This window comes from Glycine max, chromosome 3, assembly GCF_000004515.6.
Source record: "Glycine max cultivar Williams 82 chromosome 3, Glycine_max_v4.0, whole genome shotgun sequence".
In the NCBI taxonomy this organism is placed as follows: domain Eukaryota; kingdom Viridiplantae; phylum Streptophyta; class Magnoliopsida; order Fabales; family Fabaceae; genus Glycine; species Glycine max.
Window position 1 is genome coordinate 3,764,776 of NC_016090.4, and position 69,113 is coordinate 3,833,888.

A 69,113-nucleotide genomic window follows, 5' to 3' on the forward strand; every position below is an offset into this window, starting at 1 on the left:
AAAAAATGCACAACAGCAAAAGTAAAACCTTTATTTGTGTGGCAAACCCAAAATGGAAAACCTCAGTAGCTGGAAAACTCAACAAAAAACAAAAGCAAAAATTGGAAGTGAAGATGAAAGAAACGAACCCCAAAATGAAGAAGAAAGAAAGCAAACGGAGGAAGCAAGTTGGTGAGGAAATGACGGAAACGGAGGAAGCAGGTTTCAAGTTGGTTAGGACATGACAGGAGAAGGCTGTAGAAGAAGGCACGTGGAGCAACCAACATAGGTTGAAGTCTCACGTGGAAATGCCCAAAAATCCAACAAACGAGCCACGTGTCAAACTCTTAGGTATGGGCACAATAGGAATTTCATTGGTCTTCTCTTTTATTATATAGTAAATAGATATAAGTGTTGGAGAGATGGAATCATGGAGCATGTTTACGTAGTGAGTTCGGCATTGTCCCATGAAATAAGTGAAACATACTAGAAGGGAGGTTGAGTAATATGTATGTGTAACTTATAAATTTCTTTGAAATCTTTTTGCAAATATAAGTTACAAAGCAAGTTCACAAATGACTCATCCAAAGACTAAAACGGGAGGAAAAGATAAAAGCATAAGGTCAAGAATAATCATTTTTATACTAATTCTTAAGTTACGTTTAATTCTCTTTCAACCTAAAATTTTTTAGAATTTCATTATCAATAATTGAATACAAACAAATCTTCTTTCCCAATTATACTTTTTAGTTATAGATCATTTTTTACATAACAACAATCTCTCTCCCAAAAATTATTAACCTAAGTACTCTTTAGTCACGAAGTTATTTTTGACTTTTTCAAACAATAATGTTTGAAAGATTTATAAAAAAATCAATTCAAGTGAAGATAAACATTTATAACATAAAACAAAAATGATTGAGCTTTTTGTTGTAGATTATTGTCCAATAACTTGGATTGAAACATCGTTACTTTGTTATTCTTCAAAGTTCAGTCTTGGTATACACAGTTTTCATTGAAAAAGGTGACCGTGATGAAAATGAGTGCTTTGGTATATATAGTTTTCATTGAAAAAGATGACCATGATGAAAATGAGTGCCTTGGTATATATAGTTTTCATTGAAAAAGGTGACCGTGATGAAAATGAGTGCCTGTTGATATTTTTCCTATTAGGAGATACAACAATTCTACTTTTGACGCATATGCTTTTAGTGAAGAGAGAAAAACATAAAGGTACATTTCTTAATTTGTGAGCAGCGTTGACTTAGGGATGTGTTCAATCTACCTTATAATAGATACTTGAAATTCAAATAATGAGACGATTTCAAAAAGTATCATTGATTAGAGCATATGTATACATCTTTGTGTTGGATGAAAGAAAACTTAGTATAAATATAAATTTAAGTGAAAATTCTCTTTATCTTTTGAACGAAACAAAACGCAATACATTGGATGTTGAATTTCTATTATAGCGCGTTGGAAGCTAAATTTGACTTGTGAAATTTTCTTAAAGCATAAGTAAACGAAACGATTGGCTTTATGTACATATAATTTTTTAATGATATAATATTAATATATTAACTTATATACAATACTAAATATTAAACATATATTAAAACATGTATGGTTACACGTTTGAATCTTGATCGAGTATTCCTAGATTCTCTACTTATTTCATTTTGGTCGAAAAATATTATTTTAGTATTATAAATTTATTTTTGTAATTAAATTTTTAATATTATTTTATGTGTTATTTAAATTCTATTTACATCTAATAAGTATAATTTAATTGATAACACATATTGAATTGGTTAAGTTATAAAATAATAATAATTTAATTATTATCATATAAAATATATATTTGAATAGGAATGAAGTGTCTTATGTAATTAGTTAGACACGGTAAGAAAACTCTTATCCGTGGGTACCCATCCGAATTCGTCCTGACTTTGACGGGTAATACCTGAATTGACCGGATATGGGTTCGAGTTTTTCTCGATAACCAAAAGTCGAATACAGGTACGAGTATAAGAATACTGTTAGTATAAAGTAATAAGAAGAGAAAGGAATAAAGAGAAGAGAGAAAACACAAAGTTTAACGTGGTTCAACATACAATGTATGTGCCTACGTCCACGGCTACGGCTACACTAAGAGAACCTTTTATTACTTGCACATATAAAAGCTTACAAGGTGTCTCTATATATAACACTAATGAGACACAAGTTTTTACAAACCAAGCGATGTGGGACAAAGAAACTAAGACCACAAACTCTAACAATTCTCCTACTTAGGGTCTAAGTTTTAAAATCTAGCAACTCCTTGTAAGCAATGAGTCCATTGACTTTTTACCTAATGTAGCACCTTTATCTTCAATTATCCTTGAAGGCCAACTGAGGCAATGCAAAGCCTTAGCTTGTCAGTTGTAACAACTTTAGTCAACATATTTGCTAGATTCTTTGATCCTAAGATTTTCAACAAAGATAAGTCTCCATCATTTATCAACTCCCTGATAAAATGGTATCTTAATTGAATATGCTTGCATCTAGAATGGAAGACTGGATTCTTAGCAAGACTTATAGCACTTTGACTGTCACTAAACATTGAAGCATTATCTTGGTCTTTCCCTAATTCATTGAGAAAATTCTTTAGCCAAATCATCTCCTTAGTTGCTTCTGAGATAGTTATGTACTCGGCTTCCGTGGTTGAGAGAACAACTCTATTTTGAAGTTTAGGCTTCCAACTCACAGCAGTACCTCCCAAAGTAAAAATGTAGTCTGTGGTGCTTTTCTTGGTATCAAAATCTCTTCCCAAGTCTGCATCTGAAAATCCCTGTAAAGTGAGATTGCTTTTCTGAAGCATAAACACATCTCTGAAGTACCCTTCAGATATCTGAGTATTCACTTTACGCCTTCCCAATGCTCCTTTGCTGGATTTGATAGGAACCTACTGACAACTCCCACTACATGTGCTATGTTAGGTCTGGTGCACACTATAGCATACATCAAACTCCCGATTGTTGATGCATATGGTACTCTTGACATGTAACATTTTTCTTCATCTGTCTGCAAAGATTGCTTCTTTAAAAACTTCAAATGAGATCCCAAAGGGCTATTCCTGGTCTTAGAATCTTCAAGGTAAAACCTGTCAAGCAACTTGTGTATATCTTTCTCCTAAGACAACTTCAAAATTCCTTCTGATCTGTTTTTAATAATTCTCATACCAAGGATTTGTTTAGCTAGACCAAGATCCTTCATTTCAAAGTTTTCTGCCAATTGCTGCTTCAACCTGTTAATTTCTGCCATACTAGATCCTGCAATCAACATGTCATCAACATGCACGACAAGGATAACATAACTATTAGTATATTTCTTAACATAGCAGCAATGGTCCATGTCACATCTGTTGAATCCTGAGTAGCTCATAAACTCATTAAACTTCTTATACCACTGCCTCGGTGCTTGTTTCAAGCCATATAAACTTTTATGAAGCTTGCACACAAGATTCTCCTTGCCTGACACTTCAAAACCTTCTGGTTGGGTCATATAGATGTCTTCCTCTAAATCCCCATGCAAGAATGTAGTTTTAACATCTAACTACTCCAAGTGAAGATTCTCTGCAGCTACAATACTTAGAATAATTCTGATGCTAGTCATCTTTACAACTAGAGAGAAGATCTCTGTGAAATCAATTCCTTGTTTCTGCTGAAACCCTTTCACCACAAGTCTCGCCTTGTATCTTCTTGTACCATCAGATTCTTCCTTTAGCTTATAGACCCACCTATTCTGTAACGCTTTCTTTCCTTCTGGCAATTTAGTTAGAGACCACGCCTTATTCTTCTGAAGGGATCTCATCTCATCTTTCATTGCTAGCTCCCACTCAATAGAGTCATTCCCCTGCGTAGCCTCAGTGAAACATTCTGGCTCACTAATATCAATTAACAACAAATAATGCAATGAAAGGGAATACCTATTTGGTGGTACTGAAATTCTGCTAGATTTTCTTAGAGAAGTTGATGGTTTTGGTTCTGACTCAACCTCTACGCCTGTACACTGGTTTTCGTTGGCTACATCACTTTTTGAAATTTCTTCAAGTGTTGCTTTCTCAGAAATTTCTGACAGTTTACTTGCACATGTAGATTCTGCAGAAAATCTGTCCTTATAAAATAAGTTCTAATTAAAAGTAACATTCCTGCTTCTGATAACTTTCTTGGTTTGGTCATCCCAAAACCTGTAGTCATACATGTCAGATCCATAACCAATAAAATAACACTTCCTCACCTTCGGATCCAATTTATCTCTACTATTAGAGTCTGTTAGTATATATGAAACATAACAAAAAATTCTCAAATGTGAAAGTTTTACCTCTTTTTCAGACCATACTTCTTCGGGCAACTGATAATTCAAAGGAACTGATGGTCCTCTATTGATGAGATATGCTGCTGTGTTTATTGCTTTTGCCCAGAATGCTTTAGGCAAGCCAAATTGGATCTGCATACACCTCACTTTCTCGTTCAAGGTTCTATTCATCTTTTCTGCAACACCGTTTTGCTCAGGTGTTCCAGGTATTGTCTTGATTATTCTGATCCCATGTTTTGAACAAAAGTCTTTAAACTCCTGACTATCATACTCCCCGCCATTGTCATATTTTAGACTTTTAGACCTGTCTGATTTTCAACTTCTGTTTTTCACCTTTTAAACACAGAAAACACATCAGATTTATTTTTAAGAAAATAAACCCATACCTTTCTGGTAGAGTCGTCGATAAAGGTGACATAATAGCGTGAGTTTCCAATAGATTTCACTAGGGTTGGCTCCCAAACATTTGTGTGCACCAATTCTAGCCTTTCAACTTTAGGAGTCTTCCCTGCCCTTGAGAAGCTGACCTTTTTCTGCTTTCCAAGGATACAGTGTTCACAAACACCAACACCAACATGCTTCAGGCTTGGTAGCTTACCCTTTGCCGCCATAAGCTTCATTCCCTTTTCACTCATGTGTCTAAGTCTTTGATGCCACATGGTTGAATTATTGACAACCTCAGTAACTGCTATCATATCCTCATCTGCAATCATGTAAAGAAATCCTCACTTCTTTCCACGAGCCACAACGAGATTGCCTTTTGTTACCTTCCAAGCTCCATCTCTAAAAGTGGTGTGATGCCCCTCATCATCCAACTGCCCTATAGATATTAAATTTCTCTTTAAGACGGGAATATGTCTGATATTGTGCAATGTCCATAGGGATCCACTGGAGGTCTTGATGTTGATATCACCTTTTCCGACAATGTCAAAAGATTTTCCATCTGCAAGGTAAACTTTCCCAAATCTTCCAGAAATATAGTTAGACAATAAATCTTTACAGGGAGTGGTGTGGAACGACGCACCTGAGTCCATGATCCATGAATCAACAGGACTATCCAAACAACAAATTAATGCATTATCAAATTCATTAGTTGTTGCATTTGCGGATTCATCATCATCGCGCTTCTTGTTTTTGTGTGACTTGTTCTTCTTTGGTGCCTTGCACTGATTGCTAAAGTGACCTCTCTTGTCACAATTTCAGCAAGTAATGTCACTTTGAAATTTTCTCTGACCTTTCCCTTTTGACTTTGATCTGCCTCGACCATTCTGACCTTTCTGGGTAGTCCTTCCCTTGCCTTCAGTATTCAATGTTGAATTGGAAACATGACTAGAAGATTCTTCTGAATCTCTCTTGCGAACATCTTCGCTTAAGATCAAGTCACGAATGTCACTAAGCTTTAATGTGTTCTCCCTTGTAGAACTACTAACTACCGTAACAGTTGCAACCCAACTATTCGGTAGTGATGACAATAGAATCAATGCCTTCACCTCATCCTCAAATTTAATCTGCACTGATTCCAACTAAGCAAGAATAGTATTAAATTCATTAATATGATCAGTTGCAGAGATACCTTATCCCATCTTGAGGTTGAACAACCAGCGCATCAAGTATACTTTGTTGGCTGCCGACGACTTCTCGTACATATTTGATAACGCCTTCATTAAGCCTGCAATAGTCTTCTCGTTTACGATGTTGAACGCAACGTTCTTGGCTAATGTCAATCTAATCACGCCAAAAGCCTGTCGATCTAGCAAGTTCCATTCTTCTTGCTTCATGTCGTTTGGCTTAACCCGTGATAAGGGCTGATACAACTTCTTTTGATATAGATAATCCTCTATCTGCATCTTCTAAAAGCTAAAATCTCTGTCATTGAACTTCTTGATCTTCACCTTTCTCTTTTCTAATGCCATTGCTCCCACTGCCTCCTCTAGACTGAGAAGATTCCCACTAATTCCTTTAAACTAAGGAAATCCCGTGGAGTAACCAAAAGCTCTTATATCAGTTGTTAGTATAAAGCAATAAGAAGAGAAATGAATAAGGAGAAAAGAGAAAACACAAAGTTTAACGTGGTTCAGCACACAATGTATGTGTCTACGTCCACGGTTACACTAAGAGAACCTTTTATTACTTGCAAATATAAAAATTTACAAGATGTCTCTATATATAACACTAATGAGACACAAGTTTTTACAAACCAAATGATGTGGGACAATGGAACTAAGATCACAAAATCTAACAATTACTTCATCCGCCTCGACCTCGAACCCGGACCCGCCCCGCCACTTAAATTTTTTAGAATTTTTGCATAATTTAATCAAAACACTTAGAATTTTTATTGCTAGTTAATTTTATTTTAGAATTTTTACTTAATTTAATATTCTTTTCTTAACGATTTTTGTAGACACATGCGTTATGATAAATTTATTGATATATAAATAGTTAAAAATAAATGTTTAACAATCAATTTATTTTTTCTAAAATCAAGTTTTTAATATTTTTTTATAAAAAAATTATTTTTCTAATTTGAATCGGGTAGAGGACGAGGTCGGACATACCCGATACTCGACAGGTACGAGAATGAGATAACAAATTTTAATCCGTCGGACATTGGGTACGAGTAAGAGGACATATTGGAGAGTCGGGATTGAGGAGATGGTCCCCACTCCACCTCATTGTCATGTCTATAATTAATCTCTCTTGATCCAAAGTATGAGAACTTATAAAAATTCCACCAAAACTTATAAAAAATACCTTAAAATTTAAGGAGAAATTAAAGATCTTAATTAATTATGATGATTAATTAAAAAAATATTTTATCATTATTGTTTTATTGACACCAATTCAACTGCTGTTCAATTAACTAATAAAAAACAACAACTGTTCAATTATTCATTTTTTAATGCTTAGACATGTGACTGATTTTTAAAATATTGGCTCTAACTCACAACCAAACACATTAGTAGTCTATAGACTATAAACAACTAGCAGTAACGTTAAATTAGTTTTAAAAAAAAACAGAAGAAAGAGAACATAACGTTAAATTTGTGTTCTAAAAAAACCTTCTAAAATATATTTTCAATTTCTAATGAATATAAAATTTTTTTCATTAAGTTTTTAGTAAAATAATAATTTTATTTTTAGTTCTTTGATATTTTTTAGTCTAAAATAAATTAATAAATTTTATATTTATTATCTGATAATTTTTTATTTGTTATTAATTTTTTAGAGGAACTAATAATAAATAAAAATTTATCTGAAAAAAACGTCAAATTCAATAATTTGAGTATTTATAAAAAAAATCAATATATTCTAACCTAAAAAATATTACGAAAAATCTAAAAAAAAGACAAATACTAACCTATATCCTTAATATTGATTAAAGAAGTAAAAAAATAAATATTTTTATTTGAATACATAAAATTATATTCCCTATTTCCATTATTTTTATAATAATTACGGGCTAGAAAGACAAAAACAAAAGTTATTGTAAGAAAAAATAATGTGTATAAATAAGAAGAGTGCCGACAGAAGAACGGAATACAAGGAAGAAGGTCTCAAGGTCATATATTCCTCGTTTCAGTTTCACTCTCTCCTTTTCCTTTATCCGTTGTATCCAAACACGGCCAAACAAACAAACACATAAAAGGAACCCAAAAAAACAAAAAGAAATATCTAGCGTAGATTCCTCCCTTTCGCCATTCTCTTCTCCCTCACACCATGATTATCCCTGCAACCTGCTAAAGCAAAACACCGAAAACGAAAACAAAAACCAAACAATCCCTAAACTCCTTCCCATGGCTCACCACCAACTCATCGACACCCTCACCTCTCACATCTCACTCTACCATTCCCAATCCCCAAACCCTAACCCCAACCCTAACCCTAACCCTCGATCATCCATTTTGAAATGGTTTTCTTCTCTTTCCATTCACCACCGCCAGGCTCATTTAACAATCGTGGATGCGAATTTCGTTCAGATCCTTCTCCAGATGCTCGCGAAGCTCCGATCTCACGGCCACGGCTCCTTCATCCTCCTCCCTGATCTGCCCTCGCGCGACAACCTCCCCACCCTCTGCTTCAAGAAGTCCCGCGGCCTCCTCGCCCGCGTCGCTGACTCGGACGCCGCTGGGCGGGCCGTCTTCGAGTCCTCCCGCCTGTTTGACTCGCGCGAGGGCGAGGAGGCCGCCATTGCCACGCTGCCCTCGGCCAGGCGGCTCGACGCGCTGGCGCTTGCCGAGGGCTTCGTCGGGGACGTGGACAGGTTCGTAGAGGCCATGGACCGGATTTCCGGCGGTGGGTTCCTCCGCGGGGAGGAGGCCGAGCTCGGCGAGGACTGGGTGGAGTTGCATTGGCTGAAATCGAAGGGATACTATGGAATTGAGGCGTTTATTGCGAATAGGATCGAGGTTTCAATGAGGTTGGCGTGGTTGAATTGCTGTGGAGGGAGGAAAAGGGGTGTGAAATTGAAGGAGAAGATGGGTGCTGCGGGTGTTGGGGTGAATGTGTTTTGGAGGAAGAAGGGGTGTGTGGATTGGTGGGGGAATTTGGATGCTGGGACCAGGAGGAAGGTCATTTCCACCTTCCTCATGAAAGCTGCAAAACCCTTGGTACTTTTCTGGGAACTTATAGAACTGTTAGTGTGATGTGTGAATAGTTGGTGATATCTGCTTAACTTATTTCCATTTTGTTGGCACTTTCCTGGGAACTCATGGAACTGTTAGTGTGATGTGTGAATAGTTGGTGATATCTGCTTAACTTATTTCCATTTTGTTGGCCCTGGGAACTCATGGAACTGTTAGTGTGATGTGTGAATAGTTGGTGATATCTGCTTAACTTATTTCCATTTTGTTGGGACTTTCCTGGGAACTCATGGAACTGTTAGTGTGATGTGTGAATAGTTTGTGATATCTGCTTAACTTGTTTCCATTTTGTTGGCACTTTCCTGGGAACTTATGGAACTGTTAGTGTGATGTGTGAATTGCTTAGTTAGTGATAACTGGTTAACTTATTTCTATTCTGGGAAAAATTACAGTTCATGGAATATTTCTAGGGAACGTGTAAAACTTAGAATTTTAAAAGTAAAGTAAACAGTTGTTTTACGGTTTTATCTTAAAAGCTCCATTTCAATGCTACAATTGATCAGTTGAGAATGAGAGGAAGAGAGAAGTTAGGATATGGAACGTATTTTTAAAAGCTATTTTTTCATTTTTTTCTTTTATAAAAATTTAAAGTTTTCCTCAACAAACTTTTCCTTGTAAGGAGAAGAAAAGCTGTAACAAACTGGACTAAATACTATCTAAATTGTGGAATTGGTGGAATAGTTAATAAAAGTTGATAGTTGGAATACATCGATGATGTTACCCAGTGATTAAAGAATTGGAATGCTTTTATTGAAGAGGGTAACATTTAATGTTATGAATGTTACTAATGCATACATTGTAATTTATGGGAAGAAAAATTCTGTAATCTTTGCCCCGGCAATGATTAGCAAATCCATTAGGATAGTTCAACTTGGTTTCATTTTGTTGTGGTGTATATTTTGAGTACCGGTAGTGTCATGCTTACAATTGTAACTGTTGACTTAATTGGATCAACTATATTTTTATATTTGCCCAAATTTGGCTACCTGAACAAGTTTGGAAAAGTGGTGAGGGAGTGCAATTTTTTTTCCACTGTACACTAGGAGTAAAATCTAAAAAAGTGACAAATCATTCAAAGTAATATGCAACCATTCATTCTTTGTCAATTATATCAGAACATAATTATGGTTCTACAAGATTGTGTAATTCCTTAAAAGGAAATTTTTGGAATGTCAAAGAGGAGCTTCAATGTAAAACTCATTTTTAGTGAACTTTGATATGTGCACCCATGGTTTTGGCCTTTTGGGATCACAAAGCTACTTCCTTTTTCTTTCGTTTTAAGCTTAATTGATGTGTGAACATTAATGAATGCACTGGTGGTGTTTACTGCTAGTGATGATGTTCATTATAAAGTACATTCTTAACTTTATAGTTATTTGTGGCTATATAAGATAGTTTTTCATTTTTGGGTGGGGAGGGATTGCCGACTTGTTAGGAGAAAAGGGGACTGGAGGAATAGAAGAGGTCCACATAATAATCACTTATGCCTTTACTTTTGAAATTGGACTTGTTTCATATTTTAGCTGCTGATGTTTATTGTGGTACCTTGAATTTGCTGATACTTTGATATTGTTAAAGATATACTTATAGTGAAAACTTAGAGTTGTCTTTTGGAATTTTATTTTATATAGCTTTTGATAATTAGGAATTTGTATTTTATCCAAAACAATATTGACTGTAGTAAAAAATATAGGAATAATTTAATATAATAAGTATCTGTATAAAGAGAAGAGTACAATGATTTAGAAGGCCAAAAAAACTCTCACATTTCTCTCTTTTTTTAAACAATATTCTAAGATTTATAAATGAATCTCTAAATAATGTAATAAATTGGATGAAATTTGGTCCAACCACATTTTATTCCAGCTAACTACTTCCATGCTATCAAGATGTTAAAGCTCCTTTGGAATATCTAATCTTGGATGTGATGAGTAGTTTTATACTTTCTGTTTTTATGACTTCTCAATATCAGGGTTTGTTATCAGTTAGTATATTCTTACATGTTATGTTCTAGGTTAATATATTTTTATGGCCTTCTCTAGGTACTAGGCTGACTTATTTTTCATAAGTTTTCAGACTCATGATGTTTTGGAAGTGGCAAGTAGTTCCTCTGAAGATGAGATTTGGCTATACAGTATGGGAGTGGATAAATTACTGCAAAGCAATCATCCTGTGCCATCTAAACGTAGCATTTCCGCTCTTCCTGCCGATATGGAATTTGGAACAGTTATTTCGTCAGTCACTTTTTGTAAAAAACCTGCTGCTTTAGCCAGAGCCTTTAATTCTTTATTAGTACTTCATGATGTTAATATGATGGTTACATCAAGTCTTAATAGTGAATATGACATAGAAAACCTTTTCTTTAGTTCGTTGGGTTCTGTCTGTACGATATCTGATTGTATATTAAGAAAAATGCGGGGATTTCTGATGGTTATTTCACTTGACTGCACAAAACTTGAACTATTAGGAGAGGAACATGACAAGTCTTCATCAGGTAAACCTAAAGAAAAGCCTAGTGTTTCTAACCGTAAAAAGAAGGGACGAAATCGCAATAATAAAAGGCAAAATCCTGTCTCTAAGACTTGTGTGGATGATATTTCACATGAAAATCCACTGAAGGTACTAATCTTTATTTAAAGAGATGGCTGAAATAATTTTATCCCATTAATGCTACCAATTGCAATTCTGATTTGTTCCATATGATATTACAGGACATTGATTGTAAAGTGGATAATAAAAAGAAGACTGATTTAGTGGCATCCAGTGAACTTCCTGCTGTTCATATGGGGAAGGAGATTTCTATGGAGTTCCCATCATCAACTGTAAAAATGGTTGCAAATCTTTTTTCTTTAATCTAATTCATATTTCATGTTAAAGATTTAAATGGTTTTTAACTAGCCACTTGTCATCAGGATCATACTCAAGGATTGGATATTGGCAAAATAAAAGTACGGACCACTTCAAGAAGTAGAAAAGAGAAAAATAAAAGTAAAAATATTCTCATCAGTGCAGGTGGAGATTCTCAAAAGTCAAGTATCCATGCTGCCTCTACCACAGTTATTTCTGAAGGTGAGGTGGCAATATGTGATAGGTTTTTGAATAGTTCTACCATTCAGAATGTCAAAAATGACAATGCAATTGGTAATGACATCCTTGCTTCAAATTCAAGCCTTTGTAGTTCTCTTAGTGGGCTTAGTAGGGAGAACAGTTCTACCAGGAAAGTTGAAGGAAAGACTGAAGATCTTGCTGAAAGTGGCAATAGTTTAGGTCCTCAGTGTTGTTTATTGTCAGATGAAAGGAAAACTTTATGTTCTGGATTAGATACTTTAACTTGTGACATAGATTGTACTGCTGCTACAACTCCTCCTGTACCTGCGGTGAAACAAGGTAGTTTCTTCAGCAAGGAAGATACCTGTCCTTTGAACTCATCATGTGCTGCCAAAGCTGATTTAAAGACCACTGTTCCTGACAAACCAATTAGAGAGGTTAATGCAAAAGAATTTGGGTTGTTGAAGGAGCGTGATAGATGTCTATTTGAAAGTAGAAATTCAGCTTTCTCAAAGTGCAGTCCATATGAGTGGCCTGGCTTACCTTCTATCTATTTTCCATCTTTTAACTCACATCTCCCTCCTGCCACAGATAGATTACATCTGGATGTTGGGCACAATTGGCATAATCACTTCTGCCACCCATTTGTTCCCACATTACAGCAGGCAAGAAATCCTCCTATTGAAGGTGGGTGCAACCCAATCCTGTCTCGTCCTATTCCTATGAGTTTTGACTGGCCCCCAGTTTTTCGTGGTGGCATGACCCCATCACCAAACTATAACTATGACTCTGGTTTTATATCTAGGAAGCAATGTACCTTTTCAAAAGGATTGGCTGTTCACAACATGCAGGTTGATGCAACTGCTCCTGATGATGAAAGAAAATATTCCGGGGATGTATGGGATTTACCTGATCTGACAAATACATTGGAGCTAGCTGATGAATTTGACAATCACTGTGTATCTGAGGAAGAGTATGAGGTTCATACTGTTTCTGGTATAGATTATAATCAATATTTTGGTGGCGGTGTAATGTACTGGAACCCTTCTGACTATCCAGGGAAAGGTTTCTCCCGGCCTCCCTCGCTTAGCTCTGATGACAGTCTATGGGCTTTGCGTGATGCTGACATGAATAGGACGGTGGATGATATGGTTGCTTTCTCTTCTTCGTATAGTACGAATGGTTTAACATCACCCACTGCTGCTACATTTTGTTCTCCTTTCGATCCTGTAGGAACTGCTACCCAGACTATTGGTTATGTGATGTCAGGTAATGAAGTACCTGGAAAGATGCTGCATTCTTCTTCAGTTACAGATGCAGCAGTGGATGAAGATACTTCTGGTTCTTTGGGTAATAATTTGCCTGGAGAAGTTGAAGGAAAGGCAGGTGATTCACATCCATATCCTATTCTACGGCCAATAATTATTCCTAACTTGTCAAGGGAAAGGTTTGATCATAAAAGTCCCTGTGTTCCTCCCTCCAGGCGGGAGCAGCCTCGTATAAAGCGGCCACCATCGCCTGTAGTGCTTTGTGTTCCACGTGCACCTCGTCCACCCCCACCATCCCCTGTGAGTGACTCCAGGAAACACAGGGGTTTTCCCACTGTTAGATCTGGTAGTTCCAGCCCTAGGCACTGGGGAATGCGAGGCTGGTATCATGATGGGAGTAATTTTGAGGAAGCATGTTTAAGAATGGATGGTGCTGAAGTTGTGTGGCCTTGGAGAAGTAATAATCTTGCGGTGCGACCTTTGATTCAGCCTTTACCTGCTGCCTTGCTGCAGGACCGCCTGATTGCATTGTCACAGATAGCACGTGACCAGGAACACGTAAGAAAGATCCTTACTCAAGTCTTACTTTTTGTGTATATGTTGGTGTTCATTGTGGGTTTTGAATTATACAGCCAGATGTCACCTTCCCCTTGCAACCTCCAGACTTACAAAGCTGTTCTGCACAGAGTGCATCTTTAACTTTGATGCATGGCATTCTACATGATGAGATTGACTCTTTCTGTAAACAGGTACAGGGCTTATTTGTTATACTTAAAAAACATACTTGCACACTTCTCACATACTCCTTTGCAAGCTAGTGGATAACATCCCGTCCATTCTAATTTTTTCCCTGAATGATCCACATTTGAACTTTACATAGGTTGTTTTAGTATCTTTATCCTTATATTTTCATCATTGTTTCTTATCAGCATTCCAGTCCTTTGTTTAAAATCTTTCCAAATAGAATTGCTATTGAATCTGTAGAAACCTTATATTTCTTGATATCATCACCCGAAACCTAATCATGTTACTTATAATTATTATAATGGACTCCAGGTTGCTGCAGAAAATATGGCCAGGAGGCCTTACATTAATTGGGCTGTCAAGAGAGTTACACGATTTCTGCAGGTTCTGTGGCCCAGATCCCGTACAAACATATTTGGTTCCAATGCAACTGGTATGTCCCTTCCAACAAGTGATGTTGACCTTGTGGTTGGTCTCCCTCCAGTGAGAAACCTGGTAAATTTTTTCCTTTTTTCTCATGTTTGTGGTACTTGCCATGTCATTACTATGATGGATTAACACTCTTTCTTTAACTTCTGAAATAAAATATTCAGGAACCTATTAAAGAAGCTGGAATACTGGAAGGTCGTAATGGAATTAAAGAAACGTGTCTTCAGGTAATATTGGCAATAAATGAGGCTTTACTTTTGACTCTCCATCTACCTGTTGCCTGTTGCCTGTTGGGTGTGCACATCTACATTAATAGGATTTGTATTAGAATTTGAGTTGGCACTTGCCATGAATATATGAAGTGCACTATGATATAAAATAGTCTGCACTTGCCCTGCCAGTTCATTGACTTGTTTCTTTCTCTTTCATACTTTACAAACTGGTTTTTTATTTGAAATAAACTGGAAGCTAGTTGGTGGTGTGGACCTTTATATTTTGGATAGGCTTGAATTGAACATGACTTTCCTGAAAATTGAGACATTAAAACATATTTTGCTTTACCTCTCAATCTTCCTGCACAACTTGCGTGTTACAGATCTTGTTAATTAATCTTTCGAATTCTGTTTGAATGATATTTTATTTGATCGACATGCAAAGAGAATTTTTTATTGCATTGCTGTTTATTCTTTGTCTTCTTCTTTGTAACGAAATTGTTGGTGGATATAATGATTTCTGCTTCCTAGTTTGTATATATTTTATCAATAGTAATAATAAGAACAAGAAGATTTTCTGTATATCAGACAATTGATGCCATTATGTTTATTTGCCAGCATGCAGCTAGGTATCTTGCCAATCAGGATTGGGTGAAAAATGATTCTCTGAAGACAGTGGAAAATACAGCTGTAATACCTCTTCTCTCTCTTAAGCTGTTAATTGTTATTATCTACTTAATAAGTGTACTCTTATCTTGATTTCTGATAAGATATCATTCTGTATCTTTTTTCTATCAGATTCCTATTATTATGCTTGTGGTGGAAGTACCTCAGGATGTTATTACCTCTTTAGCTCCTATGATACAGTCGTTAAATGAAGAGCCACATTGTACTCCTGGAGAACATGGTAATGACAATCAATCTGATAGCATTCGGTTAGAAGATTCGGCTTTGCCCAAAGGCTCCCAAATGAAATTTGATGCCTTGAAATCGAAATCAGTTAGACTGGACATCAGCTTCAAGTCCCCATCACATACTGGACTCCAGACTACAGAAATGGTGATTTTCCAATGTCTATAGGGCCCTCAATTACATAAACTCTTCCTGTTTCTGTGGTTATTTATATTGTTTTTTCTTTTTCTGTTGGATACCTATCCATCTTTTGGTCAAAAGGACATGCAAGCTTGCGTGTGTGCACCATATGCATGCACACACACAGATGTATGCCCTAGTTCAAGAAGAGAGTAACCTGCTTTATTTGTCTAATCATAAATCTTGAAGAAATTTCTTTATTTATTTGATTGGGATAGACTATTTTTTGGAAAATAATTTTTTCCCCAAATCTCACTCAGGAAGTTGGAAAAATTTCTTTGAAGTTGTACCAAACATGCTAATTTGTATGAACAAATACCTTCAATTTTTTTATTAAATTATCTTTTTTTCACAAATATATTTTAACCCCAAGCCTAAACTTAGGGTGGGTTGTTAGGATTGCTTTGTTACATATGTAGAATGCAGAATTAGATGGCTACCTGTGAAATGGTCCACTTATTTTAACAACATTGATGAGAAGAAATGCAACAAAAATTGTACTTCAAAGAAGCTTGATGTCATATATATAAAATGCTTTGATTTATATCTTATATTTTCCTCTTGTACCTCCTCCCTGGAATATTTTTAAATAATTCAGCTTGATCCCATGGTTTAGTTAACATATCACAAGAACTTGGATTAGACACAGCATAACACAACTATTTTTTATTTTTTGTGTTGATTGTTAAGAGCAGCAGAACTGAATAAGTCCATTGGTTGGGATTGTTGAGATCCAATGGGCTGTCAACAAAATCAACTATAAGTGAATTAGTTGTTCTATATTCATCTTTGATACTGTACTTGAGGTCAAATGTATCATGTGGTTCTCTTTATTTTGCTTGGTAATTCAAAGTAATGATACTGCTTCCTGTAGGTTAAGGAGTTGACAGCGCAATTTCCTGCTGCTACACCTCTTGCTTTGGTACTAAAACAGTTTTTGGCTGATCGGAGCCTTGATCAGTCCTACTCTGGTGGCTTAAGTTCCTACTGTTTGGTATGCATGATTGCTTCCTTTTTCAGTCAATTTTCATTTCTCGATGAATTTTCTTAGTCCCTTTTCTACTGTAGTAACACAAATTGACCTAGCTTTTCAGATAGGTTATGAAGATTTGAAGAGTCTTTGATTTTATTACATTTTCAGATCTATCTGCAATTGCAACTGGCATGATAATTGTTTCATATAATCTTGTCCTCAGTAGTTTAGTGATAATCAGTGGAAAAAGTGAAGAAAAAAAAGATTTTTATGATCTCAGTTTCTTTGGGAATATGTGCTTTAGATTCACTTGCTTTTTGAAATTGAGGCGGAAGCTGTGTAGGAAACACACTTTAACATATCTTACTGTCTTCCTCTTAAACCCAATTTTTTTTTGCAACTATGTTGCTCTTGAAAAATTTTCTTTCTGGATTTAATGAGTCTGCTTTGTCATTGTCATTGTTTTAGTCTGGATCTGCTAAACTCACATTTGTTTTTGTTTTGTATTTTGTATTCAGGTCTTACTAATTATACGATTTCTTCAGCATGAGCACCATCTTGGCCGGCCAATCAACCAAGTAAACTTTGATCGCTCTAGTTATTCCAGTCTGTATCTGTTGATGGCCATCGTGGACTAATAATAATAACATTTTCTATCATCTTCTAAATTATTATGAAACTAAGGGTAGAATGCCAGAATTTAAAGAGAATGAAAAACTAGACTTTACTCTTATTTTGATTTTTCTTTTAATCAAATGAGGATTTAGTATAAAAAAACAAGCTGGGTTATGAAGAGCTGTAGTTTTTACTTCCTCGGCTCCTTTTTTCTTTTTTTATTTCAGATATTTTACTGTTACTAAATAAGTTTCTCTTACATTTTCTGGCAGAATTATGGAAGCCTTCTGATGGATTTTCTTTACTTTTTTGGGTGAGAGAACTAGTCATAATTATTTATTTTATTGTTGCTACTAGAGAGGACTTGTATAATCTTATTTTTTTTTGTTAGAATTCAATTCAACGGTTTTTCTTTTAGGAATGTGTTTGATCCTCGCCAAATGAGAATATCAGTTCAGGGAACTGGACTTTATATAAAAAGAGAAAGAGGTTGTAGGTAATATAGAAACCAAACTTTTTATCTGCAGTGCGATATGATTCCTTTTTCTCCAGCTAAATGATAATTACCTTCTTTACAGCATTGATCCAATTCACATAGATGATCCTCTTTTTCCAACAAATAATGTGGGAAGGAATTGCTTCCGAATACATCAATGTATTAAGGTATTGATTACCAACATGTTTTCCATATTTCAGTTCTCATACTTGGCCTTTGCTATGCCATGATGACAGGAAAAAGAAACCTGTGGTTGATATTATCCACAAGCTGTTAAACTATCTGTAATTCAAACCAATAAAAAAGAAAATCTTTCGTGTAATTTTGGCAGTAAAGCAGCTTCTAATGTCTTTATTAACTGATCAAGGTGTCTATAACTTTTTATGCAATAATGTGCCTGAAATTCCTGTGAATGACAAATCTACTTTGAATAACAATGTGGCATGTGTCAGCTTGATATTTTGAGAGGAAATGTGTTCTTGAAAGTTGTAGAGGATGGACAAATTTTGTTGGAAGTCTGGCAAGCCTTGTTAACTTACTGTTAGAATTTAGGCTTAGGACCTAATTCAACCCCAGAAAACTGAATTGTAAGGTGAGGATTATCCAAGCTTTATAAGCTTTATTTAAGCCACATTCCTTGTCATGTGGGACTAAACACACCCTCAATGCTGGAATTAAGGCAGCCCAAAGATGCCACAACTAAGGTGCTCTATGGGTGACAGCAATTAAGGTGGTTTTCCAACACTTATAGCATAATTGACTCTAAAAGATTAAGCTGCAGTTTACCCACAAGTGGCTAGTAGCTTGGACCAGAGAGAAAAAGTTTAGTACTTCTTTCAATCACTGGTCTTCCAACCTTGTGGAATATTTTGGTTAATATGGGTTGGACATATCTATCCTATGTGGTGGGGTCAATGTTGGTTTTTCTCAAATCTTGTATTGGAGGGTGTTATAATAGGTGTCTTGTACCTATGTATATGTCACCAGCAGTACCTCTGGTGCTGCTGTGTTTCTGATTAATAATATATATATTTTCTGCCTTCCAAAAAAAAAATGTTAGTAGAACTCTAATGGGTACATAATTACATATATATTATATTTTGAGTACTGAGTTTAAACTTCTTGAAGTTCATCAAAATCATTGTATATTATTAACAATTTATGTGTCATCCTTGAATCACCAAAATAAAAAAATTTCGTACCCCATTGTCCAGAGGCTCTTCGCTATGCGAAGGTATGGGGGAGGGATGTTGTACGCAGCCTTACCCTTGCATATGCAAAGAGGCTGTTTCCGGATTCGAACCCTTGAATCACCAAAATATTGCACTAAAATAATATTCTTGAAAATTGAAATTGGTTTTATTTAAGAATTGTGCTTTGATGAATTTGATTTTTCTGGTAGTGTTTCTCATTAGTGATAATATTGTTGCAGGCATTTTCAGAAGCTTACTCTGTTCTTGAAAATGAACTCAAATTCCTAAATAGTGATGGTGAGTCATGTTCAAGGCCACCTGACAGACTGCTTCCAAAAATCATTCCAAGTCTTGATATATCATAAGATCTCACTACATGAAGACTGAAATGTTATTTTGTCTAAAGGTATAGTTCAAGTCCCTAATGATTGGTGGCAATTGTTAAGATGTTTCTAATTTAATTTTGCTTCATCTTAAACCAAATTATTGAATTTAGAGTTTGAATATCTTTATTATGTAGAAGTAGAAATAACTGAACTAGAGGGATATGGAGGCCTTGCGCTATGTTATTTGCAATTGGAGACTATGGTTTTTGGTTGAGGCTCCAGCCAGCTTATAAGACATTGACTGTACCTGAATCAGAGTAGTTAACAATGGTTGGAGTGGTTGCTACTGCACTGTCACAGAATGGAGCCTCCTTGCTCCCAAAGCTTGTTGCAGAGCATTTAACTATTGCGGAAGTGTTCCCCCTTCATTCTCCTTAACCAAAAATTTCGCCACTCAAGTTGGGGGTGGGGGGAAATAAATCATGTTTTGGTTATGGAAAATGATTCACACACACCCAAAATTTCACACATTTTACCGGTCGGCTGTGTTAACATGACATATTTGCCCATAGCCTGATAACCTGACAATACTAGATAACCCAAGACTTCTACATTACATGTTAAAAATTTGGAAATTTGGGGAGTGCTTATAATCACACTCTTTGGTTAACTATTAAGTTACATGTAGACCATGGACTTAGCTTCTCTGTAGTGTTGTTCTCACAAGATGAGTATGCCACCCACTGGCTGGCTGGGGTGAATCTAAAGGCCTTGTTTTTTGCTACAACCATGCGAACAAGAAGACTCTATCCCTTTCCTTTTCTTTCAATAGTACAGAGGATATGACTTCCACGGTGGAGCTTGAACTGGCGGCGGTAGCGGAGGTGGTTGGTTTTCAGAAGCCATGGGATATGATCAATATGCTCTAGAGACCATATTAGGTCTGCAGAGAATATAGAAAATAAAGTTGTATTGATTTGTGATAAAATTACAAAGATGATGGAGTTGTTGACTTACAACCCAAAATATACTGCCAGGACTCCAAAGATAAAAGTCAGTTATAACTGCCTGAAAATGAAAGTTATAACTGACAATGACAGATACAAAAGAAAGAAAATTATAGTAAATGACATAAAACAAAAACAAGAAGAATTATATCAGAGAGATACTTGAGAAGGGTATTCTGTTACATCTTTGCACCTCACCTCACCTCACATGCTGCCATGGCTGTTCAGATCAGAAATGCATTCCTTCCTGTTTCACACGACTGTTAGTTTGTACAACCAAAACAGAAAAGGCTGCCCTATGAATTTCTGTTTTCAATCTTCCAAGTAGACTGCTCATCCAAAATTTGAAAGACACAACTGTCCTTTTTCTGGTAATTTATATACTGACCTTTTGCTTTTGGTAACTAGCAACATTTCTTTTTTAGGGGTAATAAGTGTCTTTCCTTTCATATGCTTTTGCATGTTACCTAGAGGGTATGCATGTAGGTTCTCATAAATTAGGTCTGTTCTTTGAATTGGGTATTTATTATGATTCTGAGCTGTGTTTCTTTTCAAGTTATTTATATTTATGCATTCTTCAACTTATGTTTATAGTCAAATTTTTCTGTTAAGCAGGTTCCTGGCTTGTGCAAAGTTATGCATGTCAAAATATGGTCTGTTACTCTGGTCATGCAGAGTATACATGGAGAGGATCACTAACTGACGTCTGGCATTGCAAATGGGGGTGTGAAAGTTGGCATCTAATATCTTTTTCATGCTTTGAAATCCAAGCTTTCATGTATTCATTAGTTTTTTCATAGTTACATGGTGGCAAGAAATGAGTTAAGGACTTTATCCTAGATGTTGTCGTACTGATGGAGGAGTGGTTGATCGGTTGGTCTTGATCATCTTGGTTGGTTCAAGCTACATAGTGCTCAATCACTGATCCGGAGTTCTGTCATACATTGCTGATGCAAAACTGTATGCACATTTTTTTAATTGGAAGTTGGTAGTAATTTCTACATCATTTACTTTTAAATATTTCCTTATTTTTTTAACACTTTTAGTTGATTTGAAGAGGCAAAGATGGTAATTTGATGCACAGGAGTCATGAGTCGTCTTTGTCGCATAAAGAACAGCAAAGTCAGGCAAGTTTTTCTCAGTCCTCTGAACTACGTGAACTCATTCTTTTTTTGTTTGCTATCCTTTGATAGTAATTTTATAGTAATTTTACCTTTGTGTGTTTACTGATATAAGCATCTATACTGAATCTGCTTCTAACATTTGGTTTATTTTGTATTTATATACTTTGGAGTTATTCGGAAAGCCAGGGGGGATCTTCCTGCTAGTTTTTTTTTGCTTGACATTTGATCTTTTCCTTTTTCTAATTATTTTCACATCAAAATGCACAGTTTTGGGACACATTAAAAATCCCTCATATCAACTTTGGTTTGCTACGTAACTGAACTTTCTTATTGCTAACACTAAATACACCATGAAATTAACAGTCATTGTCTGCCAACTGATCCGAATAAAGATCTTATTGTTCTCTAAAACTTTATTTATAAAACTGGTATGATTTTTAATTTTTTTTGGCTGCTGCTTGGTATTCGAGATTTTTAGAGGCTAAGCCTTGGTGCAATTGTAAGGTTTCTTTTTTACATGTTGATTATAGGTTCACATTTCGGAAACAACTTATCCACTAATGGAGTAGAGGCTTTGTACTTGTAAACCCTCCCTATATCAAAAAAGAGTGTAAGCCTTTTGCACTGGACCACCCTTTTTATGATGCTTGACACTTGTGTTGATAATGAAATCTCGTTTGTGCTTAACATGCATTTGTTTTGATTTTCGTTTTCTTTTTCAGTGTATATGTTTCTCCTAATAATTACAAAAATGTTTCCTTGTTTACTATTTTTCCTTCATGATTTTTTTAAAGGAAAAGCTGAAAACAAGAATGTCTGTTTTTAAAGAAAAAACTTGTGATTTTTGATTGAATGATAGTGTAAAAAACTTTTACACTGTCAGTGCATTCTAATTAAATTTAAAAAAATTGTGCATATTAGAATTTTAATTTAATCTGTAAGCTATGTAGTACTGTGGTCTGTGTTTCATACTTTTCTCATGGGTTTCTTGATCATTTATGCATATGAAAGTATGACGCAGCCATCAAAATTGTATTCTATTGTTGAGTCTTGTTGCTCCCACTTGTTTATTCACCTCAGTTAAATAAATCCATTTACCTTCTCTTTGCTGCTGAAAAACAAATGCTTTCTAGTTCACGGGTAATGCAAGTTTCTATCGTCTACCTCTGGCTTGACGGATTGTGTACCAGGTGGAAGTTTGTTTCATCTCTGCTTGTTTTGTTCATCACCTCTAGCTTTCTACTCTTACAGGTTTTCGGCTGCATAGATAGGATGGAACGTGAAAGCAACTGTAGAACAAGTTGGATGGACTTGATCGCTTGAGAAAATATGATGTGATAAACCGTTCTAGTTGCATCAAATAATTGGGGTATAACATGTTTTGTAAAGATTGAAGTTAGAGAAATAATTGTATAACTTTCCAGAAGTTCTCAGAAGTTGACAAAACTAAGCAATTATTTGTGGAAAATGAATTAAATTAAGAGCACACTAGATCTTGTTGAACGTTCTAAGGTGATCCTCAACATAGGGCTTCTTTGTAAGTTATGGTGAGATTTCGAAAGTAATAAATTCTTCTAGCTTTACAATACCATGTAGTATAGTCCACTAAGGGAACTACCTATTTTCCTTTATTTTTCATTGCGTCAACTAACTTAAGTTGACGAAAGGTTTGAGTTTCGACAATATAGCAGAGAATAGCCATTATTTGACTTGTAGACAAGTAGGAATTAACTCTTAAAATTTATAAATATGGCCACTAATAAAATGATAGATTTCGGAAGTTCCGTTATGTGGAAGGAATGAATACTCAAAGGGACTCGAGTAGCAGAAAACGTGCAGTTGATAATGGCTTCGTTAACTAGTCCATAATCTGGTGACTCGAACAAACATGCAACACTTGAAGCTGTTTGGAAGTGACTAGATCACGCACAAAATGTTAGTCTATTGCAAGGTGCCTCATCCTAGAATGGAAAACAGGATTTGCACGTAGATAAGTTGCTCCAAGATTGTCCAAGTGCACCAGCCACCAGAGGCTTTCTGGAGAGTGGAAGATGAAGCACATTTAACAGTTCTTGGATCCAAAGTAGCTAATGTAGTGGTGGAACCAATTGTTCTATATTCGACCTCTGTTGAAGACTTTGCAACAGTTGGTTGTCTTACATGACCATGATATGGGATTGGATCAAAAGTAAATGATGTAGCTAGACCCTTGTGTACTTGCAATCTGATGTGAATAAAGGAGTCTCGCTTGAATTGTAAACCATGATCAATGGTGCCCTTGAGATAGCGCAAGACAAGTTTAGCTGCTTGCATTTGTAAATTAGTGGGGCATTGCATATGCTGAGAAAGCCTGCTTACTGCAAAGGAGGTGTCTCATGTCAGGTCTTGTGAAAGATTAAGCTTCTCTAGAAGCACTTTCAAAAGGGAAGAAAATAAGAAGAAAAAAATGAAATAAGTTTCTTCCCAAGCTAAAATTGAACTCTCTATTAGCCAACCATTAAACAACTGAAGAGACCCTATTAAACACCTGTATGCAGTCACATCACAACTAGAACTATCTACCGGGAAAACAATGATGAGTTTGTGGACATTGGAGTTCAGATAGGCTTTGAATCTTACATATTGAAGAGACCAAGGAGCTTCAGAACATAATGATGTTGGGTGAGAAGCAATCCTTGAGATGTAGGCAAAATCTCAATCCTAGAAAGTGGGGGGCTGGGACTTCGGAGATTTTTAAGTGAAAAGTTGTTGGAAACAGCTAGTTGTTGAAAGTCACCGAGAAACTTGTTTCCTGTAAGTCGCAAATCATCTACATACACAAGAAAATAGCCATAACATGATCATTTTTATAAATAAAAAAGTGAAGTGTCAGATTTGACATTGGTGAAACCATAAGCCAAGAGAAATGATATAAAAGCATTGTAAGTAAAGGGCTTTATTCAAGTTGCAAACATGGTTGGGCTGTGATTAGGATGCACAAAACCATATATGGTTGAGCAATGTAAATGTCTTCTTAGATGGTCCCATTCAAGAATGCATTGTTAACATCCATGTGAGATAAGGTCCAAGCTTTGGAAAGAGCAATGTGGGGTTTAATTACCAGATCGAATGTTTCTGAGTCATCAACCCCTGGTTGTTGATGAAACCCTTTGGCGATTAAATGTGCCTTGTAACGAGAAACATAACCATCTCTAATAATAAAATAAATTTTGATAGTGACTTCTCTTATTTTTAGTTTTCAAATTGATTATTCTTTCTTGATTCATCATTTCATCATGATCTTAGTTTTCAAATTTTATTTTACTTTTATATAATACATCCAACCCTTGGTGCTCTAGGTTCTTGGGCACCAAAAGCTTCACAAAACAAAACGAGAACTTAATAGAATATAATAATGTTCTAGGATTCCAAAGTTCAAGTTTGAACCATCATTACAAATGCTTTGAAGGAGTGTATGTAATAAAAAAGATAAATTAATGTCTATACACTAAAGGTGTAAAACAGTTTTAGATTAAAATATCATGTTTTTGCTACCAAAAACATTCTAGACTCTATAAAAATTTGTTGTTCTCTACAAGTTTTACTATCCATACTCACTGATTAGCATAATAAGTTCGAACTTTCTAATATTACTCTCAAATAATCCTCGAATGTTATGGTTAATACTTAATATAATTCATTTGTACTAAACTCTTTAATTTTTGAATAATAGCAATAACTTTAATGTTTCAACTATGTCATTTTTTGCAGTAAAAATAAACTGACTTTTTTTAGTTGTCTTTGGACAGACATTATGCACATTTTTTTCATCTCTCTCTAAAGAGGGGAAAATCTCTCTCTTATTTCATATATATATATATATATATATATATATATATATATATATATATATATATATATATATATATATATATATATATATATATATATATATATATATATATCATTTCATTTCATTTTTGCTGTGGTGTTTTACAGGTGACTCCAAATATGTTATTTCTCTTCAAATAGTCAGTTCTATGATACCCGAATTGCTTATCACAATTTATGTTCTATATATCAATTGTATGACTTTGAAATAGACAACGTACGAAACATACAATTAGAAATGAATAATATAGATTAATAATAAATTATTTTTTTTGTCTTTTGGTCTTATATATCTTTCCATTAAAAAATATAATTATGACATAATTGTTGTCTAGTTTATATAAAGTTGGACGTTCAAAAACATATAAAGACTAAGAATATACAAGAGCATTTGCTCACATGTAATAATTTAAGCAGTTTTACAAATTTTTATGATTTAGACTACTAGATTCCTTTTCATATTTTGATTTATCAAGCCTACCTAATTAGCATAGCCTTCAATATGGTCGAAAAAACATACAACCGTTTATAGCTTAGAAACTTTTCGGTGGAAAAGCACCATTTATCTCACGAGAAAAAAAGGGTTATAATCTTATGGTGTAAATTAAAATAATTATTTTAAAGTAATTTAAACGATGATAGGTGGTTAGAGATTAGATGACAGTATAAAATATTATTAGTGTATAATATTAAACTCTTGAGTTATTACTAATAAATGTTACATGTTTTACTGAAGATAAATAAACCATGTCTTCTTTTGGCTTCTGGGCAATTATCATGTGCAACTATTGACTTCATTATTGCCTCATTTTTAACTCTGGTTCCATTTATACTCAACCATTTCTATAGATTATATATTTTTATAACATGAGCTTAACAAAGTAGAAGGAGACTTGTTGTTTTATTCTCTTTTACAAGGATTTTGCATTAGCTAGATTATATATATATAGGTTCTTGGTCATTGATTTGGAATGTTGTATTGACCTCTAAAAATATTGGTTGTTTGTTCAATTATTAGTGAGCTCTTTTCAATTACATATAAACCTATTTTCCCCCTCACAGTGTTTAAGACATAAGTATGGACTGATTTGGATAAAATTTTCCAGAGCACTTATAGGAGAAGAAAATAAGAAAAAAATGAAAGAAAATTTTCCATAAATTAAAATTAATTTATGCATAAATTAATATGTAGAAACTCACTCATTAGATTCTCCAAAAGTTGATTTATTATTGATGTTGATTATTTATTTCTTATAGTAAGTTCCATACCTTATCTATTTGAAGTTCAAACACTTGATTTATATAGCACTAATATAAATCTCAATAAACAACTGAGGTACCGCAACTTAAACAATTTTAAAACTCAAAATACTAAAGAAGTGAAAAAGGAAGGTTACAATTGAGAAGAGAAATAATATATTTGGAGTCTCCTATGTAACACTGACAAAAAATTTAGATAAATCTAAAAGTTTCTCAATGGTTTTTTTTTTTTCGTGAATACACTCTTTCTCCTATTTTTCTTTTTTTAATATACATTACTTTGTGATTTAATTCTCAATTTATATTACTTTGAACTTTGTGTTTTGATTCACACTACTCTACAAATGAATGTGGCTAAAGAGATCTTACAGCTGTAAACTCAAATGAACTTAAATACATTCTCTCTTCTTTTTTTAAATTTAAAATATTATAAAATATAAATATTATATTATATATTTTTTTAATTGATTTTAAAATTATTTATTTGTTAAATTAAATTTTATAATTTTGTTTTTTTATTTTTTTAAAGAAAATGATATTATTAAATATAATTATTTTTATTTTATTATTTAATTTACTTAACATACTTTTTAGGTGAATATTTTTATTTAAAATCTGGATTTTCTAATATAATTATTTTTAATATAATTATATTACTAAATATAATTATTTTGTTTATGTCATTAGATTTAATTAAAAATTATAAGACTTTTTGTTTAATTATAATTATATTTTTTTAATATGTTTTATTATTTTTGACTATCATCTCAGTTATTATACTTTGAAATTTTATGTATTGTGTAAGATATATATATTAATTATTTTTTCACTGTGTTCTTTAATTTGTTTTAATACTACTAATTAATTTTCTTATTTTTTAATTAACGAACATAACAAAAAAATATCAACAGCATATAAATTTAACTACAAAATTACATACAACGTAATTAAAAAATTGTACTCTAATTTTATCCAATTTTTTTTATTTTTCTTATCTGTATATTTTCTTTTAAAAAAATAAAAAACAAAATTGTAAAATTTAATTTAATAAATAAGTAATTTTAAAACCAATTAAAAAATTTTATAATATAATATTATATTTTATAATATTTTAAATTAAAAAAAAATCTAAAAAGGAGAGAGAATGTATTCACGTGCATTTGAGTTTGCAACTTTCGGAACTCTTTCACCACATTCATTTGTGAGTGATGTGAATTAAAACACAAAGTCCAAAATAATATAGATTGAGAATTAAATTGTAAAATGATGTATATGAAAAAAACAGGAAAGAAAGTATATTCACGAAAAAAAACCGTTTCTCGACTATAAAAAGAGATGAAGAAATTCTACATAATATCTGCCCAAAAAAAAATTGACATAGTTAAAATATTAAATATATTTCTATTATAAAAAAAAAGCGTTTAATAAAAATAATAAACTGAATCAAGTATCAATCATAACATTTGAGGATTATTTATGAGAGTACGTAATATTAAAGATTAAAGATGACCTAGTCAAGACATTAAAGATATTTCTATTAACCAAGAAAGTGTTTAATACAAATAAACTGAACTAAGTATTAACCATAACATTTGAGGATTATTTATGAGAGTAAATTTTGTAGAAAAGTTTGTACTTCTACGCCAATCATGCATATGGATAGGTAAACTTGTGGAAAACACCTAATATTGTTTGTTGCATTCTTGATATGTAGACCCTCCTTCAATGCATTTGTAACGATAGTTCAAACTTGGTTGTTGTTCATAACATTATATTTCATTTGTTTTTTTTCTTTTGTGTCGTGAAGCTTTTGATGCCTAAGAACCCTAGAGCACCAATTATTAGATGTAGTATTAGTGGCCAAGCACAAAAAAAAAAAAAAAAAAAGATTCATGTTTTAAAATTCTTGTACCAAGATCATGATGAAATAGTGAATGGAGAATAATCAATTTAAAAACCAAAATAAGAGAAGTCACTCTACCAAAATGTATTTTGTTGCACAAAACATTAAATTTGATTTCTTCCTATTTTTTGTTTGCTGATTTTGTTTTTGGATTTTATGAAACATGAAAAATTAAAATAAAATTCATTTTTTAAATGAATGGATTTTTTTAATAATTCATCTCTGGCATGACACTCCAATCATTGCTCCTAGTAATATATCTATATCCTTAGGTGCTTAGAAAATCAAAGTTACATTTTTTGAACATATTTTCTTTTAAAAAAAGATTTTTCTTTGAAAATGTTATTTTGAGATATTCAAGAAGTTAAGTAATGATAATACAGGTCAATCAAAGGAATAAAAGGTCAATCAAAGGAATAAAAGTATATATATGAGTCATACCTCATACTTGCATAGTAAATATTTTCAGGGGAATGTTTACTCCGCCAGAGATTTCCACATACAATTACCAATGGTTCCTCATATTAGTCAGCAAATAATTTTGTAATGAAAAATTGACCAACTTAATAAAAAAGAAAAATTGACCAAAGACCCAAAGCTAAATGGATAACAAAGAAGAATGAATGATGACGTGAGACCTAAATGCGAATCATCGAGCGTATCGATTCTCATCTTCTGAAGCCCATTGCTTTGTTCTTCTGCTGCTGCTCCTTCCTTCAAAAAAAATTCCTGCAACTTGCGCTTCCTGTTATGGTACGTTAGACAAACTCATTTCCCACCGTAGCAAAGGAATATGTGGTGTGATATAAGTTAGATACAATCAATGTTAAGATAAGTGTGGATTATGGGATAATTATTTATGTGTTTGAATCTAAACTTGTTAGTGTGAATTTGGATTTGGAGATGATTATTTGATTAAAATATAATTTTTTTCTTTTTATTTTTTAAATCCGTAATTTTAGTCGTTGAGAATTTTAAATTTTTACTTTTTAAAAATTCGTAATTTTAATTTTTTATTTTTTAATTGAGATATTTAAAAAAAAAATGTGATTTTAGTCTTTTTTAATTTCAGATTTAATAATGTATTTTTAACTTTTTTTTATAAATTAAGCTTGTTAATAATTAAATAATTTGAATAAAAAAAATTGTTATATAAATAATAAATAAACATCTATCAATCAATGTTTAGAAAGTACATATATTAATGTCTGAAATCGATCACAAAGACTAAAATTATGAATTTTATAAAATAGGGAGACACAATGTCTTAATTAAAAATGAGAGACTAAAATTATAAATTTTTTTAAAGTGGAAGATGAAATATCTCAATTAAAAAGTGAGAGAACTAAAATCATATATTTGAAAAAATAGGGGAACAAAAAGTATATTTTAGTCTAATTATTTTTGTGTTTGAATTTGGATTTGAAATTGTGTATAAGTGAATTTAGATTTGGGTTAATCATTTTAGTGCTTGAATTTGGATTTGGGTTAGAAAATATGTCTACGACCATTTAATTAAACAAGTTAGCAAGTAATTTTGGATCATTTTTAGCCATTAGAAAACAAATCGTAATAAAATAATAATAAAATTCATGTAATGTCATCGGTTAATGATAAAAATAGATGAAAAAAACTAAAATGTTGGATGAAAAAAATCTTTAACGACGTTGATTAGTTATAAAATAATTATAAAAAGTTTAGAAATCAAAATCATAAATAACAAAAAAAATTTATGGATAATATAATTTATCTTAACTAGTATCTAGACAACATATATGTTTGTAATTTTTACTAGTTTAATACATTTTAGATTCAAAACAGAATCCTTTTATTCTATTGTATGTGTTGTAAACATTGCTTTAACCTTCAATGACATCCTTGGCTAATTAAAGGCATGAGAAAGTACGCCACGTACAACAACTGCAAAAAGAAACAAGACATGAATACAAAATCATGTTCCACTTCGTATGAAAATGATAAAGAATATAGTGCAAACAATATAAAACCATTAGACTTTTACTTGTGTTATGAATGATATTTATTTTAATTTTAACTTAATTTTTAATCATAAAAATATTAAAATGCAATTAATTTTTAAAATATATACGTTTTCTCTTTATACATAAAATAATTAAATTTGCATCTAAAACTTTTACAATACATTGCATGAAAAAATTAGAAAAAATTTTATTCATGATATTATTATTTAAGAAATAACTTAAACCTATTTTGTATAAAATAAATTTAATTTTAATATATATATATATAAGAAAAATGTAAATTTTTACATATAATTGTTAATCCCATTCTTTTAATATATGAAGTTAAAATGATCAAATCAAAATATGATTTTGTAGTAAATATATATTAACAAATTAGACTTAAACTGTTTTTTCATATAAAATTTTCAATGTCATAACTTAAATATTAGTAGAAGAAACTTTATTTATGAAATTATTAAAATGATTTTATACAAATTGACTATTAAAATAAGTTTATTTAATGAAGGAAGCTAATTTAAACACCGGATTGAAAGGAACAACAAAATAGACATTTAAGAATTATACAAAATTAATCTTCTTTTCAAGCCCATAGACAAAAAAATATTGATTCATAAAATATAAATATTTATAAAAAAGTGATTGAAATATAACATTAATAGAGTTGTAAAATAAATGAAACAAATAAATAACCCGATATCTAAGCTAATTATATTGTTTTTGGTCTAATTAGAGGTATTTAAATTTTTTTATTTAACACTCAACTAATTTTCTCCTACTGAGTTGGTCTATTTTGGGACAAAATAATTATATTCATTTAATAAGTGAATAACTCAAATGAGGAATCTTTTCTATTGAATTTATCAAGTTATTCCGTGTAATAAACTATTTTTTAAATAACAATCCACCCAAAACTCACTATGAATATGAATTTGACAGTGAGCTTTGTTGAAGCCTTTAAAATAACACCATTTTTTAAAGCAACATGCATGCAAATGACTAAGATGCATGCATCCCAAAAAGGTGGACACCACTGTCTCTAACAATCAATTGCAACACACATAAATATTATTAATAACTAAAAGTAGGATATACAACTGTGTGTGAGGGGGACCCAAATCCATAAAAAAAAAAAAAAAACTCTATTTGAACCTATATAAGGAAGTCCTAATCTCCTACAATATAATTCCTTTGACATGAAAATGGTATAAATTAAGCCCTTCGAAATAATACCAATTTAATAAAGCCACATGTGGTAAAAGCATAATTTTCTTTCTCTCAAAACGTTAATGAAAAAAAAAATCAAAGAATTCACAACTAACAAAAAACCAAAGTCTTACAATAACACAAAAGTAACATCAATGATACTTTCTAAGTGAACCTAAATAGAAATGTCAGTTGGAATAAAAAAACTAAAAAAAAAACTATGAATAATAAAAAGTGCATATTCCAAACTGTAGAAGTTATAAATTACATCATGTCCCAATATGTTATACACTTTGAACAATGTTTTTTTCACCGGAAGATGAAATTAGACCTATATATGATTAATTGCATCAACTTAGTGATAAGAATTCTTGTTCACAAATAAATAAGTTCAGTCTAGCTACTATATATCTTGTGGTTTGTATTTAATTGAAGATTAGAAGTTAATAGAAATCAAACAACCTTATTTTCTCATAACAAGGGAAAAGTAACCAAATAGCTATTTCTTTAAAATAATAATATTAATATTGTACTCCACAAATGGTAAATAATAAATAATCTTTAAGAAGATTACCTTCCAAATCAACATATAGAATGATCTCATTGAAGTTTTGCTTTTCAAATCTACAATTTTGGCCTGGTGCCAAAGTACTGAAGCAAGAACAGCATATCCCAAACCCTACAACATTGACACCAAATAAATTTAAAAGCAACATCACTAGAAATTTTAAACGAGCTTATATTCACTTATTGGGATATGTAAAAAAATAAAGAGCGAGCTTATATTCACTTATTTAAACCTACATTTTATCCTCAAATTAAGAATGCCTCCTTTAAATATCAATTTTTACCCTTAACACTATTATGATGATTCTAAAGTTGCAATAATCTATGCAATAGACAACCTTCCTAAAAAAATATTTATTTGTTTAAACTTTCATATCACAAGTTGTTAATGTTAATCAAACACATAACATGTTGCAATGTACTAAATTCTATACATATAGAAAGGTTATAAGGGAGAAACAAATTATGTGTACTATTTATCAGTTTTCTAGCTTGAGACCTTGGCTAGTAGCATTTGTTTTAACATTTTTTTTGTATTTGATTTTGTTTTCTTATCAATAATATACTTTCACTTGTTGGATGGTAATTGCTCCAATTAGATTCACTATTCTAAAAGATTGTTATAGAATGGAAGGAAAAATAAACCAAATACTTATTATGATATATTTATAATATAATTGATGTGGAAGATGTGTCATAAAGGTTAAAAAAATATTAATTTATATTATATTAATAATGATCCCTAATCTTAAATAAATAATTAAGTAATTCATGATATTTTAAAAAAATCAATCCTAAGAAATAATCTAAGTCTACCTAAATTACTTAAGATACAACCAATATATTATAAGACATTTGTTTTATATTCTAATACTTGCCAATTAAAATGGTACCTATATCTTGAGGTGCAAAACAAAATATTTCTTAAGTGGATACAACACAACTATAGTTGCAATTTATAAAAGTAATAAACATATTACCGTGACAATTTTAATCCAAAGGTAAGAAGATGATGCTCCAGCCAGAAGGCCAACTCCAAAAGCCATTTCAAAAAGGAAAACACAAAGCCAAAATACCTAACAAATATATATTAGTTAGAGACAGTCAAGGAATACACAAGAGAGCACAACCAATTCTACTAAAATGTTGACTTGAAAATTTTACCCATTTTTGACCTAAACGTGCCGAAATAGAATGAATACCAAATGCTTTATCTCCTTCAATGTCAGGTACATCCTGAATATAAATGTAATAAAAGGTTTTATATTATGTACACATATTGGACCAAAATTAAGTTTGATGTTGGAAACAAATGTATGTGATGAAAAAATAGATGCCTTTACCTTGTACAAGGCTATACCTATAGAGTATAAACTCATGAATGCAACCTCAAAAATCAATGATCTGGAAAAGACTGTGGGCCTCTTCAACACAAAGGTCTGGACATTGTTACACAGATTAGCAATAAATAAGAGTATAGTACTTGTTTTCATCTTTCTTACTTTATTTAACATGGAAATGATTATTTTTCGAAGGATATATAGAAAAAATATATATAAATACATACAAAGGGGATTTTAGGTGATATTGTGACTTTTACATGTAATTGTTTGTAACTTATAAACATTAGTTAGTTATAGGCTCTTTATTATTCAAGCGAGATAGTTATAGTTGGCATAGTTAACTTTTAGTATAAATGTACATATCATATTAAATAAATAAATATCCACATATTGATAAAAAAAAAATATATACATGCCAAATTAAAGCAATGAAAGTGAAGCTCATTCTTCGCTTTACATATTCAACTTTTGTTTTTCAACTTTCTCACTCACATCTCATTATTCAATTTTGATTGGTGAATTTGAATAGTTGATTGTAAATCCAATATAATCAACCTTAAAATTTTAGTATAAGAAATTGTAGTTATTGTTACATGCATATAAGATAATACATGTTCATCCAGAACTAGAGGTCTATAAAAAGAAAAATTAGACATAGAACAAAAACCTGTATATGAAGGAATATTGTAATTGGAAATATAAGTGCCATAGTTGCAAAAATACACATTGCCGCTAGCAATGGATGTCTCTTCCATCTCAACAAAGGTGCCTGAAAAAATTTCAAAATAGTGATCTCATTGTCAAACAATCTTTTAATCATTAGTGTGTTTGTCAGAGAATATTCATGCATCTGATAGCTTAGTTTGCATTTGAATAATGAATTTTAATAAGTAAATGTATTTTCTTATCTAACATGAAATATCTTGTTTATATTTTAAACAAAGAAAATTTTAGAATATTGAGTATTTTTATTAGATAATATTTTTAAGAACTTTGAAATTTCACTCTATTACAAATTATTTTGAAATGATTGGCTCTAGAGAATAAACTTCTATAATGGAAAATTATATATGCCCAAACTATCTTATTTATCCAAAACATTTTTGCAAATAAAAGTAACTAAAATTAAATGCATTAATTTGATTTCTTTATATTTAAAATTCTAGTTTGCAATTTGAAAGAAAGTCATCCAAACACAAAGTTATGCTTTTGAAATAGTTGGCTCATGACATGATATCGTTGCATTCAAGCCTATGACTAAGTTGTTTGCAATTTAATCCTTGATGCCACTTCCCTATAATATGGAAAAATTGAAATTTGGCACAAGTTGACCAATAGGATTGTTTCACACTTCAAACCTAAAAGAATTTGCATAAAAGGTGTGTTCGAGATATACAATTTAAAAGATACATTTAATTTCACCTAATAGCTTAAGTTTTATGTATATATATATATATATATATATATATATATATATATATATAATAATTAGTTCTGGTGCATATCCATTTTTAAACATATTATATGTGTTTGCTTGTAGCCTCAAACATGGTTTAAACAAAATCAATATAAGATAATACATGTTGAATAATTTGACAAGGATTCAACAACTATATAGAAAATTATATACAATTAATTCTTTTAGCTAAATAAAAGCAATGTCATATATGTTCTATTAATCTACCAAGAATTTACTATATGAATTCATTATTATTGCTAAAATATGAATCTTATTTAATTAAACTAAAAAAATTCATTGAACTTAATTTAATCTAATTTCATTTAACTCAATTAAATCAATTCAAAAACTCATTACATAAATTTTAAGAACTAAAATATAACTTGTAAAAAAAAATTCACCTATGAATTAGTGAGAGTTCCCACTATTAACATAAGCAACTCACTAATACAAATAAATAGATTTTCTGATATGGTACTGTTCGGTTTGATTCTTGGCCACCCAATGCTTTGCTTGTTCTCTTTCTTTTGGATTTAATATATATGGGAGTTGGATGTTGTGTTTGGTGGTTGTTAGGAGTGTCAATCTAGTTGGGATCACTTCAACCTTCAAAACCTTTCTATCTTTCCCATTTTGCCTAAAAAAAACTTAAAAAAAAAAACTTTTACAATGCATTTATTTATTTTAATTTTTTATTTGTTTAGTAGGAGAATTAATGGGGGGATTATATTATATAAATATGTCTTTCATATAATCCTCATTTGGTAATTATAATAGCTAATGATAAAATTTAAATTTTAAATGATCCTTTGATATAGGATATTATCCTATTAATTCTATTTTTTATTTTTTCTGATTTAAACTTTCATTTCTTATTAGATGCTATCATAAATTAAAGGAAGCAATGGATGAATACTAATAAATTTTTTAGTTTGTTAAATATCACATTCTGTAGGATTTTTCAATCATTAGCATTATTCATTTTTTATGTTATTTGTTTCATGCATTCACCTTGTGATACTTAAAATTTTTGAAGTAGTTTTTTTTTTTCTAAAAATGATTTTTTTTAAGTGGACCAATCGATTTAACCCATTAACTCGCGATGGACCGATCAAACCAATAAACTTAAGACGTGTGAGGAGGTTAGTCAGATTGCATTGGCCCACCTACTAAGCAAGCCAAGGTGGCTCACTCGATAATTTTATTTTGGAATGCCACAAAAAATAGCCTTTTGTTATAACCACATTATAAAGGATGTTATTATTGACTACCAATCAAATGCAATTACCAAACTACCCTTTTTCACCTTTCCTTTTTTCATTCTCCTATCCCTTTTCATTCATTCATTCCCCCTCTTTCCTCTTTTCTTCTCTTCATTCTCTATGCTTGCATTGCCCAAGTATTTTTTTTTCCCATTTTCATAGTCAAAATAGAATCATCATTCCATCATACAAAATTGCATAACAGAATCAAGATTCTATTTTTTTTCATAGTATTGGTTACACAATGGCATAGGTTTCTTGAGGTTTGTATTAGTACGCAATGACACCAGATTCTCGAGTACTATTGAATTTGAAGGTAGAGGTGCTTGAGTATTCGGCTAGGGCGAATAGTCAAACACTATAGGCTCTTGTTATGGTTGAGGATGCCTAAGTACTCATGTATTTGACAAAGTGGGGCAGTTGAATACTCTTGAGACAATCATGCTTTCTTATCTTAAAGATCTTAGGGGTATATATGGATAATTAGGTAGCTGAGTACCCTTATGATATATATGAATTCACTAAAAGTGTCCTTATTAAACCAAAAAGAATCAATAATATGAGTGAGTCACATGACAACAACTCCAACCATTGCATCATGCATTTCTGTCTTTCATAACCTTTACATACTAATGTCATAAAATATTGTAAAATGTATAAAAGAATTTTAAATACAATTAAAAATAACTCACATTGATTGAATAAGCTGTCCATATCAAAGAGCACAATCCAATATTCCAAATCAATGGCCAAGAACCTACAATCCAGCTAATCCAAAGACTCTACAAAAAAGAATAAATCAATAAGCCTCCATCTACTATGTTAATAAAGCTCATCTTGAAAAAGATCATAATAGAAAATTAAAGGATGAATTTATATCGCACCAAAGTTAAACATGATGCAACAATAATGGCGCCAGTTCTAAAGGATAATTGACCAGATGCCAATGGAAGATGTGGTTTGTTAATCTACAATAAAACATGAAACATACATTAGTCAATTAAAAGACAAACCATTTGATACTTCCTCCAAAATTTTGTAAGCTATGAAATAATGTATGCTTTCTCGACCATATATCAAATGCTACAATAACAAAGGAGGCTTCATAAACCAAAATATAAAAAGGAGTTTTGTAGTCAAAATTATAAAAATTGCTCAAATTGTTGCAAGTGAGCAAATGCTCTTGTATACAACTATTCTTTATATGTTTATCATTATCCAACTTTAGACAAAACAAACAATTCCGTCCTTATCATATTTTTTTACGGAGAAATATAGAAGCCCAAAAGACATAAAAAAGAGAATTTATTATTGATCCAGATTATTTATTTCTACTAGTAAAGTTTCATACCTTGTCTATTTCAACGTCAAACAATTGATTCACACCATTCATATAAATACTCATAAACAACTGAGGTACCATAGCCTGAAACATTTCAAAAACTTAAAAAATATTACTGGAGTTAAATGGTAATTTACGATGGGCTATTTACAGGAAAACAACATATTTGGAATTTTACCTGTAACACACCAATAAAAAATAGTGGAGATATATATGATAGTTTCTCCACTGCAAGAAGAGACGTAGAAATTATGCTTAACATCTGCCCAAATACAAATGAAATTAACCCACTTAAAAATTAAGAATATTAATATATAAACAAAAAAGTGTTTAATACAAATGAACTACATTAAGCAATAACCAAAATATTAGAGGATTATTTAAGAGAGTAATACTATAAAAGTTTGAACTTACTTGGCCAATCATTGAGTAAGGATAGCAAAACCAATAGAAAGCAACCAAGAGTTTTTTGACAGAGTCTAAAATGTTTTTGGGATCAGAAGCATGAGGTTCAAAATCAAAAGATGGTCTAGGGACTGCTTTCAAAACATATTTTCTGGTATATTGTTGATATGTAGAACCTCCTTCAATGCATTTGTAATAATGGTTCAAACTTGATTGCTGCAACCTCAAATGATTATATTCAGTTTGAGTTGCTCTTTTCTCTTGTGAAGCTTTTAATTCACCAAAACCTATAGCACCAAATGTTCAATATAATGTTGTATTAGTGGTGCATGCACAACAAAAAATAGATTCTTGTTTTAAAATTATTGCTACCAAGATCACGACAAGATGATGAATCGAGAAAGCATAATTGAGAAATTACCACCAAATTTTATTTTTAGAGAAAACATTAAACAAAACCCCTTAATGTGAAAAATTAGTTATCAAAAATATAGTTTTGGATTCAATATATAATCATTTATGCATAGAAAATCATGTTAATAATATACTTCATTATAAAAATGTCTCTAATTGAACATGCAAGACGAATTTCAAAACATTTAGTTTATCTCATTAACAAGAAAAGGGAATTGATTTTGATTGTTTCCTATTTTTTTTTCTTTAGTTACAATAACTTTCTATCTAAAAAAATCATAGTTGTCCTTTTTGTCCTTTTGATCCTCTTCTAACGACATTTGAGATGAACATAAATTAAATGAATTATGTTATGTTTGTTTCAAACAACATTTGTCAACACTTGACCCCGAGGACCAAAAGGGTAAAAATATTACAACTATGGGACCAAAACAAATGTTTTAAACTATATATAGAAACTAAAAAAGAAAGTTATTGTAACTATAACGAGTCCAATTATTTTTGGGATGACGAGTCCAATTATTGCTACTATGTATGCATAGGTTTTTGGAAACTAAAATTCACATGATTGTGAAAACATTATTGTTAGTTGGTTCACTTTAACTTTGAAAAAAAAAATGGTTTTTCTTTGAAAATATATTTTTGGAAAGGGTTGAGTTTAATTTTGAAATGAATTTTATTTTGAAGATTTTTAAAAACTGGAAATTAAATTAGTTTTAAAGATTACTTTCATTTTGAAAAAAATAATTAAGATTGTTTTGTATTGAGAAAAATAAACCCATTTGCTTAAAGTTTTTTTTTTTACTGCTCATTTGCTTAAAGCTATTGTTACAAAATACTATTTAAAAAAAGAAACCTCTTAATATCCAAATGGTATTTAAGATAACGCTCGCAAATACTAATATAGAAGAACAAAATTAAATTTAACACGAACAACATTAAACAAAATATTCATATTGTGTAAAAGGAAAAATGAAGCGAACAATATATTTTCAATAATTTATATTTTAGTCTAGATAACTTTGATTAACCTTTCACGTAGTATATAATTGGTACCGTAATCTTTCCATTACTTATTGAATATTGTATTATCTTAATTTAACTATTTTTAATTTTTTTATTTACTCTTCGATTATTTTTATTATTAAAGCAAACAAACAAAAAAGGGCCATAAATCCATCCCAATCTTATGTCAAGTTAAGAGACAGCTTAGGATATAACTTTTGACGGGTGGAGAAAATATTTTTTTTATATTTTGAATTAGTATCTTCTAATTTAATAATTTAAAAAATATATAATACAATATATTAATATAAATTTAATACTATTCTTTATTTTAATTAAATTCTTTGAATTCATTAAATATTACCTGATTTTTAATTTGAAATAAAAATAAATAATCCTCCTTTCCTTTGAACTTGCATGGAAACCTTTCCAAAGGACCCATGAAGTAGTTAAGTTAATTAGTCGATTTTAATTAATAATTTTATAAATTTAAATTTTATTTTAGAAAAACTCATAGAATTAAATATTTTAAGTAGCGGTTCTATTCAATAACCATACTAATAATTCAAGAGATATTTTTTTCACCAATAAATGTGTCTTATGTTATTAAATAAACCAATGGATACATCCACTTATATTATTAATAGATTTCACAGTAAATTAAAGATATAAAAAATTATCAATTAATATTTGAAAGTAAACTTATATTTCTTATAATTATACCTAAAAAATATATCTATTTAATTTTACCATAAAGGACCAAAAGAAGTAACTAATAATATTTCTTGATCCATAAAAGGTCAAAGTGATTCCTTCAACTAAAACATTTCACCTAGCAGATGAAGGTAAAATGTGAAAGACTGATACATACTTGCATAGTAAAAATTCTTGGTGGAATGTTTACTCCGCCGGAGATTCCCACCTACAAATACCAAGGTTCCTCATATTAGTCAGCAAATTAAACAATTTGTAATGTAAAAATGACCAAAGGTTTTACAATGAATATGAATGAAATCAAAGAAGTAAGTAATGGGTAATGTGAAAGCTGACATAATGTATAGGTACCAGTTGTGATTGAACAAGCATTAGGAGAAGATATAAGAATCAATGAAGCCATGGAAACTTCGAACCCACTAAGCACACAAAGCACTTTCTATAGAAAAAATAAGCAAACACACCCCTATAGCGGAAAAGACAAAGGGAAGAGAAATTTTTTACACTAGCTAGAATCAATATGATTTGGCTTATATACAAATTGATATACTCTCCATCGCACATGGTTAAACTTTTGAATGCAACTAATTACAATGTAATAATAAACTAATAATAGACAAAAGTAAGGAAAAAAGAAGAAGAAAAGTGAAGGCGCCGTAGTATGGGACTAACTTTAATAAACTAATAATAGACAAAAGTAAGGAAAAAAGAAGAAGAAAAGTGAAGGCGCCGTAGTATGGGACTAACTTCATTACTAAACTAAGTATTCATCCATATATATGAGTGTAATTAGATTAAGCAAGCAGTATTTAATGAATTCAGCAGTATGCAAATTAATAGTATGCATATTGAGTACTCTACCCATTAACTAAAGGTACGAAGTCAATTTTAGTACGAATCCATTAAGTAGACGTATGTTTTAAAAATTATACGAATGCGTAAGTCAATTTAGACTTTAAGTTTTAAAAATGGAATGGGATCCAACCGGCCACTTTAATTTCAAAATCAGTGAATCAGCTCACTGTCTTGTTTAAATAAACTATAGAAACAACTTTAAACAGAAGGAATAAAAAAAATTAAAAATTAAAAAAGATTAAAAAACAGTAAACGTTGAGAAAAACTGATTTATTTTTTGGTGAATTGACAGTATGAGAAAATATAAAAAAATGCTTAATATGGGATTATTTTGATTTTCTCTTTAGAAAATTAAAAAGGGTGAATTATGTTTTGTTACCTTTTTATTTCTATTTTTAATTCATCAATAAAACTTTGACTAGTTATAATTCCACATGAATTTTTCCTCTCCGTTTTTAATTTTGTTAACTTCGAATTTTTTTTATTTTATTTTTTTGACAAAATCATTATGTTAACCTAGAATGTTAATTAAGTGATAGCCTAATATTCACATTGGCTTCCACATGACTTAACATGTGAATTACCTGTATAATGTGTGAGGGGCCAGACAATTTTTTCTTTTATTTCAGAACTACCGGAAAAGATAAATTATGTAAATTGTCCTTCATTTTATCAGGATTTACATTTTTAGTCCCTAATAAAAGTATGCTAGTATGATAGGTCTTGGTACCTCAACTTTTTCGTTTTTGTTTTATTAACTTAGACCATTAAACTTAATAGTTTTTTAAGGCAACTTAATAAGTTAATTAGTTATTATTTTCACATAATTTATATTATTTTTAAACTTATGATCTAATCAAACAATTTTTTTCTCAAAAATTATTTTAACTTGGCAATAACCAAGTCAAAGAATTGGTATAAGGAAAAAATGTTAGTAGCACCTTCTTGGATACTCTTTTTTCAACAGTTTATGATTGATTGAAATGTTTTGAAAATCACTAATTTATGGGTCTCCTAAATCAGAATAGAAAACCATTAAATGAGAAGTTACACTAACCAAAATTTTTAAATTTTGCTAAATTTCAATCAATTGTACAAAAAATGTCAAAGAAATTATTGTTAAAATTCCCCTTGTTGCATATATATTGAGTCAATATTAATGTGAGTAAATGAAACATATCTAATCAAAACAATTCTTATTTTAAAAAAGCAAGGATCATAACTGTAAACCATATATCCATATAAAAATAATTAAGAGTAAAAATTAGTTAATCAATTAACTACTTAAAAATTATAATTCAAAGAATTGACCCAATGATATATGTCCCACTGTATTTATATTAGTAAAAATATCTATTTTATTCATGTTTAATTTTCACCATACACAAAATTCTCTTAGATAACTTAAAAGGTGTATGTTAACAACCAATACTATTTCTGTTAGACAAAAAGCACATCATTCCTTTGTTTAGACAAACATAAATTACATGACAATCATGTAATTTTAAATTATCTTTTTAAAATAATTTAAAATATCTTTTTCTCTCTCCACTGAAAGAGTCGTCCCCTCTATTTTTTGAGTGAGTCTATATGAAATTTGTTAACCTACACCCACTTGTTGTTTTTTATAGTAGTATTAGCAATTCATAACTACAACTAACCTTAAAAAACACCTGATAGAAAGTTACAAATATACATCCACTTATTTCTTAGAAGGAGTATGTGAGCAAATTATAACTTCAATTGATCTTAAAACACAAACTTCATTAATCAACTGGGTTAAAAAATTAGGATGATTTCACCACCAATAGCTACAGATCCCACATGGAAAACAGAGTGGATCAAGAAAATAATAATAATCAGAAGCTCAAACTTCATGTTGAATAAATATATATTTTTTACAATAATTTTAATGCCTCGAATAGACATGGTTTGCTTGCTGCCCTCCCTTTCCTGATATAAAATCTAAATACTTCATGTTGATCACTGATTGTTGGAATATCTTTCTCTTTTTTGAAAACTTTTTCATGCATAATTGCAATTTGTAATCATGAAGGAATGGTACAAGTAAGCTGCTTCCAAACATGTTGTCAACCCTTACCAGGCACCGCCATAAAATTGACCATAGAAGCTAATGGAACAAAGCAAACCTGAGATTAGTCTTCGTCCGAGAAAAAATCAACATCTTTGGGAGGACCCCTTTGAAGTTTTGCTTGTAATTCTAGATTCTTGGGCAAAACAAGTTCAGTACCCTGACCTGACGTGGAGAAATATCTCTCCAGTACCATCTGTTAAAAAAATTGATAGAGTCATTATTCTAGAAATGTCTTGTATAAATGAGGGAGCATTGCATGAATGAACTATATTGCCAAAAAGGGAGCATAAAATTAGATATCCCAAGTTCATACAAAACTTTGTATGAATGAACTATATTGCCAAAAAGGCATCAAACATCATATTCACTTACCATGGCAGCATAGGCATCAAGTTTCTTCTGCTGAGAGGACTTACTTAAACTCCTGAAAGAGTAATAAGTGTGTCAATTTTCCAATAAAATACAAAATTTAGATTGACATCTTTTAAAAGGAATCTTCATTTGCCTCTCGCATCTTATAGTACTACTTCCTCTGACCAACAACCCTTGGCGCACATGGCGCCTCCCCTGATCTCAGAAGTTAAGCACATAATAAAAACCATGCTAGTGTGAGGGTTAGTATAACATCTTTGTTCATAGGCAAACAATTTTATACCAAAAATGGCCTCAAACTACATAAAAAGATTCATAGTTTTTGGAGATAGCATGCATATTTCTTCACAAGCAAGTCTTATCTACAGATGAAGGTTTTGATTCCCAACTACTCATTTAGTTTTTTAACACTAAAGAACTTCAACATGATGCCCTGTGAGAATGAGATCCACCAAGGTTACAGGGTTCTTTTCCCATCAATTTCCCTTTATGAAGCATATGATAACAGTCTCTGATAATAAAATACGCTAGATAAATAGTGAATACAAAATCCTGCAAGTAGCATATCCTTTGTGTAAACTTTTCACTTTGGTCACAATGCATCAGATGCCATATCATTGCCAAGATAACCATATCACTTAGGAAATTATTCATTTCACACAAAACTCAAGCTAGAATTGCAAAGGATATAATGCAATCAATAAAGAAGTTTCAAAACAATTACATGTTGATCATTCTATCTTTGGCTTCTTCTGTTGTCCCATGTTCATCCTGTAGATACACTCTCCAACCCCTGAAATAGAGTTGATATATAAATAGAAATTAATCAATTCAATAAACCCCCTATAAGGAGCCATCCATAATTCCAGTCTCCAGAAACCAGATAAGTTAATCAAATTTATTGTTGGTTATGGAAATTTAAGGCCACAGAAGAATAAAGCCACTTAATATAATTGCTAAGGTCAATCACTGAATATTGGAGGCATTCCCATAGCTCCCGATTCTGGTGGTTTAGCAGCTTCAAAAGTGAAGAGTATAATATATAAAACTGACATTGAAGAAGAATATTATTGTGAACAATGATCAAGCTTATAATAAGCAACTCAGCCTAATGCAACTCGTTTTCTTATTTTGGAAAGCATAAATAGAGATAGAAGAGTTTAAACATTCAAAGCTTCATTAAAATGCCTGACCTCTCAGCAGCTCGAACAGCAAGCCTTCCAGCAACACTTCGGACTTTGTTCGACTGTGGTGTTTCCTTCCCATCAGAAGATTTTGGAAGTCCAATTATAAACTCATCAACCTCCTACAGTTTCAAAACCATGTCAATTTCAAACTTAGAATACCCTCAAAGATATAGGATCCAATCCAAGTAGTACAAGTGAAATAAAATGAATCAAAACCTCTTCTTCGGCAATGTTAATAATCTGAACCTCAAGCTTCTGTCCTCGCAGTTCCAAAACCTATAGTAACTGCAGGATTATAAATGGCTGATGAAACACAAATAACATAATTCGTAATTGATCTTGCAGTAATAAACATGTAGTACACTAGTACCATGTGCTCCACCCATAAATTTAATGTTTAAACATGTTTTTATTCCTTACAAGTATACTAAACTTTGGTTTTAGTCCCTCTATGATCTGGGTTTGATTAGTATGTCTTATTTTCATTTTTTTTAAATATTTTTTATCATCATATTTTGTTAATACGTGGGCACCTTTGGTCCCTACCATAATCATAGTTCCATTAAATCTTGGCGTGTCACTTACAGTGTGTTTGGATAAGACAACAGAATCAATTCTATCCCACAAAATCATTGTGCCACCGTGAAAGAGTAGAAACAACTATTTGCTGCTTTACCTTCACCGTGAAAAAATAATTAATTTTTTCCTCACCATGAAGCTAATCCAAATATCCTATAATAATGAGTTAGGAATCTATTTGAGATGTCACTACTTAATAAAGGAAAAATAACTCATTCATAAAGTTATACAAACTTTACCTTTTAGTTCTTACACTTAAAAGATCATCTTTGGCTACTGCACAAGTACTTTCGGATCCTTTTGATCCCTGTCTTTACAAAATGGCAAGAACTAAAAGGTAAAATTTGCGTAACAGTAGGACCAAAAGGATTTGAAAGTACTTTTACAAGGACTAAAGAGGTGTATTCAATTAGGATTTTGAAGGAATTTAAAAGACTTTTTTTGTTAAAAATATCTTATGATATTCGATCAAGACTTTTAAATGATAAAAATAAATCTTGTGATATTCAATCAACACTATTAAGACTTTTCAAAGAGTACAATAAAATCCGTTGGTATTCAATTAAGATTTTTCATAACATATAAAAAGTCTCTTGTTATTCAAAAGTCCACAAATTTCAATGGATTTTTTCTAAAATAGATTTTGATGGATTTCATGGGATTTTTTTAGTAGAAATTATAAATAACACACCCATTAAACAATCTTACCCAAACCCTTGAGATTTTTCAAACTTTTTTTTCTACTGGTTTCTTCCTCTTTTTCCTTGCCCATGTCTCAAATTCAGCTCTTATTAGTAATCTCTCAAGTGCACATTCATCCCTGCTTGCCACCAAAACAAAGAAAAAAAGTACCCCTTCGGAAAACAAGGTCTACTGCTTGAGAAGTGATGAGATTAACATAGAGCTTGATGTCTTCTAGCTTGGACACACAACATCAAACTTCTAAACATAAATAACATAGAGCAAATAAATTTGTGACAGCTCTATCACTTTAAAGCCATAAGCTTCTCCTTGTTTTCTCTTTTTATAGTGATAGTTTGCATGTACTGAATTCTTTTTCTTCATCAGCTTATGAACGTCCTCATAACTTCTCCATTAAACTATGCCCGCAAGCTGTTTGTGAAAATTCCCCTAAATTGACTGTTTGCGAAAATTCAAAACTTATCATTTATTTGTTAAAATTCGAATGTTTTCTAAAAATTTATAGAATCCTTTAAAATCTTGTAAATTCATGAAGCCCTTTTAAATCTTAAGAATTCATTTGTTGTAAATCTATTTAAATCCAAACTACAAAATCCTAATCATAAAAGTCTTTTTAAAAAAATCCTAAAAGTCATTAGATTCCTAAAACGTCTATTGAAATCCACAGGATTTTTTAGTGTAGTCTTTTAAAATCTTAATGGAATACACCCCTAAAAGAGGATTTTTAAGCATAGGGACTAAAAAGTAATTTTTCCTAACAAGTAACTTCATCCAAATTTAATTTCAACATTTCGAGAAGAAGTTCACAAAATGGATAAAGAACCCAAAACAGAGTATCAAATTACATGCTCAATTCATCCAAATTTCACAGAAGCACTGAAGTGAAAATTGAAAAAATTTAAAAGAAAAGGAGAAAAAGAGAAACTGTTACGGTTAAAGGGCGAATAGAGAAGCCTTTGCTGAGGGCGAGGCCAGTGCGAGCCAATCCCAAGTCGAGTCCGAGGCTGAAGCCTCCTCTCCATTGCGGCTCTCTCTTCTTCCGAAGCGCGTTTGGGGGAAGTTCATCCAAAGTCAATGCCTTTACTCTGCAATAACCATTTTTGCCATTTACAAAGGATGGGTTCGAAGGTGAACAACGAAGAAACGGTTTGTGGGGTGGTAGAGGAAGCACTTGCTGCGTCCACATTATTGCAGAGAGTTGCAAAGGGAAAGAAAGAGATAAATTAAAATGACAATTTTTTTATAGCACCTTTTCTCTAATCTCTATCTAATACAGTATGAAATTTTACACAAAAATGTTTTCCGTCCATTTCAAATTTATACAAAATGATTTTTTATATAGATTATAAATAGTGCCTCTCTAAATTTTTTGAGAAATAAAAATAATATTAGATCATTTTCAGGATCTGAATGGGGCGAGGATTGATTGAAGGTATTAGTTATAGATATAAAAAAATTGAAAAGGTTGTTTTAAAAATAAAATGAAAAAAAAAAAGATGTACACCAAAATAGCATATATTTTTTTATTAATGGTATTTAATAGTATAGAAGTATAGATTATTATAAATGTAACTTTTTACATGAGTTACATATATAATCGAGATAAATATAATATTTTTTTCATATGTAACCTAAAAAAATTATACACTAAAAAAATGAGATAATTTGACGAGGACTTCTTTCTATCCTTCTATATGTTCTATTGGACCAGGACCCCGTATATAGATCTATTTCTAATTCATGTTAAATTTCTCTCCCCTTTACTTTCACAATACTCTCTTGGGAATTGCTAGGGGCACCCAGCTGTTGCGCCCAGCAATTTTTTGTAATTTTCAAAATACTCCTTAATGTTTCAGTGGAAGAATCTTCTTCCGCAATTATGTTATAACTGTGGAAGAATCTTCTTTCGTGTCATCTCACGGAAGAACTTCTTCCGCAGGAATCCACGGAAGAAGATTCTTCCGTAGTTGTAAATTACAACAGCGGAAGAACTTTCTTCTGTGAATTCTCACGGAAGAACTTCTTCCGCGAGATCGTACGGAAGAAAGTTCTTCCACAACTGTAACAAGTTTTTCCACAGTTGTAATTTACAACAACGGAAAAACATTCTTCCGTGGATTCTTGCGGAAGAAGTTCTTCTATAAGATCACATGGAAGAAGTTCTTCCGCTTTTAATAGTAAAATACAAAATACAAAATTTAACATAGACAAATACAAAATAATTCAAAAATTTAAAAACAAAAAAAAACAAATTAACTCACAGAAAAAGATTCTTCCGCAGTTGAAAATAACAACACTTCTTCCGCGAGATGACACGGAAGAAGGTTCTTCTGCAATTGAAAATAACAACAACGGAAGAACATTCTTCCGTATGAAGGTATTCGTGTTTTTTGAACAAGAACAATTTTACTCATTTACATAATTGTTGGGTGCACCAGCAATGTTGCTGGGTGCACCTAGCAACTCCCTACTCTCTTGAAATCTTCTATCCCATTGTTTAATGCCATTTGAAATTATATTTATAGGCAAAGAACTTCTCATGAGCTGAAGGGGAGTTTCCCATCTATTTTGAGTTTTGAATCAGTTAGTTAGAAAATTCTTGATTCGTGTATTGCTCGCTCATTGAAAAAAAAATTACAAACATAAAATTTAAACTTTATAAATTTTATAAGAACAAAAAATATATTTATGTCATAAAATTGGACACAAGTAGTTTAGCTCTTTAAGTATATATCAAAAATCATTGACTACGTGAATAGAATAGCACATGTAAAAAGATTAATTTTTCCATAACGTACTCTACTTCCTTGAGAGGATAGATTTCGTATATGGAAGTAAAAAAAAAATCAAAAATATATTTTTGTAAGCATAATATATTTGTTATTTTCATTTTCAAAAAATCATAGAGTAGATGAAAAAAAGAAGTAGAAATAAGTGATAAGTTTGATGCAGAAAAAATAAAGAAATGAGAAGAGAAATAGAAAGACTAGTAGTACAAATGAGTCTCACTAATTTTAAACTTATTTTCTCCTTATTTTTTCTCCACCCAACCTCCAAAATTATTTCCATCCTCCCTATATTGTATCCATCTCTTAAACCATACACAGCGTTAATACATATCATAAAGTATGAAAAACCATATGTAAATGCTATATTTTTACTACTGCAATATTGACACCTAATCATAATCTTAATAAAATTCAAATTTAAAAAAGTAATCTGATTCTTTAGTTTACCCTCCTCCATCATCGTTTCACTCGTTATACATACATTTTTTGTAACCAAAAATTCCTGTTCAACTTGTTTCATGCTTCAGGTTTAAAGAACCCCTTGCAAATGCAAGAAACTTTTCTACACGTCATAACAGAAAATTTTAATCTTATCAGTTTTCTTAAATGTTAAACTGCATTATCCTAACATATTCATGTTCACTAATCCGGTCCCAACAAGGTATTTTGCACATTGCAGTAACATAAAGCGTTTCTGACACATTCTAACATTCATATGAGCAAATCCTACAGTATTCAAATCTCCCTCTGACAAAAGAAAATACCAACAGATATAATGAACAACCCTTCGGGCCTAAAAAAGTGAAAAAAAAAAACTAAAGAGAGAGAGTAATTAAATCTTCTTTGGCCCTACCAACTGGTGGGAGCTTCATATTCTGAAGGTTAATTGGCTGCAGATGTCAGCACCACCAGCACTATCTGAAACTTCACACCTGTTGTTTAGTTTCAGAACCTCCACCTTCAATTTGGGTGCCGACACTTGAACCTGGCAGCTCAGTTTTTGTTTCCCCAGAAGGATTTGTCTGCAACAACTGGGGTTCATAACTCGGTCCAGCCATAGATGTGGGTACTGGTATCTGAGCGACCACGCCACCTGTCACTGGTGCCGTTGCTGGAACCTGTGCTTGAGATAGTACGGTCATTAGGAGCTGAGCCAAAAGTACCTGCGGATCATTATCACCTTGTTGGACTTGAACATTAATTGCATTAGACAGAGCATTGATGTCAGGTGGGTAAATTGCTTGAAGCCCTAAGAGTGCCCCAGACAGAGCTTGCTGCTGGTGCTGGCCTACTCCAGATGAAGCACGCCTTAGTTTTGATAGGTGTTTTTTCCCAGCCACATGACTCTGGTAAACAACTTGTGACTCACATTTAACATCACACAGCTCACATCTAAAAGACATAGTTTGTGCAGGTTCCACTGGCTTAGAACCATCATTAGTTCTCATGTATTTACCTCCTTTTCCTCCTTTCTTCTTCCGCTTCAATCCTTGGCCTCTTGCAGCAGAGTTATCCTCGGTTTTTCCCTCGGGCACTTCAGCTGGAACCTCAGAAATGTTTCCTACATTATTCTGCAGCTGCATTTCCTCCTTGTGACTATTGATTATAACCCCCGAGCCCATATTTTCTGTGGGGCATTCATTTTTCTCGGACTCCTGAACTTCCTTAGGTTGGTCTGTTAAGTTCAATTGAGAGGTAGGAATTTTCTCACTTTGTTGTCCATTTATAGCATTGCGCCTTTGCGATTCTTCATGCACCCTCATATTCTTCTGATGTTTCCTCCCAACCTTATGTTGCTCCAAGATTTCTGGACTATTGCACTCAACCTTACAAATTTCACAGCACACTTTACGCGGTGGTACTGGTGGTTGCACTCGAGCTGGCACATTAGAAAAAGCAGGTCCAGAAGAATGAGATGGTATGTGTCTACCACCCCCCATTCCATGTCCCCTACCATGGCCTCGACCACGACCAGCCCCTCTAAATGGTCTACCACCCCTGCCACCCCTACCTCTGTATTGAGATGGCCCAGTCTGTAAATAGGAATTAACAAATGAATTCAAGCATATATTGATTACAATTATCAGGAATAAATGAACGAGAAATTTGAGAGGAAATTATTAGAATGACAAGATGTGCACACAAATGATACAAAATTACAAGGGTAGTGATGTTCAGAGAGAGAAATGTAAAAGAAAACAGTTATGAAACTAAACTTTCAGTAACTCATCCTGTCACAATAATTTGTCAACACTCAACATGATGAAATATAAGTCAATTAATGAAAAGCACATGATTCCTAAACCCTTGAAAATACTGGAGAAAAGAGTTATTGATAAACATAAAACAGATCAAGAAAAGGAAAATTTGGTGCAGGCAGGTGACAATAATCAAGGAAACTTTTAAACAGAAAGTCATTTTCAATTTTCACAAACATTAACAACCATTATGGCCCTGAAACTGCTTCCCAAGACATCAACAATTTCAAGTATCATTCCTAATCTTAAATATAATTCAATCTATGTATCTTGAAATCAAAATTTTGAACATGAAACATTAACAAGGTTGGCATTCGCTTGAAAAATCCTTAATCATAAATTCAATAGATAATGAAATGCATCCAGTGTTTGTCAATGGTCATTATAACAAAGGTTTAATCAGATCTCAAGCTAAATAATAAATGGAAAATTAACTTGATGGTTGATTAAGTACTCAGTTTCATAGCTTAACAATTTTAGTTTTAATGAGTTTCTTCACTTTTAATTTCATTACTAATCCTTCACTTTTAACTTCACATCCAAAATTCAAATTAGATGTGGGTGCCTCATGTATCAAGCTTCAATGTTTAATTCCAAAATTAAAATGCAGACTAATAACAGAAAGAGGATCCAAAATTCTCATAACAAGATTCCCCAAGTCTGAACTGAAAAGATACATCCTCTAACAAAAGAGAAAACAAAGTATATTGAATAAAAATTATATCCAATGAATAACTAAAAGAACAAAGTTTCTTGTTCTAAACTGTTAGGCACTGCATTGTTACTTTGAAAGGCCAGACAGTTAAGAAGAGAAACAAGATGATCTGATGCCCACATCAGCTCTAAAGCAACCAGCAAAGACCCACCACCATGCGGCATTAGTGTGACTTCAAAGATATGATATGAGCCACAATAGCTTGTGCTTATATTATGCAACTCCTGTCTTTATCTGGTCACTCTAGGGTGTTGTGGTCAATGAATAACAAAAAGAACGAAGTTTCTTGTTCTAAACTGTTAGGCACTGCATTGTTACTTTGAAAGGCCAGCCAGTTAAGAAGAGAAACAAGATGATCTGATGCCCACATCAGCTCTAAAGCAACCAGCAAAGACCCACCACCATGTGGCATTATTGTGACTTCAAAGATATGATATGAGCCATAATAGTTTGTGCTTATATTATGCAACTCCTGTCTTTATCTGGTCACTCTAGGGTGTTGTGGCCAAGTTTACAGAATTCTCAACATCTTCTGAAGGTTTTAGATGAAAAGCTGAGGATATAATACCTAATCCAGTATCGATCTTTTGTCCAGAGAAGGTCCCAAAAGAGGCTGGGGGAGCACCGCAAGCTATTCACTCTAAAAGCATTACAAAATGTATAACAGGTAAGTGTTGCAAAATCTTCGATCATCCTTTTACGTTTACTTCTGCAAATGTTTTTTTTTTTTTCCTTTTTGGTAGGAAATTAAGAAACTGCCATGTTGCTGAAGCAGCAAATATTCTGAATTGAGTCAAAGAGGAATAAACCATATTAAATGGCTTGACTTTGACTCAATGTATCTTAAATCATCTAGTTTCAGCCACACTGAAGCAACTTGCCAGATCTAATTAAAAGCTCAATTAGCCACATAATATAATACAACTCTTTCAATGATCTCACTGGAGCAATAATATATACAAAGCCTTTGCTGTATGTATGTAAAATATCCTATGCCAAAGCTTGTTTCTACTTTCTATTAATTTTGTTTAGTGGCAGAGATACAAGTCAAAGGGCTCAGGATTACCACTATCTTAAATAAATACAACTAAATAGTACTACCTCTGGTTCTTTATATAAGAAACAAATGAGAACATTCTTTTGGTTCTAAATCCTAATTATAAACTTTCAAATATATTAATTTTTAATTTCCTTTTATATCTTTAATTTATTTGAAATCTATTAATGAGACATTCGCTCATTTCTCATGATAATAATTCTGAGTATTTTTGGAATAAAATTTAAATTTACGACATTATTAATTACAATTAACTAATTTAACTATTTTTATTAGTATTAATGAATTACATATTTGTTTCATACATATAGGACCAGAGGAAGTATATACTACATATATGAATACTCAAAACAGCACAAAATACCAAAAATTAAAGAAATTCATGATAAATAATAAGTCAAAGTTTACACACCATCACCATCAATCTAGAATCAATAAGAACAAAGTAATGGAATCAAAACATGAAAGATGATAGTGAAATTAATATTAAAAGAACATAACAAATTAGATTAAAAAAATAACAAAATGTCAACAAGTAAATCTAAAGGAAGAAGAAAAAACAAACACATGAAAAGAAACAAAATCAACTTATAAAGTGTGAAACAACAGAGGCTAAAATAGAGCTAGGTTCTTGTGGAATATTTTACCCAAAAAAAAACCTAAACAATGGTGTTCTAGGAAGCTGAATATGGCACTTAAATGAGGCTACCTTGTAACAAAATCACAAACAGTTTTCCCATAAGGATTCTGTAGGCCATCCCACTCCTGAGTAATGTTAAGAGTCAAAGTTGTAAGACATAACCCACACACCATCCTCGCACTCACCCAAACGTTAGTTTAAAGGATAATCACCGATACACAGTTTAAATCAACCAAAAAATAACCTACTTGTTAGTTGTTACCAAGGTTTTAAAAAAATCTACAACTGCAATTTGGAATGCAACATCAAGGTTTTGGGGGCGTCCCGAACTGCAGCACAACCACAATTGTGGCCACGATTTTGACTACAATTGTGGATGCAACAATTGTGATTTTCTCTATAATAAAAATGGTCCACAGTCACAATTTCAATAGCAATGTCAAGCTTTTTCAGGTGTCAGCAACTGCAATGCAACTGCAGTTGTGACCACATCAGCCGCATTTGTCCACAATTTCCAACAATATCAATATCAAGAAACATGACGAAACCACGACCGCGACCACAAAACCTTGCTTACTTATTTACAGGTTGATGAACCCCGTTTCATCATCAAACACATCCCAAATTTCCTATCCACATCCAATCCCACTCAAACACAATCGAATCCCCAATTTCCTTAGGTCATGACCCACTCAAAATTTTCCTTTCATAAAACTTCATAAATAAACTAACAAACAAAAACTAGAATAAATGGAAATAATAATTACAACATAATCAAGAATTGGAAGGATTAAAGAAAAATTCACCGAGGCGGGTTCGGGAGCGACGGGGTAGACGCCAGGAGGGTGAAACAGGGTGGGTTCAGGAGCGACGGGGTAGATGCCAGGAGGGTGAAGCAGGGTGGGTTCAGGAGCAATGGGGTAGACACCAGGAGGGTGAAGCAGGGTGGATTCGGGAGCAATGAGGTAGACACCAAGAGGGTGAAGCAGGGTGGATTCCGGTTGGAATTGAAATTGGGCTTGATATGCATTGGGAAAATATGCATATTGGGGATTGTAAGTGTAGTATTGTTGGTACGCATATGATTGATCGTAGGGATGGATTTGGATCTGAGAAGGGTTGTAGCCATAGGAATGTTGTTGTGGTTGCTGCTGGTAGTTGTAGCCCGAATAATCCATCACTGCAAATGCGCAATTTGGTGAGTGTTTCATGAGGGAAAAAAGAAGAAGGAAGAGGGAAAAATGGACAAAGACTGATTGAAGACAGGGTTGGGAAGTCGTTTCATTAACTCATGGGCCATGGCGATGACATTTAGCTAGTAGCAAGGGGCTAACTGATCTTAGTAACTTAGGGTTTCAAGGGAATTGGGCCATATGGGCCAAATGTTTTTTAGTGTTTTTTTTTCCTTTTTTTATTTTGGTTTGTTGCGCTTCAACGTGAGTCCAGTTTAAATTCTTTTTTATTTTTTATTCAAAGCCTAACATATAATATAATAAATTTAAAAATAATAAACAAAAACATAATAAACCATTTAAAGCATATCATAAAATATAATATAATAAATTAAATAATAATAGTATTATAATAATAACAAACTTTAGGCATATAATACACTATGTCTTTAATTTTGTGTATTTTTCTATTTTTGAGTATTTATATGTGTGTGATATAAACTATGTATATTGTTTTCTAAACTTCACAATAGCGGCCACCCTGCTTTCTGCTAACCCGCTTTAGCGTTTTGGGGTTGGCTGCTACACATCACTATCTGGGGATGACTACTTAAGGAGCAGTTACATACTAAAATAGGTGTAATAATAATTTTCATCAATCATTATGTATCATTAGAATAGGTTGAATAGTAAATGTCATGTTGACAGTGTAGGACAGAAAGATGAAATGTTGAATTGTTGTTGTGTTAAGAGTATTATGTTATGCATATATGTCATTAACAAGTGTTTCTAATATTATTTTTCATATTAGGTAAACTTTTACAAGTTAACAAGTTGATTCTATGGAAGCTCGATGAGTTTACATAGACTTTCAAATTTGGCAACCTTGACCACATCCATAGCAAATCACGAAAGTACCCAAACAAACTGCAAAATTCTTCCACCATGCATGTCCTTCTTCATTTAGTAAAGTAGATATAAAGGTACTGGTGTGCAATTACAATACAATTCAAGAAGAAGCTTTCAGAGGACCAACAAGAAGCCTCCAAGTATGCTAAAATTTGTTATGAACACCACATAAGGTATGAATAGGAAGTTCAATATGGAACATAAAATGAGGTTATCTTGCAACAAAATCACAAACAATTTTCCATAAAGATTCTGTAGACCATCCCACTTCTTAGTAAAGTTAAGAGTCAAAGTTGTAAGACATTAGCCACACAATACCCTCACTCACCAAATCCTTAGTTTAGAAGATAACAACCACCAATATACGGTTTAAATCAACCAAAAATAAAACCTACTCATTACCTTGGTTTCAAAAAACAATCCACAACTGGGATTTCGATCGCAATGCGATCGCAGTTGTGGCCGCAATTTCGACTACAATTGTGGACACATCAATTGCAATTTCCAATCACAATCTCTATAATAAAAACAGTCCCCAGTTGCGATTTCGATCGCAGCGTAAAGGCTTTTCGGGTGTCCGTGACCTCATTGTGGCCGTATTTGTCTGCAATTTCCCTTAATATCAAGAAACCAGACAAAACCACGACCGAGACCGCAACCACAAAACCTTACTCATTTATTAAACATTAATGAACCCCATTTCATCATCAAGCACATCCCAAATTCACTACTCAATCCAATCCCACTCAAACACACAAACGAATCCCCCAATTTCCTTAGGTCACGACCCACCCACACAATTTCCCTTTCGAAAAACTTTCATAAATAAACTATCACAAAAATAAGAGGATAAATGGAAATTAATTACAACATAATTCAAGAAGCGGGAGGGGTTAAAGGAAAAAATTACCGGGGTGGGTTCCAGAGCGGCGGGATTGACGCCGGGAGGGTGAAGCGGAGCGGTTTCGGGTTGGAACTGAAACTGGGTTTGGTGTGCGTTGGGGTAATACGCGTATTGGGGATTGTAAGCGTAGTATTGTTGGTACGCAGCATAGGATTGATCGTAGGGTTGGATTGGGATCTGAGAAGGGTCGTAGCCATAGGAATGTTGTTGCGGTTGCTGTTGGTAGCTGTAGTCTGAATAATCCATCGCTGCGAATGCGCAATTTGGTGAGTGTTTCGTGCAAGAAGAAGAAGAAGAGGGAAAATCAACGGACACAGACGCTTCCTGTTCTACCTGATTGAACGCCGGCTAGGGAAGTCGTTTCACTCACTCATTTGGCTACTACTGATTATTTTATCTTTTTAATTCTTCACTTATTTTTTATTTATAAATAGATTATTTATATTGAAAAAATATAAATAATTATTCTTTTCTCTAAATTCTTATATTTTTTCTTTTTTACTTCTCTATTTTTAACTCTTTGAGTTATATTTTATTTAAAATATTATTAATATCATTATTTTTCTTTTATGGACTTTCAATAATTGATGTTATAACTGGCAAGATAAAAGTCACATAAAAAATTCTATTGGAAAATGCTGTTCTTTAAAATTTATAATTTAGAGATAGGTTTTTCTTCTCTCTAATTCATTATTCAAATTATGCATTTGGTAAAATATTTATGTTTTATTTACCTCGTTCTATATTTGATTGTTTGAGAGTCTTCAACATTTTCTATCATAGACATGAATGTTTAGAATATTTTTCTCACAAAAAGTGAGAAAATAATGTTGTGGTTGATAGTCATTCTTGAATAAGGTGGATAAAAAAGATTAGTTTTTTCTCACTAGAAGCGAAAAAATATTTCAAAAAATGAAAAATAATATTTTTTTTATTCTTGAAAAATGAGACTAAATAAGACATTCTTTCTCACGAGAAATGAAAAAAATAGTATAAAAAAGTCATTATTTAAGAAAGTGACATTTTATCGTTTATTAAAATCTCAATTGATAAATACTAATTTATCCCAATTTATATGTGATTAATATTGCTTGTATTATTTTTAAATGTGCATTTAAATCACGTAATATATAAGGTAATATGTTATATTAATATTTTATTTGCTAATATATGTTTTGATTTTGGTAATTACAATTGATTAATTAATATTATTAGAATATTACATATGATTCATGGCTAAGTATATTCACATGTGATATATCATGTATCTATTATATTAAAAGTATAAATAGGTATATGTAATACTCAAAATTACTAGTTGATTGATATTTTGTGGAAAAATTATTGATGATAATATATTAAATATATTTTCATGCATTTAATGTGCTTCTTTAGTAACAATATTAAGAAATATTTGGATTTTTTTCTTGTATACTCCTAGAAAAAAAAAGTAAAAATTAATATAAAAATCACATAACTCATTTTATTGGCATTGCTCCATTTTCATGAGTGAATGTTGTACATATGTATTTTTATAAAATAATTGCTTGAATAGTTCATTTTTATATTATTTTTATAGATATAATTAACCTTGATTACTTATGATTTAAATGTTTTATATGGATTACTTTTAGACTATTTTGTAATCATGTTTATTCTCACGTGATAATTTGATCCATGTTTTTGTTAGAAAACATATTATTTGACTTAAAAATATGTAAATTCAAGGAACTAATAAAGTATGTATGTGTATATGGATTTTATATACAAGTTTCTAAAAATGTTTTATTAAATTGGTCTATAGATCAATATATGAAATGTGGTACTTTTGACGGTGGTCGAGATTCATATTAGTTTCAACTTCATATATATGTAAGTTGTCATCTTTATAATTATAATTTCATTCAATGAGTTATTATTATCTGTATTGTTTATGATGGACATGATTAATTATATATTGAAAGAAATATGAAACTACTTTATAAGTTATGTATTGCACATGATTGATTTCATATAATAATAAGTTAATAAATAATTTTTACATGTATTAAGATCACAATATTTTTTCTTGAATGATTTTGATGGTTTATAAACATATATATATTGTATGTGGTGTGCATTTTATGGCGAGTAATACCAAGAAAATGAATTTTAGGAATAGTTTGAGATATATTTTATATGTCTTGCAAATAGTATAATGATTCATACAATGTAAGAAGTCAGTGTTAAATTTGTACTCCACTTTAATTAGTACAATTGAAAAAAGAGAGTGTAAACCAAAAGTTTATGAAACAAAATAAATTTGTTGTTTGGCATGACCAATAGGATCATTTAGGTCTATTATGATGCCAAACATATTTGAAAATTCACACGAACGCTTGTTATAGAGCCAGAAGATTCTTTAGTTCAATGATTTATTATATACTATTTATTTCTAAGTTAATAATTAGATCATCACTAATAAAAATGGGAATGAATATCTTACATTTTTAGAACGAATACAAGGTAATATTCGCATACCGATACAACCAACCATGTGAACCTAGAATGAATATCTTACATTGACTAGATGGTCACGTGTTAATTTCCTTGTTGCCAACTAACAATCATACATTTGGAATATTGTTGGCTCAATTAATCTCAGTTAGAACTCATTTTCAAATTATCCAATTAAAAGAATATGTCTTGATAATGGTGATGAATTTACATCTCATGTTTTTAATGAGCATTGTATGACTATTGAAATTTATGTTGAACATCTTGCAGATTCATATACTCATGCAATCAAATGTTTAATGTCTTCTTAGGAACATGCAATCTTGCATGTTACAAAATTGATTCACATCATGCCGCCAAGTCATATTTAGTTTTTCCCTATTGAAATTAATTTTCGATTAACAACCTTATATTTCGAAAAAAAAAATTCAAATGTGTTATACATGTTCTAAATATGAGTTCAATTATTCGATCATTAGCACACTAAGATGAGTTCCCAAATAAGGTTGGAAATATATGAATCTCCATATGTAAATATGTTAAACCATCAACAATGGATTCATTTACTACTTTGTGTATCATTGTTATTTTGAATTAGTTTCTCCAACATGGGAGAAAGATAGTAAACAGTTGGAAAAAATATATCAGTTTAAATGAATTATCATTATCTTGATCCTTATACAAAATAATTTCAATTAGAAGTTCACAATATAATTCATTTACAAAATTTAGATAGAAAGAGTGGCTAAATCATATGTATCATCAACTAATGCTCCAACATAACTTGATGTCCCTATTGGATAATATAATATTATAAAATGAGTCTTAGACACACATGAAGTCTGATAGACATGTTGATTCCAAAGATAAAATCTTCAATTAAGAAAAAAAAAACTAAAAAGTAAGATGATTCAATTGAGGTTATAAGGATGCTAAGAGATTCCATTGACATAATTATATATTTTAGTTCCAAAAATAGTCAAATACTTGAAATTATTTAAAATAAAGAGATATCAAGTCATGTCATGAATGGAATACAATGGAATCGAAATATAATCAACATTAACAATGTATTTTCATATAATAGTGCTAAATGTAATAAATGATAATGGAGATCAAGAACCTAAGTCTATAAAGAATTGTAGACAAAGAAATGATTGATTAGAATAGAAAGACTCCATTGAGGCAAAATTTGAGTTACTTCTCTAAGCGAATGAATTTTGGACCTATAGTTGATAATTGTTTCTCACACTTTATTTTTGTGAGAAATTATCTTGGTTTTTTTTTAGGATTTTTGTCAATAAATTATTGTTATTGTAAATAACTTGTTTAAAATCATTTCAGAAAATAAAAAGATAGTTTTTAATGATTTTTAGTTAAATTTTGATGTTACAAGGATATTTTTTTAGCTTAAAGGAAGGATGAGTTGTAGACTCAATCTTGCCACATCAAGATGAGCATTCGCCACAATGAAAGAGAATAAGTGATTAAGTGGAAGAATGAGAAGATTCATCATAGCAAAACTGCACATCACCATAGTGAATCTAAAGGTTGAAAGACCACGATTTGAGCAAGAACTCGCCATAACGAATACACGTCTCGCCACAACAAGAATGAGCCTGAAGCATGAAGATTCAAGTGAAGTGTCTCTTGTAATTGATGAAGTTTTGTTATAACAAGAAGCCTAGAAGTGTCATCGCTACAACGAAAGACTGACGTGACCAAAAAATACAATTCAACTATATTTAAAAAAGTTTGTATCATCTTTTTGGGGATCTTTTGCTCATTTTTAGATTTCAGATATTAGATTTTACGAAATTCTTCTTTCTCTCTTATCTTTATTTGTAATCATCATTTTCAAGTTCTTTTTTGGATCAACCATGATCCAAAGAGCTAACTTTACAAGTTGTTGATTGAATGAAGTAGTATTCAAGTATGTAATTCTTCATTTCTCATCAATTTCTTAGTTATGTGATATTATTCCAGTTTTTTGCTTATATGCATGCTTAGGCTTGATCAACCTTGCTTTTAGGGATTGAATTGAATGAAAATAGTTTTATATCCTAGATCTAAATTGGAATTGTGTAAGAACTTTATTTTAGAAATGAAATCATGTTTTTGCATTGTATAGATTCAATGTTCAAGGATGTGGTGGCCGAAAAAATTTAGTCATGCATCCTCTTCTAAGACATTTCCCAATCCGATAAACGAAAATAATGATGCATATCATCCATCCTTTGATAGTAGCAATGTAGACCTAGAGGATGGATGAGGGGATAGTGAAGAAGTATGCAATACATGCTAGTGTAGGGGTAAGTTTTGCAATATGAAATATCAATTTGAGCACTTCTTAAGGAAACAATGAAAGGAACACAATAAAGAGGAAAAAATGTTGAAATTGTAAAAAAAAATGGAAACAAGAAAGTAATAGTTGTTGCCACAAAAAAAAAAGTTGATGTAATAAGTAAAATTATATGTGCATCTGAGTCATGTTCAATTGCCCTTAACACACTAGTAGTATTTGGCACATCAATTTCTAAAGTCATGGAACAAATTGAAAAATTAGAAAAAATTACAAAGTGATGATAATTAGCATGCTCAATGCTCTCAACTTATGTTATCCAAGCCTTCTAGGGTAATGTTTGTAGCATTAAAAGAACATAAGCAAAGGTTGTTGGCTTGGTTGAAGTATATAGCTTTTAATACATTATCATCCATGAAAAGTTAATTGAAAAAAGTTGTATTAGAATGATGTTATTTTGATATACTTTAAACTAGACAATTGTTAGACTAATATAATTTTGGTATAGTATAGATTAGGATCGTAGTGTTATTATGATGTAGTACTAATTAGGGCCATGGTGGTATTTTGATGTTGATATTGACTATTTTTACACCAGTCCACAATATATGTTTGTATGAGTACTTATTCTGTTAAAATATGTGTTTCTCTTAATACATTCTGGAACCTTTGAATTGTCCAAATTTTGTGTATGTGTATTGGTAATTATTCTAATTCTAGAACCTTTGCATTATCAAAATGAAATGGATCCCTATCAAAATGAATTGGTAATTCAAGCATTACAAGCCAAGTCGTTGACACCCTTGATATATATGAAAATCTTATGTGAATAAGCAAGAGTGCGAGAACTTAAAAGTGTCTTTGTTAGCATCATTTGATTGGTGAACTGTCTTCCTTGAATACTTTTAATTGTAATGGATATCTGCTTAATTTCTCATCTGCGAATATCCTCCAAGTTGTTATGGTGTTGGATTCTCTTATGTACTATAGGTTGTGAGTGATGCACTCACTAGACAAGGGCATTTAATTGTTGTCAAAGGCAAAATACACTTTAGCTAGGATCTATAATACATAACGTTAATTTCATGATTTCTTTTTACTTGAAAACAAATTATGAGTCTTTTTTACATGAATAGGTGAAAAATCATGTAGCATATTTGGTAATTGGTTTCCTCTAGTCATGCAACAATTTTTCTCTATTCTAATTACTTGCATGCTTTGTGTAGCAAATTTCGTCTTGAATACATTATCCTATATTGGTGTTAATTGCATTAACTATGATGATTAAATTTACATTAATATTGTTTAATTGCATTTATCACCTCATGCAATTGCATGAAATAGTTATGTATCACCTCATGTAATTGGGTGGTCTTAATTGCATTTAAATTATTATTCAATTAATTTTGATGTGGATAGTTTTCTAACATAAATTTGCTAACACTATCAGATGAAGAATATAGGAAAGATCAACATGAATAATCTACTTTGCTTTCCATTTTACAAGATGATATAAAGGAGGCTAAAGAAGTAAGTGCAATAATTGGTAAGTACGCATTAACATATTTATGTAAAGAGCCATGTAGAATAAGTAAGCATGCATGTCATTCATGGTTGCAAGACATTTTGCAAGGGTATTTCACTCACTGATATGAGATGTTTCAAATGGAAAAAGATATGTTTAATCAACTTTACATTGAATTAGTTGAACATGATTTACAAGGAACTAAACAAATGGGGGTTCGAGAAATGGTTATAATGTTCCTAAACACGATTGGTCATGAAATAGGCAATACGATGATACAAAAAAGGTTTCAACACTCAAAAGAGACTGTAAATAGACATTTTCACAAAGTGTTAGTTGTTTGTCTTAGGCTAGCCTTCAAATACATCAAGCCACAAGATTCTAGGTTCTATTATGTCAATCCAAAAATTAAAAATGAATCACAGTATTGATCATTTTTCAAGAATGTTATAGGAGCAATTGATGATACTCTTCCCATGTATGGTTAATCCTAGTGATTAACTTAAATTTATTGGAAGAAAAGGATACCTGACACAAAATGTAGTGGCTGTTTGTGATTGAGACACATGCTTTATCTTTTCATTACTGGGATGAGAAGGCACGGCATATGATATGCGTATATTTAAGAATGTCCTCACAACTCCCAACATGAATTTTCCACATCCTTCTCTAGGTATGTGTTTCTTATAATTAAAACTTATTTAAAATTGAATGGAAATCAAAATTTATATGACAATTGTATTTTTCGTCATTAGGAAAATATTACTTGGTGGATTCTAGTTATCCAACACCAATCAAATATGTTGTTCCATATAGATGTTGAAGTTATCACCTTCCAGATTTTAGGCACCGACATGGATTTGATAACTGCAATGAGGTATTCAATTATTATCATTCAAGTTTAAGGTGCATAATTGAAAGGACTTTTGGGGTATGGAAAAATAAGTTTGCAATTTTATGCCTGATGTCTTAGTTCAAATTTAAAACACAAGTTCAAATAGTTAGTTTAACAATAACTATCCATAACTTTATTAGAAGGAAATCAAAAACTGATTTTTAATTCTAACGCTATGAAGATGAAAATATAGTTGAAGTTGAAAGTGATGATCATATTTGTGAAGATCAATCCTTATCTTTAATTGCGACCTCTTCAAGAGAGATGGATCTTGTGCAAGATTCAATCAAAGATCAAATTATAGAGTGCATGTCATCTAATTAATCATGTTATTTATATTACAAATGCATCATATTGTTTATCTTGTACCTGAATTTAAGTATAATGAATTAATTTTGTTGTTGGTTGATTGTATTTTATTTTAATTATTATATTAATTTGCATTTATTACATCTTGATTAATTAAAGATATATTTTTTATGTATATATTTTAATATATTTTGCTAACTTCACCCATTTTTAACAAGATGTAGTAATATATTATCAATTCAAATATACTAAAAAATAATGAAATAAATCATCGTAGTATTATACTACAAAATCTATGGCTATTTTAGTTATTATATAGTTCAATGTACTTTTCCAACAAATAATCCAAATAAGTTTGTTTTCTTCTAAGTGCTTTTAGAATAAAACTATCTAAACATCAATCAAGTTACATTCAACTTACTTTTATCTAAACTTATGTTTAAAAAGTTAAGTTTAATTGAACTTAACTTTCTAACTTTAATCCAGACACACCCTAAATAAGTTATTCCTATTTTATCCTCACTATATATATTGATCCGATGTGGTTGTGACGATACTCATGCTTAGAGTGGTACTGCTTGATCTTGGTGGTGATTGGTTTAAAAAAGGTAAGGCAAGGTGAAGCATAGTGATGATGATACTTGCAATCTCTCATGCCTAAGTTAGAAAGTAAGTTTGAGACATTAACAATATAATTGAAATTTAAAATATTACATGTAAAGGGAGAAAACTGGTTGACTATTGGCAAGCGTATCAATGTCGTAGCAGGTTATAGATTTATAAGAAGAAATCATCTCCACAAGGACTTGAGTTACTCAATTCCTCCAAATTAAAGTAAACAATTCAATAATTATATATAAATTTAATTGAGATATCATGGGTTTGTCTAACTAACGAAAAATAACTAAAGTAACAGAATAACGGAAATAACAGAATTTAGTGCGTCAGAAATACGTAAAATTACGAAAACAATAATGAATTTAATTAATTCAAGAAAAACGTAGGATTAGATTTTCATCGTTCATACCCTTAGTATCCTAATAAGATTAACATATATGAATCATTTTCTAACATTACTTTTGCACACATTAAGAATGTTTACCGAATATTGATCCCTTGCATATGAAGTAAATACCCTAGCATTGGAATCATAATCTCGTGTTATTTGCAATGAAAACATTATGCTTTATTCTGAGCAACGTAATGTAAAAAGTAAATTCATTCAGTTCAAATTCCAAGAGTACTTTCCAATCAAACTTAAAATCTAATTTCATGAAACTAGTGATCAAATAAAATAAAACATCATGAACATAATAAAATCACCAATAATGAGTAGAAAAGATTCATACATATATTAAATATCAAAAGATATACATAAAGATACGAAGATTACATTCAATCCTTTGGAGAAACTAGCTGATCATTACGTAGAACACATGATCAACAAGAGAAATGATGAAGGATGTGATTCATGGACACAATTTTGTAACACCCGGGCTCCACTTTCTCAATCCTTCTAGAAGTGTTCTTCCTCTGGTTTCTCCTTCGATTCCTTATGGTTTTCTCCATCCCTTGCATAGCTTTTTATAGAAAAGAGTCAAGAGGTGCAGACCAATTCACCCAGGCGAGCAAAACTTGCCCAAACAAGTTTCATGCTTAGTGTTGAAGGCACTCACTCGCCTAGGCGAGTTGGTAACTTATGTCTGAATAAACTTGATTAGCCCAGGCGAGCTGGTTGCTAGCCTAGGCGAATGGATGTATGAAATCTTAGGAAAATGATCATTTTGTCTTTCATTTTAACTTGGTTTTTGGATCCAACAAATAACCATCAAAACCTACAGAATCATGGATAAATCTTTCATATTTAAACAAAAACATTAGTAAATGTATAATATATAAAACAACTAGAAAGAAAGGAGGTTTATACGAAAACTATTATAATAAAAAAAATAAGTGCTAACATTTTAATCCTAAAAATAACTAAATTATGACACTTATTAGAAACCATGTATCTACCGTGAGGGTGGTTGACTCTAAGAGCACCCACATCGCTAGCTTGGGAAGCAATTGGAACCTTGGAAGCAATGTGCTTGAGAAGTAATTGGCACTGCAAGCAACATACAAATTTATTTAGCAAACATGAGTTGCTTAAAGAAGCAACGTTGCTTTAGCTAATTAAAAAAAGGAAAATCAATATTATTTTTTAACAAGTAGTTGTTGGATGGGAAAGAAAAAATAGGCATTGTCTATGTCAGATGAGAAAGAGAAAAAGTTGTTGGTTGACAACATTTAAAAAAATTTAACCATTAAATTTTTTAATAATTGTATTTTTTTATCATTGTATATAAATAAGGGTACAATTCAATTTTTTTTACACAACTAAAACTTCTTAAATTTTTCTCATCCTCACTTTCAAAATTTCTCAACTTCTTTGTTTTGTTTTCATTCAATGGATCCAAATCAGGCCATCTCCAATAGATGATATTAGAGAGGGATCTTAAGCTGAAGATCTATTCTTTCAAGATCCAACTACTGGAGCCACCCTCAAGATCTCCATGTTGGAGGTTTGGTTCTTATAGAAGAATCCTAAAGATTTGCACGTTTAAAAAAAATGATTTTTTAGTCTCTCTCTTAACTAATTCTTGTGGGAAAGAAACAGATCAAAAAAAGAACAACAACAACAAATCAACAACAATAATAGATCACAATCCAGAACATAACACAACAAATACATAAACAATATAATTTTAAAACAAATAACAAAAAATAAAAATTACAAAATACAATAACCATGTAGAGAGACACGACAGTCGACGTGTAGTGGCCGACGATTGTCATAGAGGCTAGATTGAAGGTTCACGTGACCATAGGGCCCAGACTGGAGGCTGTCATTCTTCCCTCCGTCCCCAACGTGTGATAAGATAGGTTGGGTGAAAAGGGAGGGAGGTTGGGCAGGGGGGCAAATGAGGTGGGTGGGGGAACAAAAAAAAGAAGAAAGGAGAAACTAAAGGGGCGGAGGGGTGGGTGGGAAAGGAAAATTTTTTAAATATTGACGTATCTTGTGGTGCTCATCCCAACTTTACTGCATGCTTGCAAATAAAATATTATATGCATACAAGAGAAGTTCATCAACAACTTCATGCAGACTTGATAAAGCATATTTAAGAACGTTTCAGTTACAATAATGGTGAACTTTAATTTTTTGTTGCTCAATGTTGATGTTTGTATTTTTTTTTCTAATCAATTTTAAGTATTATCGTAAGTTTAAATTATATTGATAAATATTTTAATTATTAATAAATTTTGTATTCCGTTATATTTTTTGAAATTAAAAATATATAATTAATTATTTTTAATTATTTTAAAATAAATTATAAATAAATATTAGAAGGTGGGTCCCTTGTGGGATTTACCAAAAATGGGTTAAGATCCCAAAGTGAGATCTACTATTAGAGTAAAAAATTTAGAAGATCTTAAGAGTAATGTAGTATAGCGGGGTCCACCAAAAAGATGGTTAAGAACTCAAAATGGGATCTCCTATTGGAGATGCCCTCAAAATTCATCAATATGAATCCTTGGTTTAATATTATGTCATGTTATCAACAACCCACAAATCCAAATTTTCAAAATTCTCCAAATTTACCCACCCACAAGATAATCCTAATATAGCAAATTTTCATTTCATCCATATCAATTTCACATGTATGCATCACCACCAATTAACCCTTCCATGGATCAAGGGTCTTCAAAGGGTAGTAATGATGTCCAATGTAATGAAAGAGCATGACGCACCATCTGACTTTGCGTCAGAGTCTCAAATTCCACCATTTTGCACCTAAGTTGAGTTGGATAATATTGTGGTCAATGAAGAAGAAAAAGAAGAAGAAGAAGAAGACAAAGAAGAAGCATCCGAAAGACAACAAAGATCATGTTTCTCCGCAAAGAAATATGAATGACTTGCCAACACATGGCTAAATATTTCAAAGATTTCAACTGTGGGGGTCCAAAAAAGGTTAACTTTTTGGACAAACATTGAAGATAATTACAATAAATATCATGAGCGACATTTGAAGAAGAAAGATTGGTCACAACTAAAATATCGATGACAAAAGATCAACGAAAGTTGTCATAAATTTTCAGAGTGCTACAAACAAGCTTGTCAAAGAAAAAAGAGTGATAGCTCTGAGTCTAACATCATGTGAGATGCACATGCGATTTATTTGCAAGATAAAAAGACAAGTTTCAAATTAGAAAATTGTTGGCATATATTGAGGAACCAACCTAAATGGTTGATACAATTTGTACAATCTAGTTAGAGAACAAATGTTTCTGCTTCTCGAGCATACTCATCCTCTTTCAATCCAGATATGCCGCCAAGTAATGATCCAACATCACTTATCATGGATCGTCCAATAGGGACAAAAGTAGCAAAGAGGGTCGTAAAAGAAACAAGCAAAGGAAAAATCTTTTGATGTTGTTGATTTCACAACTATAAAAGAGTTTTTTGAGATCAAATCAAAAGCATTAGAAGATATGGCATGTGCCAAGCATGAAAGCAACAAGTTGAGGGACAAAGAATTCAACATGCAAATCCTCTACAAGGATACTATTAGTATGATCGATGCACAATTAAAGATTCATCAAACCTTGTGTAACAATATTATAGAAAAATATGGATTTTAGTTATTGTAATGTAACTTTTACTAATTATTTATGTTTTAATTATGCAATTTTTATAATGTAACTTTTACCAAATATTTATGTTTTAATTATGTAATTTTTATGAAACAAGTTGTTATTAAAACTAGTCGTTATTTCGTTTACATCAAGAAGTAGCAAGAAAGGATCTGGAGCGCGCGTTTGGTGTGCTTCAATTTCAATTTGTAGTTGTACATGACCCTGTGCATGCTTGGAAGATGAAACAATCAAACATATATTATATGCATACATCATATTGCATAACATGATCATGGAAAATGAATGACACACATATAATGGTAATTTTGACCACTCTAATGAACACCTTGTTAGTTGTTATTCATGAGTTAGTTTGATGTTGAATATTTGTAAGGAAATAGAGTTTTGCCTCCAATTTAT

General features: G+C 31.6%; 3 protein-coding genes, 1 non-coding gene and 1 pseudogene across 4 annotated transcripts; 2 read left to right on the forward strand and 3 right to left on the reverse strand.

Annotated features, from left to right (window-relative positions):
- On the forward strand, window positions 7,873-20,724 carry LOC102668741 (uncharacterized; annotated as a pseudogene).
- MIR5761B (microRNA MIR5761b) lies at window positions 28,418-28,517 on the forward strand. Its single transcript, NR_126627.1, has one exon. It is a non-coding gene; the product is annotated as a microRNA MIR5761b (primary transcript).
- A 3,682-nt stretch (window positions 28,518-32,199) lies between these two features.
- PT03 (prenyltransferase family protein PT03) lies at window positions 32,200-40,658 on the reverse strand. Its single transcript, XM_041014270.1, has 12 exons — window positions 40,607-40,658; window positions 40,413-40,463; window positions 38,132-38,391; window positions 37,896-37,979; window positions 37,727-37,801; window positions 37,260-37,343; window positions 37,068-37,157; window positions 34,322-34,423; window positions 33,655-33,750; window positions 33,476-33,547; window positions 33,292-33,387; window positions 32,200-32,423 (listed from the first exon to the last, which is right to left on the reverse strand). Exons 1-12 carry the CDS (start codon window positions 40,656-40,658, stop codon window positions 32,244-32,246), a joined length of 1,242 nt encoding a protein of 413 aa, XP_040870204.1. The 3' UTR covers window positions 32,200-32,243.
- Window positions 40,659-42,853: 2,195 nt separating this feature from the next.
- Window positions 42,854-47,449, reverse strand: LOC100810356 (putative pre-16S rRNA nuclease). The gene is made up of 6 exons (XM_003521939.5): window positions 46,977-47,449; window positions 44,981-45,040; window positions 44,771-44,883; window positions 44,302-44,370; window positions 43,578-43,629; window positions 42,854-43,398 (listed from the first exon to the last, which is right to left on the reverse strand). The coding sequence occupies exons 1-6, from the start codon at window positions 47,229-47,231 to the stop codon at window positions 43,267-43,269; spliced, it is 681 nt and encodes a 226-aa protein (XP_003521987.1). The 5' UTR covers window positions 47,232-47,449; the 3' UTR covers window positions 42,854-43,266.
- A 2,034-nt stretch (window positions 47,450-49,483) lies between these two features.
- On the reverse strand, window positions 49,484-56,626 carry LOC102668538 (uncharacterized). The gene is made up of 3 exons (XM_006576381.3): window positions 56,496-56,626; window positions 54,311-54,684; window positions 49,484-50,867 (listed from the first exon to the last, which is right to left on the reverse strand). Exons 2-3 carry the CDS (start codon window positions 54,680-54,682, stop codon window positions 49,761-49,763), a joined length of 1,479 nt encoding a protein of 492 aa, XP_006576444.1. The 5' UTR covers window positions 54,683-54,684; window positions 56,496-56,626; the 3' UTR covers window positions 49,484-49,760.
- Window positions 56,627-69,113: the final 12,487 nt, after the last annotated feature.

Excerpts from the sequence above, each read along its gene's own strand:
- LOC100810356 (XM_003521939.5), bottom strand. The coding sequence starts at position 47,231 with ATGTGGACGCAGCAAGTGCTTCCTCTACCACCCCACAAACCGTTTCTT. Across the intron at positions 45,041-46,976 it reads TCTCTATTCGCCCTTTAACC|GTTTTGGAACTGCGAGGACA; the intron begins GTAACAGTTTCT and ends CAGTTACTATAG. Across the intron at positions 43,399-43,577 it reads TTGATGCCTATGCTGCCATG|ATGGTACTGGAGAGATATTT; the intron begins GTAAGTGAATAT and ends TTTTTTTAACAG.
- PT03 (XM_041014270.1), bottom strand. The coding sequence starts at position 40,658 with ATGGCTTCATTGATTCTTATATCTTCTCCTAATGCTTGTTCAATCACA. Across the intron at positions 37,158-37,259 it reads TTGCATCATGTTTAACTTTG|AGTCTTTGGATTAGCTGGAT; the intron begins GTGCGATATAAA and ends TCTTTTTTGTAG. Across the intron at positions 33,388-33,475 it reads CACGTTTAGGTCAAAAATGG|GTATTTTGGCTTTGTGTTTT; the intron begins GTAAAATTTTCA and ends TATATTTGTTAG.
- LOC102668538 (XM_006576381.3), bottom strand. The coding sequence starts at position 54,682 with ATGGATTATTCGGGCTACAACTACCAGCAGCAACCACAACAACATTCC. Across the intron at positions 50,868-54,310 it reads TCGCTCCCGAACCCGCCTCG|ACTGGGCCATCTCAATACAG; the intron begins GTGAATTTTTCT and ends TCCTATTTACAG.